Here is a 72,089-nt window from a genome sequence, read left to right on the forward strand (position 1 = left end):
TATTGCGTCGATATATTAGATGGCTAAAAAGTAACGTGAATGAACTTCTTATTTACAGGTCAAATAGATGTAATATGTCTGTCTGAGCGACATTTGGCCATTAATGTAGGAGATATGAATACGAATGAGTACAACAGGTATTGCAACAAGAGTTGCGTCGTACAACGGATGAATATGTAAAAGCATTGATACCACAAGATTTTGCTAATATCTGTATTCTGAGGCTGGCGCCCCTGAAGTATAAAGAGATGATAATAACATTTATAATATACTGCGCTCAATCTGGTTATCTTGAATTATTTGAGAAATAGCTTGAAGTGTTATTAATCTTCTTAACTACCAAGCAGAATGAGAGAGTAGCAACTGAAAGTTTGTTTTAATTGTTTTAGAGCATATTCAGTCTGGAACTATACTCGAATCCCTTTCCATTTCATATGCTTTAACTTTCCCCACGCGATATGCACCGTAATCTATAGGAACCATGAACACTGGTACTGACAGAATTTTATAGCTGCATCGAGACTGGAAAGTCGTATTGCAGTTCCCATAGTCGTCTCTCAGGAGCGATGATTCACAGATGATGTTTAATATCAAGCTAAATGGCATAAATAAAAAGAAATGGAAACTAAATGAAAAACGAGTTGAACGATTCAAGAAAAATTTGCGAAATATAGAGATCTGTATGCAGCACCACTGGTGTTAATGATAACCTAACGTATTCTGGTACAGTGTCATACACTACTTTCAAAATAGTTTTGTTTAAAAAACTGACGATGAAAGCAGATTCAACACATATATACCATCGGTTACAAATTGTGTCACAATACGCTGCTATACCGATGGAGGACTACTTACCCCAGTGGAAACGGATGATGTCAGGGTTACATCACTTTGTAAACTCTGCTGTCAAATTTTTTGTCATCAAAAGAAGAAAATGTTTGTGCTTTCAAGACAAGAAAAGAACTGTTTGCAAAATAGAAAAAAGACTGCACACGAAGAACGAATCAGGAACACAAATCATTTTCGTTTCAGGTAGGTAGCGAACAGCTCAAAGATAGTCTTATAACTGCCGAAAATTTTATAAACTTTGCTCTCCGTGGGTAGCAGATAATTTAGTTTTGAACGCTTTCTTAGCATATAGCCTACAGTTTCCAAGAAAATCCTTCCAAAACAAGTTCGGTAAAACACATCTTAATCCTTCATCTCCAAAAGAAATTGTAATATTACCAACTCTCTTGCGTTAACGTCGTTAATCGGTTTTGATGAAATCAGAAGTAAAACAATGAAACGTTCTTTAGCTGAACTTTGTGATATATTATATTGCAATACTCATGTAAGAATCTTTTGAACATAAACGTACAGCTGCCCAAGCACTTTACAAAATAGTGATAAACTACTGGCAAAAAAACCCTGACAAATCTCATTATTACATTTTCAAAAGTTTTCTGGGACGTGATGTACACTAGAATTTCTAGCACTTACTACAGGAAAAAACTCACAGTAGTATCAACTCTAACGTACGTTACTGTCTACAGGACATCGATAAAGCTGTTCTTAGCGAGCCACCACATGGCTTGTGGCAGAGGGTACCTTCGACCAATGCAAGTCTTTCCTTAACTGCCCTGCTCGCAAAAACGACTATCTATATGTCTCAGTACGAGCCCTAATTTCCCCTCTATTCGCGGCTCTTTCGCGAAATGTACGTTGGTGGCAGCAGAGCAGTTCCGCAGTCAGCCTCAAACGTCTGTTTTCTAAATTTTCTCCATACTGTTCCCCGAAAAGAACGTCGCCTTGCCTCCAGGGATTCCCACTTGATAATGGAAACAAGGCTAGAGAAAAATCAAGACTCGACCATAGGATTTGTCGAACTGGAAAAAGCGTTCGACAGTGTAAAATGGAACAAGATGTTTGGAATTCTGAGGAAAGTAGGTCTAAGCTACGGCAAGAGACGCGTAATATACAGTATGTTCAAAAGGGGATAATAAGAGTGGACGACCAAGAACGAAATGGCTTGTGAAGTCATCTCTAGCAGCTCTATGTAATCTGGGAGGGAAGCAAAAATAACTAGAGGCGTGACACCTTCACTGTGTTCGCTCTTCTGTCCGACAGTTATCTCAGTTTTAAAACTGTCAGTTTTGTTTCCGAAATAAAACTATCTGTTTTCAAACATGAAAGAATTAGCAGAGTTGCAGATGCTGCTGCATCAAAACTAGCTTGACAAGAACTGGAGAAGGAAGGAAGAAAGTTATTGGTTAAAAAAAGAGAACAAAGCTTGAAATAAGAACCAGGAAAAAAGAATTTAAGCAATTTATTCTAGAATGAATATATATTATTCCATATGTACAATTGTTTATTTTATTTTCATTGAATTACACCAGAGAACTGGTAATAATTACCAAAACTATCTCTTGTGCATTTTTTCCATTGTGATATACATCCCTTTCAATAATCCTGCTGGTTGTCCTCTTGCCAGTACCAAAGACATCTCCAGTGGACTGAAGGAAGTCCACAGAGACAAATATCTGAGTGTCAGCAGTAGGCGGGCCACTGGTGATACAGAGTCATTTCAGAAAAAAAGAGAAAGGAATGACATGAAACAATTTCTGTGACAATTCACTAGAAATTTAAGAACATGACTTGAAAGTGACTCCTACCACAGTTATAATTATATAGCTTCAATAACTAAAGATTCCGCTTAGCTAAATGACGTGTACCTATGCATACTTATAAAACACAGATAACATGTAGTTGATGGTAAATATGGATGTGGTTATGGGGATAATACAAATAACTGGCAAATCACATGTGTATTTTATAGATTTACTTAAAAATCTGACCTTCCTCTTAATTTTACTGTTAACTTAGCCTGAGTAAGCATAAGTAATTTACATGCTTGTGAGAATTTGGTGCTCTGAAGCATTCACTAAAAGATTGAAATTTGCTGTCGCAATGGGAGATAAGAGTTAAGGAGATAGGATTTAACAATATTTCCTGTTATAGAATTGGCTGAATGAACTCTGGACATTAGTGTGGTCTCACACTTCCTGTGACATTAAATAATCACCATAAGCCATCGACTTCAGAAAAATTGTATCTTACACGAGTACAATAGAAGATACTTTAATTTAAGTTTTCTTCCACTGGACATAATTTGACATAAAGTAGGTCGCTCAGATATTTAATATTCAAGGAGAGCTAAAACATAGCATTACAGGCACTCCTTCCACATGTGACAAGTATGTTGGTTCAATAAATATAGAGTTATGCAGCTGTTCTGTTCGTATATCATAAATATATAGCTATTATTTTATGATAAATATGGATGAGCTTATGTGGATAATAATAATAATAATAATAATTGAGAAACACTACATCTACTTTCTAAGGTGAGGAAGCATCCAGTTAAAAATAAATAAATAAGTAAAATAAAATGAAAAGAAAAAATACTTTCATATTACTTTTACTGTGTCAATCTTAGCTTGAGTAAGTACAGATAGTTCACAGGCTTCAGTGAATAATGGTAGTTGGGAGACAATATTGTTGCTCTGAAGCATAATGGGCCTGTGATCCTAATAATTTCACTAAACAGGGAAAGGCTCTTCTGACACTGCTGTGGTGTTCGCAGAAAGGGTCGTTCACAATAGAAAAGAGAGTGGAACAAAATTTTCTTGCCAATGACGCAACGTGGCTGCGTGAAACTGGGACACTACTGGCTCAAAACGTTTTGCTACATGAAAAATCTTAAATTTTTTGTCTAAAACTGGAAATGCTGTTAATACAAATAGTTCCCATAACTGGTGTTTTTCGTTTTTGTTAAATATATTATGGCACTGTTGGCTAACTAAAATGAAACAAGCCTTTCCACTTCTGCAGCAACTATAACAGACGCCAGATAAATAACACTATTTGAGCACGAATCTCCATTTCAATGTGTCTTATTTACATTTATAGTACAACGGATTCACGAAGTACTGGATTCAAATGCTTATTACTACAAATTAACAGTATTATTTTAGAAAACATAAATAACCTTCTTATGCTCTAGTTTTTCACGTAAAAGACTGAAAAGATGAAGTACGACTTTCTTTGATAAGTGGAACCTGGACATAAATTCGGAATCACTTTCTTCTACTTCCTCATTGTCGTAAACAGTTCAACCAAAATTTCGTCATCGCTGTCTCAATCTATCACAAATCTTGCCATCTTTATTTCCTGTTTAAGCTTGGTAACCGGCCAGCAATCGCCGGAGTTTGTTCTCCGGTTAGACGATGTTCCGGAGTCGTAAAACGCGTTTCTCACAGCTTTCCGAGAAAGGAAGCTCTGACCGGAGAGTGTACGACCGGCCCTGAGAGTGGCAAGCATTGACCGCCGATACAATCACGGAGCCGACGCATAATATAGGCTAGTTACTTTACATCAGGGTTTAACTGCGTGATTTTAACATTTTCAGTCAGATAGTTGCTACGAATATATTCGTGTTCATACTTGCTTTTCGAGAGATTCTTTATTTAAATCAGTAACCAATTTCGGAGTCATTGGCCATATCCACGACACAGTTTTATGTTATGATTTTATGTGTCCACCTACGCCAAGGCTATAGTTCATAATTACAATCCTCATGTCCACTTGCTAAGTATTTATTTGTTTGATTCAGGGGTAACTAATTTGTTTGGTGTCCAACGGTGGTAAATCAAATTGTTATAGAGACATTTAGTTTCCTTTTGTTGCCAGACGACCCCCTTGATTAATATACTCGTGTGAGATATGGTATCTGTACTTCCATGACTATTGGCCATGTGTAGTAATTTTCATTCAATAAGACGTTACCTGTTGTGCAACATTGTTCCTCATGAATCTGCATGACCTCATGGGGAGCTTCCTTTCCTGTGAGTCACTGAGTTCAGACTCAGAGCATCTTAGGGGTATGCTAAATATCTATATCGATACATCACATTGGAATTTTATTGACCCTTAGCCAGATTTTTTGAAGCCTAGAATTCTCCGAGTATGTAGCCAAAATTTCGGATCAATAAATCTCACTGAGTCATTCGCCTACTGGTCGCATTTTAACTGGAAATGTAGTGAATCACAAAAATAAAAGAACTTCGAGAAGTTAAATTAGTCATAAGTTGCTTGTGCTGTAATAATTTCTGGCTCTCTTAGTGCAAAGGATGGTGAGAAGAGTCTATCGTTGTCTTGTGTTTCAATGTTGCACTTTTTCGGGAAATATTTCTATGTGTTTATGGTTTTTGTAGGATTTCACTGCGTTTTGCTATGTGTCAAGGTTAAGAATTTGCTTATTAAGGAGAAGTGTTTTGAGTTTCAACAGCGTTTGGTTATGCCAAGGATAACTCGCGCTCATGCACGTACTTTAAAAAAGGCGAGTGCAATTGCTAGGAAGGAAACGACTCCATCTGTAACTGTAACATGTGACCTTATATGGAAGTCGAATAAGCCAGTTCAGAGATTACTGTGGCTAGAGAAAGTCTTAAGAGTGATTGGGTAGACTGGTAGCGTTGTATAGTGAATTAAATAATACGTTAATTAATAGAGAACAGTCCCACTAATGGAACACTTCGTAGGCGCTGGATGTGAGACTGTGGGGCGGAGTGTCACCGATCACACACCTACCTTTCCTTCTCCGCCCCCTTTTGATCTTCAGTCATTATTAACTGAGCCCTGGCACCTGTTATCATGTGCGAATCAATTGTGGTTTGGGGAAAGGGGTATAGGTTTCATGACTGAAGGTATATGAACTTGTGTGGAGGCGATTATTTTTATAAGGATGGTTCATATTTATGCATATTAGTGCAAAACTCACAAGGTGTTTGAATTATTCAAAAGATCAGTATTAGGCTGCACATTGTTCGCAACCAGTTCCAATTATTTGTCAGTGACTTTTCTCAATTCGTGTATTGTGTGGCAAATGCATAGACCACTCCCTCCCACCAAATTAGTCCAGAAGTCTTAGGGCATATACGGTTATATTTTACTAATTGTCTGATACATATTACTTGAGATAATTATGACATGTGTAAAATTTTTGAATTAGCAGTAACATAAATGGAGGAATGGCACTGCATGTTGCCTCCTGTCAGAAGGCCAGTCATAATTTGAATGACTTATCTAAGTAAACTAGAAGACATGCTCATGTAGCGCATTATAATTACAGTGGTGCCTCACTATCGTGGCGATTTTGGCTTCCTTAACTGTTCACGAGTGCTTAGTCGACTTGACTATGACAACCGTTACTAATGTTTACGCCACATGGGAAAATAACCTGCGTTCAATTGGAGTTTTTTAGCTGCACTGCAGATTGACAGGTCACAAGACATGGCTTCTAATACATCATGCACTATGCATTCGTCAATATGTAATTGTAAATACGTAAGACATACTGTCTCACGGACTTTACATCGCATGATCACTCAAATAATTGTACAGCGTCTCGGATGATCAAGAAATATTCTTTCCCATCATTACATAGAAACATCTTTGACCGAAAAAAACATCATTCTCTCGTAAGTTCTACTTCAGAAACGTCTCGTACCACAAACTCAACTCAAAGGAATAAGGGACTGCAGTTGTTCTGTTCTGTTCTACTAACGTTACTCCGGAAATAACAGAATCGCATTACTGCCCAAATTGATTTACAAATGCATAAACACGCTGTTACAATTATATTAAATTAACTTTTTTGTCTTTGCAAGAAATTGTTGCTGTGTCAAGTGGTAATATGTCGGGTGGTATTATTTCGTGAGGTAGTACGTAAAACGAGGTGTCACATGTCGTTATTTAGTAACAAACAATGTAGTGGTTGCACTGCTTGGCAGCTAGATAGTGCGGGTATGTAATCCTTTGCTATCGGCGAATAAGTGCCTTCTCGTCTTATAAGACGCCTCGGTTTCTTGTGCAGAGCACAGATGTTACAGTAGTAAAGTTTCAGCAGTTTAGGGCAGGCGTCATTGCGTTGCAGTGCATATCTACAACCATTCCACACTAAGCGTTAGAAGTAAATGTTATAAAGACAACAAATTTCGCCATAGCCTGCCTTAAGGTAAAAGCAGCAAAGCGACCAGTATGAATGGAGGGAAACACAGAGTGGGAGGGGGCGAGAGAGAGAGAGAGAGAGAGAGAGAGAGAGAGAGAGAGCACAAAATTGGAATTAATATCGTCAGATGTCTTCTGGCATAAGAAGTCACACTCGTTGTGCCGAAGCCCTTATCAAAGAGCGTGGAGCAGTGGATTGAATTTTTGATAACCTCTTGTCACTGGGTTGGAAAGGCGCCTCTACAAGATACAAGAATTAGCCGTTATGAACTCCGTGGGAGTGCAGAAGGCAGTGGAAATTACGGGATTAAAGGGTATTAATGTGTATCCGCACGACACTGAAGTACTGCGCTGATCTCTACATTGGCGAAAGATACCGGATTAGTCTGTCATTCGGATCTGCAGGAATGTACTGCCGAAGGGGAGGTGACCATGAAAAAAAGACCGAATAATCAACGAGACGGAAACATGTTATGAGTCGGAGAATGGAATGTCAAAAGCGCGTAGGTTGTGGGGAGTGTACAAAACCTGAGAAGGGAAATTGAAAGGCTCAGTCGAGATACCATTGGGGGGGGGGGGGGGGTTATGGAAAGAAGAATTCGCGTCGTGCCAAACCGCTACTGCGATTGTTGGGACATCCTACCCTATAATAATAAAGTATAAATATAATTCAGCCTTCATAATGGACAAGGAAGATGAATATTATGAGACCATAAATGGAATTTTGACAAAACTTAACAAATATGAGTTGACAATCGTGATAGGGGATTTAAATTAGAAAGTAGGGGAAGGTAGGACATCGGACATGATAGGACCGTTTGGACTATGAGACAGGCATTCTATAGGGGATGACCTAGAAACTTTGGCGGTGTCAAATGGTCTAGTGATTAAGAATACCTAATTTAAACTTCCACCTAGAAGACTGTGTGTACTTGGAAGTCTCCAATGGACAGATCTGGCAAATGTGTGAGAAACCAGATTGATTTTCTCCTAGTAAATAAATATTTCAGGAACAGTTGCACATCAGTAAAATCACACCCAGGAGCAGACGTAAACTCTGATCACACACCAGTTGCAGGTTTTTTTAAAGTTAGAATGAAGAGAGTGGAGAGAGAGAGAAAGTAGATCTACAACTGGGGCAAATGAACGACCGGACAGTAATGCAGACTTGGCGATTTAACTTGGCGATTAACACAGAAGACATCACAAGTAGAAATGTCAGTTTACAGTTAAACAGACTACAGATATTGAACAGCAAATAAAAGAAATTTACATGAAACTATAGAGAAAGAGGAGAAAGTTATGGATGACGGATGAGATTCTGAACCTAATGGAGGAAAGGGGTTAAATAAAGGAAATCTAACGGAATGCAGGAAGATCAATATGGACATTAGGTGGGAGAACAAAGTAAATGAAAAGTGGAGCAATGCGGGGAAATTGAGTTTTATCGAAATAAATGTGATAGTTTTAACGTACACAGGAAGGTCAAAGTAATCAGGGAAGTTCAGGAGCACTTTTATGACAACTGAGTCTGGCCGCGGAAGCCCATGTTATCATATGATGATGATTATTACTATGTACAACGCGTGGCTGATCGTTTTTGGTATCTCGCTGCTGAACAAGCTGTCGGGGCTGAGCTCTTCGGCGTTGCAGTGAATTTCTGTGCGTTCCCCGGGTCGGCATTTTACGAGGCGGCAGCAGGGCGTGTGTAGCCGTCGCGTGTCACTTCTCCACCCTGACCAACCCCAGGCTCGGCTCTGCGCGTCACCCCGTCCCCGCCGGCTAATGAAACGAGATATGTGTGCGTGGGCGTTACTCAGCCCGCCGCCGCCCCTAATGGACGCTGCTGGTGACAATAATGCGATCGGGTGGCATCGCTTTCTCCACCGCGGGGCAGCGAGGCAGCTGCGTCGCGTGTTAAGTGGGAGCAGCTTGCTGGTCCGGTCAGATTGCAACTGACAGCAGGCGCTTCTGCTTTTGGCGACAAGTGTGTCGTGTAGCGGGGCACAGCACGGAAACAAATGGAGCGTGCCTTCCAATGAGGCTGCTACCACCTCCACATGAAATAATAGTCTAATCTTTCTGTAGATAAACCACCAAATTTCGTTACCTGTACTATTACAATACTGCCCATTAAAATTGCTACTCCAAGAAGAAATGCAGATGATAATCGGGTATTCATTGGACAAATATATTATACTAGAACTGACAAGTGATTACAAAAATGGCTCTGAGCACTATGGGACTCAACTGCTGAGGTCATTAGTCCCCTAGAACTTAGAACTAGTTAAACCTAACTAACCTAAGGACATCACAAACATCCATGCCCGAGGCAGGATTCGAACCTGCGACCGTAGCGGTCTTGCGGTTCCAGACTGCAGAGCCTTTAACCGCACGGCAACTTCGGCCGGTTAAGTGATTACATTTTCACACAATTTGGGTGCATAGATCCTGAGAAATCAGTACCCAGAACAATAACCTCTGACCGTAATAACGGCCGTGATACGCCTGGGCTTTGAGTCAAACAGAGCTTGGATGGCGTGTAGAGGTACAGCTGCCCACGCAGCTTCAACACGATACCACAATGAGATTTTCACTCTGCAGCGGAGTGTGCGCTGATATGAAACTTCCTGGCAGATTAAAACTGTGTGCCGGTCCGAGACTCGAACTAGGGACCTTTGCCTTTCGCGGGCAAGTGCTCTACCAACTGAGCTACCCAAGCATGACTCACGCCCCGTCCTCATAGCTTTACTTCTGCCAGTACCTCGTCTCCTACCTTCCAAACTTAACAGGAGTTCTGCAACGTTCACAGAAGTGCTTCTGTTAAGTTTGGAAGGTAGGAGACGAGGTACTGGCAGAAGTAAAGCTGTGAGGACGGGGCGTTAGTCGTGCTTGGGTAGCACAGTTGGTAGAGCACTTGCCCGCGAAAGGCAAAGGTCTCGGAGTTCAAGTCTCGGTCCGGCACAAAGTTTTAATCTGCCAGGAAATTTCACGATATTACAGTTCATCAAGAGTAGTGACTGGCGTATTGTGATGAGTGAGTTGCTCGGCCACCATTGACCAGACGTTTTCAATTGGTGAGAGATCTGGAGAATGTGCTGGCCAGGGCAGCAGTCGAACGTTTTCTGTATCCAGAAAGGCCCGTACAGGACCTGCAACATGAGGTCGTGCATTATCCTGCTGAAATGTAGAGTTTCGCAGGGATCGAATGGAGGGTAGAGCCACGTGTCGTAACACATCTGAAATGTAACGTCCACTGTTCAAAGTGCCATCAATGCGAACAAGGAGTGACCGAGACGTGTAACCAATGGCAACCCATACCATCACGCCGGGTGATACGCCAGTATGGCCATGACTAATACAGGCTTCCAATGTGTGTTCACCGCGATGTCGCCAAACACGAATGCTGTAAACAGGACCTGGATTCATGCGAGAAGACGACGTTTTGCCATTCGTGCACCCGGGTTCGTCGGTGAGTACACCATCGCAGGCGCTCCTGTCTGTGATGCAGCGTCAAGGGTAACCGCAGCCGTGGTCTCCGAGCTGATAGACCATGCTGCTGCAAACGACGTCGAACTGTTCGTGCTGATGGTTGTTGTTTTTCGAACGTCCCCATCTGTTAACTCAGGGATCGAGACGTGGCTGCACGATCCGTTACAGCCATGCGGATAAGATGCCTGTCATCTCGGTTGCTAGTGATACGAGCCCGTTGGGATCCAGCACAGCGTTCCGTATTACCCTCCTGAACCCGCCGATTCCATATTCTGCTAACAGTCATTGAATCTCGACCAATGTGAGCAGCAATGTCGCGATACGATAAACCGCAATCGCGATAGGCTACAATCCTACCTTTATCAAAGTCGGAAACGTGATGGTACGCATTTCTCCTCCTTAAACGAGGCATCACAACAACGTTTCACCAGGCAACGCCGGTCAACTGCTGCTTGTGTATGAGAAATCGGTTGGAAACTTTCCTCATGTCAGCACGTTGTAGGTGTCGCCACCGGCGTCAACCTTGTGTGATTGCTCTGAAAAGCTAATCATTTGCATATCACCATCTTCTTTCTGTGGGTTTAATTTCGCGTCTGTAGCGTGTTGCTTCGTGATGTAGCAATTCTAATGGCCAGTAGTGTATATTATGGACCACTCTAATATTTGTTTAGTTGTAGCAGTGGAAGAAAATTCATTGTGAAGTGAGCAGCCCATAGAATCACGAAATAATTTGGAACAGTGTAAGCCCAAAGGTGTCATCCCAGTTAATGCACAAAGGATATAGGTCCCGCACACGGTAAACTAATTTCTTTCCACATATTAATTACGGAACTTTGTTACTCGTATTGTCTTTTTTATGTGTGTCAGATCACTGTAATCTGAACTTAATCCCGATAATGGAAGGACATTGTGTTTGAACTCAGCATTCAGCGTAGTACTAAACTGAACGTGGCAGTCAAATGAAAACGAGAGGGATGGAAGAAAGGTAAGAAAACTGTTTATTATTTCAGAAGTAATCGTCATAACAGTCAATACATTTATCCCACTGTTAGACCCGGTCTATACCTTCATCAAAAAATGTTTGCGACTGCCTGCGGAACAATGATTGCACCCAAGAGTGTGCTTGTTTGACCGAAGCAAATCGACGGGAACGGATATCTCTCTTTAGGACTGCAAAATTATGGAAATCGCATGGGAACAGATAGGAACTGTATGGAGGATGTGTAAGTGTTTCACAGTGAAACTTCTGCAGCATACTCAAATCAAACTTCTGCAACATGTGCACCCGTCCACATCCACCATTCAGTTCCGATCTTTCCCCATGAGTGTTCCATATATTTCGAGCCCTGAAGAAAGGCATTGTCGGCCATCGATTTGCTTCCGACGGGCACGTCTAGGTAGAATTATGATTCCGCAGGCAACTGCAAACACTTTGCTATGAAGGCTCTCATCGTCTCTTATCACAATGGGAGGAATGTATTAACAGGTATGGCGATTACTTTTGAAGTAATAAACAGTTAACTTACTTTCTTCCAGCTGTCTGTTTTTCATTTGACTGCCCCTTATAGTTTAGAAACCTACGACCAACTTCTCGTTTCCGACGTTTAGTACGATCCAAGGAATCTGCAGAGAACCATCTCTGTACACAGAGATGGCTGTCACAGTGATCGGCGAACATTAAAATTCAGAAGAATTAAATGTACACTGCATTTAGTTCTAAAACAATCATAGCATGCATATTTAGTACTCACAGTCATTGTTGTTGTTTTAAAACTATCATATCGTCCTACTTTGCTGACTTGAAGGCATATTGTTTACGACCGAACGAAGTATTTGACTAGTTGATGACTCATGTTTATCTTTTTAGAACTGCTGCCAGTCTGTTGAACAAGTTATCTCTGCACACAGTTCAATACCATTTTACACTGAAAACAACACTGAAGCATCTTCTTCGGTTATCTTCCATTCCAAAAGAAAGTACATGTCCTGTTCCTCTCTGTAAATAGTAAATAGTTGCCTGCATTTTCTCCATGCTATATTCAATTCGTTTCGTTTGCCAATCTGTTACGCCACGTTTCTTCCCCTACCTCCATTGTTTGTGTACTATCACGCTACTCTTTCTCTCTCCCTACCATCCCTTCCCTAAGGTCGATACCTGCCAGCGCTCATAGTTTAAATTTGACTGTAATTTGTCATTATTGTTCTACTTCTCACAAACGAGTACAAGGCGTGTCTTCTGTGATAGAGCTGCTACTGTTTCCACTATTTAGATAGTGAATATTTCCCATTGTTGGTTTGCGTATTACACAACGATGTCTTATAACATTTTTGTTGTAATGAATATAGTCTAACACATATAGAGTGACCGGTTAAAGACAAGGCGTCATGGCCCTAATATTGTTAGGATAAATAGATAAATATAGTCCACTCTTTCCGAGTGACTTACAGAAAATGCTTGTAACTTCCTACACTACGTAAATCGAGCTTTTCCGATTCCGGCCGAGTGTACTATGCGCGGTTTTGTAGTATAGTCCTAGTGACATCACTGAAAATAGGCTGAAGAATCTGGTAGTTTTCGGAAGCTATCTCAGGGAACACATGTTTTCATCATTTTGGCACTTCTTTCGAATGAGTAAGACATCCTTCTCACAGTCCGTATTATTGTTCGCAATGTACGATCAATATTTATTGTTATTCAAAGGTCCAAAGCAAACAACAAATCATCATTGCAATTGTTGTGCAAACGTTTTACATCTATATTTACATCACTACTCTGGAGCTCACAATTAGCGCTTGGCAGAGGGATCATCGAACCAGTTTTCATACAGTTCCTCTACTGTTTCACTCTATAAGTGTAAGCGGGAAAAACGAACACTTAAATCTTTCCGAGCGACCTGTGACCTTTTTGTTTTATTACAATGATCATGTCTTCATATGTAAGTGGGTGCCAACAAAATGTGTTCTTTTTCGGAGGAGAACGCCGGAGACTGAAATTTCGTGAAGAGATCTCTTCGCAACGAAAAACGCCTTTGTTTTTATGATTCCCACCACCACCCGCGTATCGTATCCGTGACACTCTCTCCCTCATTTCGCGATAATATAAAACGAGCTGCCCTGCTTTGAATTTTTTCTACGTCCTCCGTCAGTCCAATGTGGTGAAGATCCCATATTACACAGCAGTACGGACAAGCATGGTCGCTTTAGGAGCCCTGTTGCAGCCTGTAACTGTTCTGCCAATAGAACACCATCTTTCCCGGCAACGTTATCTATATGATCGTACCAATTGAAATGTTCATAAATGTATTTCTTTGGTATCCAGTTGAACTGACAGTGTTTAGATTCATATGTTTTATCACGTTACCGAAATGTAATGGATTCATTTTGGTGCTCATGTGGGCGACCTCACACTTTCTATTGCTTAGGGACAGTGGCCACTTTTCGCACAAAATGTATTTTTACCTACGTTAATACAATAGGATTTCGAAGTACCTCGCCACTTAACCGATCTTCCCAGCTTTCTTTATCCATAACTGGGTCAATGTGATTAAAAAATGTAGTATAAGTTAAATGAGTTACGAGCTTAATTTTATATTTTTGTGCTTAAGTTGTTGGATGCCAGTCTTTGTATAAATCTCTAGTCGTAGCCAGGTCGTTCAACCGAGGATGTCCCTTGTCAACGACATTATATGCACTGGCTTTCGATTCGTTACTCTGCAGCCAACGACACCGCTTGACAGGACTGACTTCGAGAGGATAAACATTTACGTCCAAGTCATATGCAGATGACCTGATGCTGATAGTACGGAATGAAAACGAAATGACTGTGGCTTTAGATTGGATACGCAAATATAGAACGACCACTGGCGGCTGTATAAATATGGACAAGTCTGTAGCGATGAATATTGGTGTTGAACTAACGGAATAATGTGTAGCACTCTTATGGCTCGTGGATATTTTTAAATGCCTAGGTGTTGTTTCTACCAACGACATGTGTCGCACAGCAGCCTTTGGCTACAAGAGACTACTACAGTCAGTCCGGACGCGCGTTCTATGGGACACCACACGGGTTTTAGACACGATCCAGCGGGTCCCGTATGTTATCACCTACCTGGCGTCACGAATTCCTCATTTTGTTCAAGTACTCCCAGTGCCTGTGACGACAGCACGAAGAATACTGGCGGCGTTCGGTTCCTTCGTGAGCGCAGGTTTACTCTTTAAAGTAAGATACGACGTCTTTACTCTCTCTCTTAGTAGGGGTGGACTTGGTCTTACGCGTGTTCGTCATTGAGCGGTGGTACTGTATATCACCACAATGTTGAAACTGCAGAGACGACATCAGAGTTGGCTGACAGGAATCTTAATAGAAGAACTAGCACCAGTTTCTGGAATGGCACCAGTGGCGGTACAGCACATTTCACAGTCACTCCAGCGTATACGCATTTTTTTTTATAGAGTACATCTACGTTTAGACGGCTCTGCTGGAAACCAGACCTGCAACTGCGCGTGACATATATCGGATACTAACGACCGGACGACACAGCAATCCTATTGAGAGGAAGTATCCACAGATAAAGTGGTAAGTAGTATGGTGATCGATACACCATGTTTCCTTAGACACAGAGACACGTGCAACGTGGTACCTAACAGTTAACGGTCAAAATGTCGCCCGATCCAGTCTCGATGCGATTCGTATGACAGATTCACCACTGTGCCCTCAGTGCCAAACTCTGCACAACAATGAACACCGCCTCATACGCGGCCCTCGGCAGAAGTGTGGCAATTGGCGACACAAATGATCGCTTTCTTTCTTCGAATGGGACAACACAACATTGCACCAGAGATTGTATTCTTCCCGGACGGGACGCACTACCCACGCACCAAAACGAATGCCGTAACGTGACCTCCAGGTCACTTGGTGCTCTATTTGTTCAGAGACGGCTGAAAGGGTGTAATGGACTTTCGGACCTTTTTACAGGAACGAACGACATCTAAAGATCGTAAACAATCCGGAATACCGACAGTATTTCTCTAACTTCGTATAGAGTGCGTTTCAAGAGGCCCGCATAGCTGGAACGTCCACGGTGAACGAACGGAAGGTAAGAATCGGTGGATACATTATCCTTACGAGAAGACATACCCGGATAACAGAACGGCTGGGGGGGGGTGGGGGGGGGGGGGTGGAGGGGGGGGGTGGATTGGAAATACGATCCCCCATTATGATTGTTTCTTTCTTTATGTAATGCGAGAATAATGTTCAGTTTACTAACTTTCAAGCAATAGAGAAATATTTGTAGTGTGACGATGCAGTGTTTGTTACCGAAATTTAACCTCACTTGAATGTTATATGTGAACCAGGATTTGTTTTAATTTGTGAAAGATATTCATTGAAATTTGAAGCATAGTTGGATAAATATTTCTTTTTAACGTGATTTTATTGTATTTTTCATTTCTGATGTAGGATTACCTTTCCAAAGCCTACTAATTATCACAATGTTAACTTTACGTCAGTCTGGTTTATATTTATCCTTTCAGCGTATATATGTATTTATATAAAGAAAATTTTAATCTCATTTTGTAATACCAGCAAAAAATGGTTAAGGCAACTATTCTAGACATGTGGAGCTTTTGGGTTCGAGTACCAGTCCAGCATAAATTTTCAACTTTCACCATCGCAATACTGCATTGCCCTGTACCCCTTCCTCTATTTCAGGAAACATTAGAATACGTTCATATCTTTAATAATTGTGCCCATGCCAGCTATGGCTAAACAAAACTTTTATCAGAGATATGCCATCAAGGTTGCTTTTTCTGACACTGATCTGTGGAATATAACATGCTATAGGCATAACAATTGTTTTGTTATGTATCATGGTAATGTCCAATGGGATGACATTGGCTAATTTGCTAAATAATTAAATGAAGTGTTTACATCAAAATATAAGAGCAGGCTATACAGAAAACTACAACACATTCATTGGCTGTGGACCAATTTTTTCCGAAAAACATTCAAACATTCCAGTGTTTGAGACAGTTAGACTCTCTTTGGCCATTTCCTGCTCTCACTTACACTTGCGGAAAGTGCTGCTTCCTGCCAGGGCGTTTCACAAGTTTGTTTCTGATAGGTTGTAATGATGGAACCTTAAATAATTTAACTCCCACTGGACGATAATAATACAATGATTGATGTTTTGGGCTCACATTGTGGCGCAGTTTAGCTAATTTTTATTACTGTTGTTCACTGAGAGTTGCATATGCATACTGACAAAAAATAGTAAGCAATAGATCACGGGTTCGAATCCCGGTCTAGTACGCATTTTTCGCTTGCCGCCGCTGATTCCTCTTAATGTCAAGCTGTGATCCCCCTTCAAGCTACATATACTGTTTCACAGCTGCTGGAGCTGCATGGTGTCTGTTCCTTCGAAGGAGCAGACACAGTGCATTCAGATACTTAAATAATGCGCCTGAAAAGATTTTCATCATTAACTTGTTCACAGGTCTGCAGTTTTCATGAAAGAACGAGCGTAGTTTCCTGTAGAAGTCAATGTTCTCTGTTCTGAACTCTTAGTCGCATATATCACTAGATGTTCAAACATTCGTAAGCTGATACGTGGCGAAAATCTATCTGTCTAACAGTGCAATTCGATTTATTTATTTCTACATAAATATGATTTTTTTCTCTGCCGGTTTTTTTAGCTGTTCAGTTCAAAGCACTTGGTATGGAATTTTTTAGTTAGTAAATTATACTAGAAGTGTGAGACTGGTTGATGTAGAAAATAGGCATCTGTGGCTTACTTAACCTCCTTGGACACACAGTGTTTTGTGGCCACTTACTATCTCAGATGTCTCAAGAATTCAGAGCGCGCCATATCTGATGAACAGGATATATAACAACTGGGGTTTCAAATCCTCGCTTTTCGAGTTTGCAAAGCATCTTTTTGTCAGGGGGATTGTTCTGGTCAAAGTTAATACTTTTCTCTCGCTATCAGGGCCTCCCTTCAGGATTTATTCATCTACTTCATTGAAAGGCAGTTGGTAGTATTTTCTGATAATGAAGAACAAGAATCAGTCGAAATCTTAAATTTTGGGATGGCCTTCATGTAGATGTTCCTGAAGTGATTGTTTAGTGTAGCCCCTTATGCCTGATTGACAAGCTCTTTATTTTCAAAATTGTTTCTTTTTTAACAAATATATTTCAGTACTGTGATAATTGAACAACTGGTAGGGAACTAAACATTTTATGCGTTTAGAGTTTCGGTAGTCAAGACCGCTGCTGGGATAGTGTGAATAAGCGCTGTAAGCTGACCTTGAGATACGAAGAAGATTTGCCCTAGCCCTAGAAGAGGGTACTTATTCAGCTCTACAGCTACGAGAGTCGAGGGAGTTTTTTCCCCGCTCCCAGTGTCGCCATCTGACCTTTGCCCTCAGCTCTGGAGAAAAATGTCTCCCACGAAGAATGGTGGTAGCCGTATGCAGGTCAACGTTGAACACTTCCGCCAGCAAAACAGGCGAACATTAATAAAAAGAAAAGAAGTTAGCGTTTTTGTCCGCAAGCATTTCCACTAGAACTCTAAAAACATTCAAAGAAACGAAAGATAACAGCTAACTAAAACAATTTTTTTCTGCTGAATGATTTTATATTTTGAACTGCACCGTCAAACTTTAACAGGAAATCTCAATCGAAGCTTGCATGTACAAATTAGACGTTATTTATCTTGATTTTCAACTTTAATTTCAGGAAAGACTGAGAAATTAATATACGCCTAGGAGAAGGACACATCACTACCGCCATTCTACCCGAAGGAAAGTAATTCCATATACTTTTTCCCCTACAGCTTCGCTTTAGAATAAAGGCCACACTCAACGAAACGCAGCTGAAAAGTGTAAGTCGAATCATCATCGACTGCTCACCAACATTTTTCCGCTGTTTGACGATATTCTGATGATCAAAATTACTATCAGAACCCGAATTGTAAGTTACAGTGCCTTGTTAGAGTCTAGCAGCACCGCACGAGAGTACAACGTTAATCTTGGTTTCTTGAGTGGGACCAGCATTACGTTTCTTCCCCGTGAGACGTGACGAGCGCTTTTCACTACCGCTTCTCTGTAAAGTGTTCTTCACACAATAGGTCAAAGTCTTCTCAGAACATGCAACCACCTTATGCTTGAAATCGCGGTACTTCCATAGCACGTTTCGTGGATGCAAACTTTTGTGCACAGTTTTGAGCAATAGTTACTTCTCCACAACGGTGGGGTGTTGCAACATTAAGTGAATTCTTCCTCGTAAAGAAAACTAGCGGGAGGCCATAACGTGTGACTTCAGCCGCAGCTGCGGTTCGTTACTGCCAATTAACTTCTGCGTGAGGTCACAATGTGCAGTTAATCAAGGCTACACATTCACTATTATGCCTCGTATATAAACGCTGCGAGAGAGAAATTACTTTCTTCCGTACATTAACAAGGAGTAGCTTGACGTCGTTGGTGTTTAATTTTTTCCCACTCTCCGAGTTGGAAGAATTCCATTACGAAACTGCTCATTGGCGATTGTGGAGTCCATGACGTTAATGAAAGTGTGCCCACGAAGGAACAAGAGCTTAATCACAGTGCTAACCCGTATAAGATATGGACGTTTCCGTTAATTATCAGAATTCATGACACACACTTGAAATTTTGAATAGCGTACAGCGTGTCTCGGCGCCGAATTCAGCCTACGAATTAGCGTGTTATGCGCTTTGAATTTACGTTCTATTAAGCTCAATAAATTTTCATACGCTTCGAGTAACAAATCACCAAACAATTTAGTATTTTTTCCACGTCACACAAAGAGCAGTGACAAAAAATACAACGAAATACATACGGAGTTTTTTACAGTTTATGGATACATCTCTTGTAGTGTGATTTCGGTCTAGCTTCTAGATTAACTTTGCCTCGCATTTCTGCTGTAATAGATTTTGAATCATTTAAGTTTTTTCGCAGACCAAGCGTATGCTTGGAACTTTTTGTTCGTTTTTTTTCCGAAACATATTTATTCTTAATTTCCCTCATAGTTTACTTCTAGCGAACGAGACTCTTTGTTTTCAGAACTACTTGTTATTTATTGAGAAACTGCAATGTGTCGGCAACGCTTCTCATTTGGAATCGTGAAGCTATTAAGGAGTTCCCTCCACAGGTGGTGTCAACATCCTCACTCCAAAAATTCAATAACAGACACGCCATTACGGAGATACCACTGTTGCTTTGATTTTCAAACCAGTTGCAAGTATACACAGTTTTATTTGGGGAATTGTTCTGTTAGCTATGCAGAGCATATGGCTGGAGGTAATCTGCTTCAGTTATAGTAAGAATCATCAAACTACACTAGGAGCCGGTGTCCGGAGACGTTGTGCATTACCAAGAAGCAGCTGTCAGTTATTGAAAGGTACCTCGTATCGCAATGGTTATTGACCTTGGTGATGTTGAATCACTGGATATCTGGTACAAAATCACGTTCAAAACGTGTCTTTAACTATCTTATTGTCGACTGGACGCTATATTATGATCTTCATTTTTTAGTACGTTTGATGCGTGCTTGTCTTGCGTCATCGAGTACTCTATGTTTGCAGCCCCTGAAATCCCAAACTTGATGTTGCATTTTTCCACTACTGTGACATGATAAATCGATGACATCATCCGTGATTTTAGTATTTAATTCAGCTTCATTTTGAGTCTAACGTTGTAAGATTGCAATCTAACAACTATGAATGACAGGATTGTGTTATCATCAGTCGAAAGCTTTGGTTGCATCCTTCAGTTCGTGCGTTCCATGTGCTGCTATTCCTCGATATCTTTCATTATTTGCAGTGCGTTGGGTAGTCAACTAACATCGGATCTCGTATATCTCATTATTTACTTGTGCTTTTGATTGATTTTAGTGTGATTCGGGTAATTTTGGGATGTAGGCTGAGTATCCATATTTTATCGTTAAATCGAGGCCGAACTTGGGAAAATATTTTCATGTATCTGCATGGAACATTGAATTCAGTGAAAATTTTGTTGTGTTCTTTAGTCCGAAGACTGGTTTGATATAGTCACTTTCATCTCCTAATAACTACTTCATTATATATTCATTTGAACCCTCTAACGGTATTCACCTCTTGGCGTCCATCTACAACTTTTACCCCACGCCCTACTGCCCCACTTGCTTGAAATATTAAATTTATGGTTGCTCGATGTCTCAGAATGTGTCCCGTCAGCTGATTCCCTCTTTTAGACAAGTTGTGCCACAATTTTCTTTTCTTCCCTCTTGTATTTAATACCGCTTCCTTAGTCACACAGTCCATCCATCTAATGTACATCATTCTTCCATGGCATCACATTTGAAATATTTCTGTTCTCTTCTTGCCTGAACTGTTTAACGCCCACATTTCACTTCCGTGCATGGCTGCATTCCGGACAAATGCCTTCGGAAAATAATTCCTAACACTCAACTTTAAATTTGGTGTTAACAAATTTATCTTCTTCAGAAACGCTGTTCTGTCCTTGCCATTTTACATTTAACATCCTCTCTGTTTCTTACATCACTAGTTAATTTGCTGCCCAAAAAGCAAAACTCATCTACTACATTTAGTGTCTCATTTCCTAAATTAATATCATAAGCGTTGCCTGATTTGATAGGACTACGTTCCATCACTCTTGTTTCACTTTTGTTGAAGTGCATCATAATTATTTCTCATTTCAGGACACTGTAATTCCGTTCGACTGCTGCTCCGATTTCTCTGCATAAGGAGGTATAAATTTATAGAATGATATGAGCGATTATGAAAGAGGGAAAGATAAATTGGATTTCTTTCAACTTTTCCACTCAAGCACCGTCACACTAGTCTACATTAATGTTCCTCGTCGTCGGAATGATGAACGTGCATCCCACTTTCATGGTAAACGAGTACTAATTCAGTAATGGGTAATTCCTGAGCTGCTCACTGAGATAAAAACACTTTATATTGCTCGTAGCTTTCCGAGCAACCATCAGTACATCTAGCACCGTTTTATAATTTCGTAAGAAGTGTGTCTATAAAATAACGGTACTACTGGTGTCAAATATTTTATTTAAAAAACATACATACTTAGTTATTGCCACCGCCCCAACAAATATTCTCCCCACCTCTATCCCTACAAAGCTCCATGGGAATTTTCCATTTATGGAAACTGCTGGAAGCCTTCCTTTGTGAGCTCCTTGATGACGCACGCTGCTTTGACTTTCGCTGCTTCAACGGACTGAAATATTGTTTCTTTTAATTCAGACCTTACCTTAGGGAATACAGAAGTCGCGTGACGCTAAGTCAGGTGAATAAGAAGGGTGGTCAGATAGCGGGATGCTGCACTTCGCTAGAAACTTCTGAGCAGACAGTGCGGTATGAGCCAGTGCGCTGTGTTGATGCACAACCCATGACTTATTCTTCCACAGTTCGGATCTTTTTTCTAATAATTTCCTCACGGAGTTGTGCAAGAATCTCAAGGTAGTGATGTTGATAAATTGTTTGATCTTCTCAAACACAGTCAAGTTATACAATTTCATGAATATCGAAAAAAACAGTCTTCATCTCTCTGAATTTTGATTTGCTCATTCGAGGTTTTCCGCTCTTGGTGAAGTTGGGCCCTTCCATTGGGTGGATTGACGCTTAGCTTCTGGATCATAAGAGGAAAACCAAGAAGCCTCAGATGTCATCCCTTCTTCCAAGAAATTATGATCCTTTTCACTGGTAATCAAAGTGTCAGTCCAGACATTTTGATGAGATTGAATTCGTTCGATCGTGAGAATTTTTGGCACCAGATTTGCCTTCCGCTTTCTTTGTCAATATAGACCGAATACTCAACCGACGATCAGATCTACGCAGATTGCCTGCTTTTTCGATATTTTCATCTGTTTGTGATGATGGCAGTCGTCCCTGGTGTGAGCCATTTTCAGTGTTTTCTCGGCCATCTTATTTCATCAACAATTGCAAGCTGTTGCTTGGTGTATAAAAGGAAAAGACCTGACTGACAGGGTGCTGATAAAAATTATGCCTCAAATAAATATAATATTCTTGCATATTAGTCAAAACATCAAAAACATTTTAATGAGTATATTCAATCTCATTTTGATTGCACCATGACTTTTGACAAGTCCATGACTTTAATAAAATGACAAAGGTAAGTAAATCAGAACACTGGGAGGAGTTTTAGTCTAAATAAGAAACGATTTATTCTTCCTTAATAACAACTGACAACTGATGGCTAGCCGGTGGTGTAGCCGCGCGGTCTGGGGCGTCTTGTCACGGTCCACATGGCTCCCTCCGTCTGAGGTTCGAATCCTCCCTCTGGCATGGATGTGTGTGTTGCCCTTAACGTAAGATAGCTTAAGTTAGATTAAGTAGTGCGTAAGCTTAGGCACCGATGAAATCAGCAGTTTGGTCCCATAAGACCTTACATCAAATTTCTTAATTTTCAAAATGATGGCTAAAGAATAGCTACAAAAACATTTTATCTGACAATCACTTTCAATAATACGCGGTCAACCGTTAACGAAGTGATCAGCTGGCGATCAACGCACCCGCACTAACAAGAACTAACAGCTTTATCTGACTTCATAAGAGTGAATGTGTGGTATGATTCAAAAACTACGCTACTATGAAGCATCTATACCCAACTATTGCACAAAGAACAATATGGTTCCAAAGAACAGAGTGCTGAGAAGCCTATACTGGGGCCCTACGCCGTAGACGCGAATACTTTACCCTTCTGTAGGTGAGGGTGGCACAGCACGACCCACTCGACGAGAGCGGTCTCGCGTTCATCTGATTCGGAATGCAGATACTTCCCTAAGAGCCTCTGAAACCCCAGTGGATTCCTGTGTGTAGGTGGACCCGTTTGCTGGTCGGCCAGACCAATCTGACTCTGTGACACAAATACGCATGACAGACTATGTCAAACGTTTAGACGACCGACTCAATAAAAATAAGTACAGCCATTCACAACTTGTTGTGTGCGTGATGCAGTACCTGTGACGGTTCAGATGGTGACTGGCAGAGGCTCTAAGTGCACTCTAGCAATGGAGACAAGTCTCACTGTCTAGGTAAAGACCTGCCGTTCTTTACTAGCGAAGCGCCAGTACAACAGAGAGTTTCTGTGTTGTCTACTGCTTTCCTCGATGGTTCGGTAGCGTAGCACATTTGCAAGCTTAGAACACACCCACTTTAGCATAAACCAATCACTAGCTGGAGCTCGGATTTCGAAGCTGGGAGATCGCCCCTCTGCTCTGCATACACAGATTTGACCAACCATCGACGTTAAAAATTAAGTGGGAGAAAAAGAAAAAAAGATTTAGCTTCGCGCCCTCTTTCACACGCGTATACACCGTGTCTCTGCTAAAAGAATGACTTGGATGGAACCACAGCCCTACATAAAGAGATCACTATCTCATCTGTTGCATCCATTTCGAACTTTATAATGAACTGCCACAAACCTGCTAAAAGACTCGTGCCTTCACAAATATATTTTGTAGCAGAGCCTGGACACCTGGGCGCCTCTTTCCTATCCCAACGAATTCGCAAAAACTCTCAGCCGTCTCATCCACTTTCTACCTAACAAGGGCCCACACTCTGTTTTATTGCTGGCCATCAGTTCATACAACGCGCAGGACATAGCTGTAGTGCCTCCTCAACCCTAGTCAGCCTACCTGGACGCAGCCGCCGACTCACCGGCGCCACCTCCTGTGTCTGCACATACGAGACTGGGGGACTTCGCTGTCGGCGAACGTTTTCAACCAGGTTCCGCAGAAAAAAACCTCTCCTTGGCTCTCATCTGCCACTTTCATCTGCCATACGCTTTTACTGCTGTCAGTTAACTCCGCACCCTCTTCCTTCGAACACAGGTAAAGCCCACTGCTATGCCTTCTCTAGAGCACACAAGCAAGAGTGTTAACTACTGCCAACCATTTCATCATATTAATGTAGGTAGATCGCATCAAATGTAGAAGCCAAGTAATAAAGATCACCTTCCCTATGAACATGGCACAGTATCGAAATTGAGATGCCCTGCCATCTCTCAACATCATAACAGTTTGTAGCACTGTTACATCATCATCATCATCATCATTTAAGACTGATTATGACTTTCAGCGTTCAGTCTGGAGCATAGCCCCCCTTATACAGTTCCCCTATTCAGTGCTAACATTGGTGCCTCTTCTGATGTTAAACCTATTACTTCAAAGTCATTCTTAACCGAATCCAGTTACCTTCTCCTCGGTCTGCCCCGAGTCCTCCTCCCCTCTACTGCTGAATCCATGAGTCTCTTGGGTAACCTTGCTTCTCCCATGCGTGTAACATGACCCCACCATCTAAGCCTGTTCGCCCTGACTGCTACATCTGTAGAGTTCATTCCCAGTTTTTCTTTGATTTCCTCATTGTGGACACCCTCCTGCCATTGTTCCCATCTACTAGTACCTGCAACCATCCTAGCTACTTTCATGTCCGTAGCCTCAACCTTGTTGATAAGGTAACCTGAATCCACCCAGCTTTCGCTCCCATACAACAAAGTTGCTCGAAAGATTGAACGGTGCACAGATAACTTAGTCTTGGTACTGACTTCCATCTTGCAGAAGAGAGTAGATCGTAGCTGAGCGCTCACTGCATTAGCTTTGCTACACCTCGCTTCCAGTTCTTTCACTATGTTGCCATCCTGTGAGAATATGCATCCTAAGTACTTGAAACCGTTCACCTGTTCTAACTTTGTTCCTCCTATTTGGCACTCAATCCGTTTATATTTCTTTCCCACTGACATTACTTTCGTTTTGGAGATGCTAATCTTCATACCATAGTCCTTACATTTCTGATCTAGCTCTGAAATATTACTTTGCAAACTTTCAATCGAATCTACCATCACAACTAAGTCATCCGCATATGCAAGACTGCTTATTTTGCGTTCACATATCTTAATCTCACCCAGCCAGTCTATTGTTTTCAACGTATGATCCATAAATAATATGAACAACAGTGGAGACAGGTTGCAGCCTTGTCTTACCCCTGAAACTACTCTGAACCATGAACTCAATTTATCGTCAACTCTAACTGCTGCCTGACTATCCATGTAAAGACCTTTAATTGTTTGCAAAAGTTTGCCTCCTATTCCATAATCTTGTACAACAGACAATAACTTCCCCCTAGGAACCCGGTCATATGCCTTTTCTAGATCTATAAAGCATAGATACAATTCCCTGTTCCACTCATAACACTTCTCCATTATTTGCCGTAAACTAAAGATCTGGTCCTGACAACCTCTAAGAGGCCTAAACCCATACTAATTTTCATCCAATTGGTCCTCAACTAATACTCGCACTTTCCTTTCAACAATACCTGAGAAGAAATTTACCCACAACGCTGATTAAAGAGATACCTCTGTAGTTGTTACAATCTTTTCTGTTTCCCTGTTTAAAGATTGGTGTGATTACTGCTTTTGTCAAGTCTGATGGAACCTGTCCCAACTCCCAGGCCATTTCAATTATCCTGTGTAGCCATTTAAGACCTGACACTCCACTGTATTTGATGAGTTCCGACTTAATTTCATCCACCCCAGCCGCTTTATTGCACTGCAATCTATTGACCATTTTTTCCAATTCCTCAAATGTGATCCTATTTCCATCATCATTCCTATCCCATTCTACCCCGAAATCTGAAACATTACTGATCGCATTTTCATCTACATTGAGCAACTCTTCAAAATATTCCCTCCATCTGCCCAAGGCATCCACAGGATTCACCAGCAGTTTTCCTGACCTGTCCAAAATACTTGAAATTTCCTTCTTACCTCCGTTTCGAAGACTGCTAATTACACTCCAGAATGGTTTTCCAGCAGCTTGACCCATAGTCTCCAACCTGTTTCCAAAGTATTCCCACGATTTCTTCTTGGATGCTGCAATTATCTGTTTGGCTTTGTTTCTTTCTTCAACATAACTTTCTCTGTCTACCTGGGTTCTGGTATGCAGCCATTTTTGATACGCCTTCTTTTTCCTTTTACAGGCTGCCTTGACTGTATCATTCCACCAAGCTGTTTGCTTCATCCTACTTGTACACACTACTGTTCCAAGACATTCTTTAGCCACTTCTAGTACTGTGTCCCTGTACCTTGTCCATTCCTTTTCCAATGACTGTAATTGACTACATTCAACTAACTGGTACCTTTCTGAGATCGCTGTTATGTACTTGTGCCTGATTTCCTTATCCTGAAGTTTCTCCACTCTTATCCTCCTACATATGGACCTGACCTCCTGCACTTTCGGCCTCACAATCCCAGTTTCACTGCAGATTAAATAATGATCAGTGTCATCAAAGAATCCCCTGAATACACGTGTGTCCCTCACAGCCTTCCTGAATTCCTGATCTGTTATTATATAGTCAATGACAGATCTGGTTCCCCTACCTTCCCAAGTATACCGGTGAATGTTCTTATGTTTAAAAAAGGAGTTTGTGGTTACTAATAGCACTGTTACTACACTAAGTATTTTTCTGACAAAGCTAAATAACAGCCCTTACACAGATGAAGGCTAAGGTCACACTGATTTGTCCGCAGGCACCAGGGATGCTGCATACAAGTGAGACGGCTACACACTTCACAGCTATTCGTCGTTAACCTTTGCCACATGTGTACTTTCTATGTGACAGTATGTCTAGTATCATAGATCGATACCGTTCTCACTGTCGTCTCACTGCTGGTAACGGAAGCTCACGTTTCTGACTGATGCCAGTATCTGTCAAGCGGGGGCCTGGTGGATCCAATGAAGCGGGTCCACCGTACCAGACCTTCAGCAGCTCTGCCCACGAGCGCCCTAAGAAGCTGCGATATAGGATGGCTAGTGGCAGGTACTCCGCTTAGTCTCAGGCACAGTCTTCGACAGACTTAACTCTTAGCCGGCTTTCGAAAATTCGCTCATACATTAACAGTGCGAGCCTCACAGTGCATGACATACTTGTAAAAGCTGGTCTTTATTGCCGTCTCTTCTTTTGTAAAGTTTCTTCGAAACGCTTGGAGAAAGCTGTAAGTGAAACAAAATTTATGTTCATTCTATTTACGTGTTCGCTAATCAGATTTGCTCTTGCCTAGCTGCCCTATGACGACACGTACTGCACCAGTCCGGGCGCCATCTCTCCGACAGAGGGCTGAGCGGACACACCTCTACCTGAAGCCAGGATAGTTGTTGGGATCCTGTGATGCGTCAACATCGCCAGTAAAACATTATTAGGGTCCTGTTATTTATTCGCAATGTTTACAATCCGTCGTTCTTCTGCAGCAGCCTCGACCTTTGCCCAGTGCGGAGTGGTTCTCGTGCCAGCAGTGGAGTACCACTCTGCATTGTAAAACAACCGCTGACTACCCACCTCCGATGTAAGTGATGTCGGTGGTCGAGTGGTCGGATATTCTCCTGCCTACTCCTGGTACTTTTCAACACCCGAAGGCGCCAGAGTGTTGAAATGGAGCGTGGACCCCAAGAGGCCCTGTACCTGGCCTCTGCATTGATGTCCAGTATTGACTACACTCTGCGATGTGGTGTTGTCGGAAGACAGCCAGTTTCTCCATCTGTAGATGGTAGGTGGCGAGCAGCGTGAGGGTCATCCGGTGGGCATAATCTTGAGTACACTTCCGGCTGGTTTAAAGACTGTACTGTGTATGGAGTGTGTCTGAAATGTCCATTTCATTGAAAACAATATAGCCAACTTAATGTGATTCTTTGTATTATGTAAGATTTGAAATAAATAAGCACTCAGATATCGATAGTAACAATCATGGGAGGCCGATTTACAGCATTGTTGTAAGACGAGTCAGCAGTGTCGGTCGAGAGCTCGGAGGCAGAAGACGTGTCCCGGTGCGCTCAAGCCGGTGATAACAGATCTTACCGCAATCGTTTATATGGCCAGGAGAGATTTAGATGGCTTATCTACGCTTGAAGATGGAATTCAAGGTAAGATTCTCAAGCATAGCGTAAAGCGCAATTGCAGGGTTAGGCTTGTCATTGTTAGTCCGCGTTTGCAATAAAGGCATGTTTTGCTTCTCCGTTAAAAAAGCCTCCTTATCCTCCAAATAATAATTATTATTCTCCACAACAAATCCACAAATATGCTATGGTTATTAAATGCTACTATAACTTTGAAATTGAAATAATTTGTTAATCTGGCACTCAGCCATTATTGATACATTGTCAGGCATTTCAGCATTATTAATACTTGTCAAACTATAATTGGTCATCCTGATTTCTGAAGTTTTTAAATAGACTTATGTATGAAATCCCATCTTACAAGTTATTTCGTAGTTAACAGGACCAAAGCAAACTCCTTTTTATTTAATTCATTCTTAGTAACAATAAGCTTTAGGCGCTGCTGCTGCGTGCTGCTGCGTGCTGCTGTGAATTGCTGTAAACAACTTGGAAAAAGGCAGCCATTTAAAGAGGTGAGTGCAACACTTAGGGCCAAAAGAGAGACACTGATACACCACAACCTTTCGTGTACTCTAATCCAGTAAATTCCGTTGCTCAAGTCAGATGGTGTCACTTTTAAATTCTTGTTGAAATATGCAGTCAGATAGCTTAGGTATTTATTGTTCCTGTACTTTTTCTTATTCAAATACGCTGTCAGATAGCTTATCCAAATGTTAGTTTTAAGTTTTCCATGTAACGATCTGTTGAGGGCTTAAATGACAGTGAAACTGACATTCATACAACACGCTCACTGTGTTATGCAGGTTAGATTACGATTGGTGATAGACCAGGTTGTTAATCGAGTCCATTTTCAATGACGAACATAGGCTATATTTGTTGTAGCTACGTTATTCATTTTTTGTAGGTAGGTTACATCTTTGTTGAAGGTGCGTTACAACTGGAGCATCTAGAACATAGATTCCCTAAAACGTCGTACTCATGGAATAGTGCTACTATTGTAAATCACATCGATCCCAATCATCAACTCGTGACAAGAACTGGAGAGCCAGAGTATTTAAAGGGAGCTAGGATGACGCTACGACGCAAAGTTCAGTTCGTAATGACTGAATATGTCCTCTTTATTCTGTTAGATTCACTTAACAGGCTGTTAAATGCTGTGTCGGTCCTTCACTATGAATTCTTATGAAATAGATACATTTTCTATCAACATACCCTATGAGCAAACGAATACCCTTGTCTCGTTTCCTTGCTGAATGCTTATTCGTTACTCGGCAGACAGTGTCGTCGACCTGACCCACTTGGCACATAATGGTTTGCTTCATGCTTCTGCCCCTACCTCCAGAATTTCTTGAATTTGGCAGGGGCAATGTGAGTGAGTTTTAATAATTTTTTTTCCAGTTTCTGTCACTTCTCAGTCTCTCCATAACACTCATATACTACTTCGTACACAAAAGTATAAACAGTGTCAGTCCTGATATTTTCTAGTCGCACTTCTTATTTTCCCCAAGCACACGGAGGTGAAATGGCCCGAATGATGTAACTGGACCCTTCTTCCTACCGCCCTCATGTCTGGTCACCAGACGAACCTTTTTGATCAGCACGTGCTCTGTTAGATCCATTGGGATAGGCGCGTTCGGTCGATTTGCTGGCGTTACTGGCTACGTAGTTTATTTGTCGGTTGTAACTAGCCGCAAGAGTTTAGGAGGCCATAATCCGGACACGGTTTAAATTGGAGCGCGGCCGGCCGTAGACGTAATGAGCGGGCAGGTAGTTATAGGTGGCGCGGCGGCGCCCGCTCCGTGTCCGCAATCGACAGGCCCCGCCCCTCCGCGGCGCCGCGCTTTAATAACTCACGCCCCCTGCCTTGCGTACACGCCCACGCGGGCCGCTCCCCTGCCGCATACGACCCGACCCCGGGGGCTACCTGCCGCTACTTGCTGCCACGCGGACAACACAGTCGTCCGCTCCCCAACTGGTAGTAACCGTTAGAGCGAGGGCCGTGTCAGAAAAGTTCTGGTCAGTTTAACAGACGAATTTACACAGAAGAGCCAAACGTCACGAAAAGGCACTGTGACACGAGCCGGCTATATGGTGCATTTGTCTCGGTAGAGTCCTGGTAGAAATGGGCTCCTGACGCCTTACACTCAAAACGACAGTGCTATGACCACCAGTGATGAATTGAGCGAATGGCCCGGAGAGTGTAGGGAGGATGAGAAACACCTCCGGAAATTAAATTGCCGCCCCCCCCCCCCCAACCCCTCCTTTTCAGAGGAATCCATACCTATTTCTATACAGCGTGTTGGGAAATACCCGCTACAGTAGTCTAGGACTTATAGAGGGGAATAAGTAAATAATATTTTGATTTGGAGCCCATGTCCAGAGACGTACCTTCTTCGGGCTACTATCATTTGAAAACACGTGCGTAACGCAACAACTTTCACAAATAACTGGTTAGTCGTGACCCAGTACATCACTTGTTTTACAATTACAATCATTAATATCCAAAGGAACTGCTTGTGTACTCGTTGACGGCCTCTCTTCACCGTGATGCTGTACGGCCTCTTCCAGATCGGGTGTTGGCCTCTCCTTGGAGCAACACAACCACGACTCCTGATTGGTGAACGGGTACCCTTTCTCGAAGCCGTAGCATAATAGTGACGAAAAGTGTACGCGATGGAGTAGGACGTTGTGGAGAACTATCTCGATAAGGGCGACGAGCAACTCTTCCATTACTGAGAGTTTCGCCATACATATCGATGTTTTCTGTAAACGTGCACTTAACCACTTTACAATGCAAACATGTTTTGAAACAGCATTGCTATTCCAAATATTCTGTACTCACTCCCCTCTTTAAGTCCTAGAACTTTGCAGTTGGAGTTTCCGAACACCTTGTATGACATTAAAAGCCATAATATCTGAATTTTAATTATCGCCTGGACTGGTGTAACGTAATATCTAATAATCCTCAGATTCGACAAATCAGAATTGTTCTGACAGCCTCTGCTTACGAAGTTTGGTATTAAAAACGGACGAGTTGTGATAACTTACCCTGTGGGGGAAGGCTGCCATCGATGGGCTGGCTCCATGGATGAGCCGGCTCCATCTCTCCTTGGATATTGGCAGTAGGTGCATTCTAGTACTCGTTAGATGTACCCAGTGTTAGCAGAGATTCGTCATCTTTGTGGTGAGTTGTTCCCCGAAGACACAAAGAAACAGTGAAATACGTTAGATTCGAATTAGGTTCTCATAACTGACTAGTATTAACATCTGGAACGTCGTAGTCGTATGGTAACAGTGATTAACTTTCTGCATAGTACGAGCGTTTCACAGCATTTTGTCATGTGTGTGTGGACGGAGACTAGGTGTTAAGCGTTGCAGTGTGTATTGCCTTGAATGACTAAAGAATCTCCGACCGAACAGGCCTCTAAAGGCCCAAAGATATCGACCGACCGCCGTGTCATCATGAGCCGATAGGTGTCACTGGATCACTGGATACGGAGGGGTACGTGGTCAGGGCACCGCTCTCCTAGCCGTTACCAGTTTCCGTGGCCGGAGCCGCTATTTTTCAATCAAGCAGCTTCTCAGTTGGCCTCACAAGGGTTGGGTGCACCCCGCTTGCCGACAGAGCTCGGCAAACCCGGGTGGTGACCTATCTAAGTCCCTGAGAAGCTCGACAGCGCCTAATTTCGGTGATCCGACAGGAATCGGTGTTACCACTGCTGCCAGGCCGTTGGTAATTTTGTCTAATCTTGGTCGTAAATAGGCCCCAAACCACAAAATTTAAATACTGTTTTTCATTACATGTTTTCTAATGATTTGTGTTTTGATAATCAGTCAAATGAGTTTTTGCTTTTCTTACCTTCGAAGGTGGCGTTTCTACTTTTAGCCTCCTTGGTTTCGAACACATATTAAAAATAAAACATACGAAACATGTTTACATTTATTTAGATGTGTAGTATTTAACAGCTATTACACTATATCCTGCTCACGGGACGTGCCTGGCTCAGTAGAGTAAACCAGTCCCCTTAAATGGGCCGATGGCATATGATTTTATTTTCAAATATTTCATGAAATGGGAACATTTCTGCTTCTGTGCGACAGATAATGTTCAATTAAAACAGAAAATAAAAAAATTATTTTATGGGAGGCTTTCATTATACATTTTCTTTAGGTAGTCCATTGATAGCAACCTTCGCCTACCGCTACGCTCATAAAGTATCTGTCCAAATACAAATGATGCCGCCTGCTTCTCACTGTGACAATACTAAGCTTTCATTGTTGTTATAGATTTCAGCTTCTTGTGTGCAGCTCTGCTGACGGTTAGTCAGGCAACAGCTTACTATGTAAGAGTGACTATGCAGTATCAGTGCGGCCTTCGTCAATTCGCCGTATAAAAAGAAGTGTCAGTGTGGAAATACAATGTAGAAACAACAGACTTTATTTGCTGTAATTTTTAATAAAAGGCAGCGTACTACGCAAGGTATAGATGAGTGTGAGTCTATTTAAACAGATGCTACTGGATGTGACGGTGAAGTGTTTACGGAATCTTCATTTACTCTTCGCCAGTCTTCGAAGGAAAAGTGGACTATTTCTAACCCATCCTTAACTCATAATCTTCAACAAATCAGCAAAAATGGGAGTGTATCTACAGCTGGTTGTACTTTGACCGCCATCAGGGTAGAGCTTTCTGCAAATTGTGTGAAATGCATCGAAGAAAATAATATGAATGGTCTACAAAAAATAGGGGGAGTGTTCATTTCTGTCCTCTTACTACATTTACATAACCTGCAGGAAGCACGGGAAAAATGGAAAAGCACGCCAAGTTAGAAAAACATACAAAAGCCGTACCACTGGAATTCCAGGAGCTATATGCTACATTTCATGCTCAGGTCACTAAACAAAATTAAGCTAAAAACGTTTTACATAGCCAAATAATCTCTTCTTTAACTCGAAGTGTGTATTTCCTTAGTAAGGAAGAAATTCTGCACAAAACAACATATTAACCTCTAATTCGTAAGGTAGTATTAAAATGTGACATTAATCTTGAAAAGCGGGTTAAATTTAAGAATGAAAGTTCCACATACATTAGCAAATATACTGCTTCAAAATTATTAAATTGCATGGGTGGAGTTCTACATAATGAAGATGAAACCGTTTTTCATGATAAGTACTTTTCCGTAATGGCTCACGAATATACAAGTGATTCTAACGAAAGTTATCAGTCTTCACTAATTCGTTATGTTGTGCCATTTTGATTTTTTTAAGTGAATGAAACGTTTCTGTGTTTGATTGAATTGAAGACTAGTACAACTCAATCTATATTTATGGCACCTGATAGCGAACTAAAGAAACGAAACCTTTTTTACGGCGAATTAATAACATGCTCTTTCGACGGTGCTACTAATTTTGGTGGTTCCGTCATTGGTGTCCTGGTGTCCGTGCCCGGTTGTCAGAGGAAAGGGGGCAAGAGTTTCCATACATTCACAGCAGAGCAAATGTTTCGTCAGCTGCTGCTACCAGCGGTAGAAATAAACACTCTATGATAAAACGCACATTACGCACAGTTAACGATATTTATAAGTTCCTTCATACTTCTCCAAAACGAGAAGATGAACTGCATGAATTTCAGTGGACTTTAGAGCAACACTTTTTGTACCCGAAGCTGTTGACATACGCTGGTTGAGTAGCTATCGAACAGTTCATGCCATAGTATTATATTTTAAGTCCATTATGATGGCGTGTGGGCTGGCCGAAGTGGCCGTGCGGTTAAAGGCGCTGCAACCTGGAACCGCAAGACCGCTACGGTCGCAGGTTCGAATCCTGCCTCGGGCATGGATGTTTGTGATGTCCTTAGGTTAGTTAGGTTTAACTAGTTCTCAGTTCTAGGGGACTAATGACCTCAGCAGTTGAGTCCCATAGTGCTCAGAGCCATTTGAACCATTTGATGGCGTGTGGACATATACAGAATGACGATTTGGATTTAGGAAGTTTGGCATCAACAACGATGTTAGAAACGATGACTTACAATTTCGTTGTAGCTTTAGTAATTTTGAACGATACATTAAACACTGCCTCAAACTTAAGTAAAGTTTTGCAGATTAATCACTTAAAATTTCACAGCTCCCCGTTATGGTTCCTGGAACAATTAAGACATACCGAAAGCCATTACGTCTGTGGTGAACATGATGCGGAAAATGAAACACTAAATAAAATTTCAAAAACAGCAAGTGCACGCAACAGCATTTAAACGTGTGCTATTCACGTAGGACAAGAGACAAACTATGAAAAACTGAAAGAAAATTATGATTAATGAAACTGAGCAATGGATCCATGGTAAGGCTTCAAAGTGATAGAACTAACGGTACATTTTGGAAGTTTTTGAATATTTAATGGATTTTATGATAATTACTGTAAAGAGCTTTGCATGTTATCAGGACTTAAAAATGTTGCTGTTATAGCATAGATGCGGTCTTTTAAATATGATGCTGGTATAAATCTGAAGATTCGTCTTCTGATGTTACCGTTTATTTTTTTTTTTTTTTTTTTTTTGTCGTCAGTTTTCTGATTGCTTTGGTGCAGCTCGCCACGAATTCTTCTCATGTGCGTACCTTTTCATGTCAGAGTAATAACTGCAATCTACGTCCTCAGTTATTTTCTGGGTGTTTCCTGTCTTTGTCTTCCTCTACAGTTCCTTTATCTTGTGGGTCGACACTGACTATGGAGTACTGACGATACGCGCTGAATGTGTGCTGTGCATTCCAGCTTCCACTTCCAGTGTAGAAAGGTCGTTCTGTGCAATAAACAGGGTGATTCAAACAGGGGACCAGGAATTTACAGACTATTCCATTCATGATAACATCAACAGATATCCTGTAAAAAACGTCCTGAAGCATTATTTGTCGTAAATGTAAGTTACTGCATGCCATAACATTCTTTAAGATAATTAATTAACTTAGGCTATACCTAGTCACTACTTAAACCTAAAAACTAAATTCCGCCCAAACAGGCCATGAAGGCCACGGCCGCCGTGTCACCTTAGCCCACAGGCGGCAGTGAATGCATACATGGAGGGCCATGTGGTCAGCACACAGCTCTGCCGGCCGTATGTCACTTTAGGAGACCGGAGCCGCTACTTCTCAACCAAGTAGCTCCTCAGGCTGGCTCACAAGGGCTGAGTGCACCCCGCTTGCCAACAGCGGTCGGCAGACAGGATGACACCCACCAAGCGCTAGCCCACCCCGACTGCGTTTAACTTCGGTGATCTCAACGGAACCAGTGTTACCACTGCGGCAAGGCCGTAATTTAATTAAATATCAGATCTTACGGTAATTTTTAAATATTAATACCGTTGCTACTTTTTTTAGCATGAGATCATCAGAATTTGAAGCCCTTAACATAACATAACCCTCTAGCTTAATGTCCCCTCAGAGGAAAGCGCCTGTATTCATTACTATTGGCCACGGAGGAATAATAGGAGGAGAAGGTGCTACAGACTTAACTTTGTATGTTGCTTTGAAGTCGGCTTCACCATATTGGAAGCCCCAAAATATAGCAGAATAAGTAGTTGTTCTAAATAGTAAATATTACAATGATTTCGTGAATAATATATGTCAGAACGACATTTTCAGAGGTCTTTCTGATCTGAAATGCAGTTTCGATGCAGTAAGACGACGCATTTAGCCTCGTTAATGTAACCTGGCTCTTGCTATACGTTTCGAATAAACAAGAAGAAATGGAAATGTGACGAAATTGGTTTCGCAATCCGGCATTTTCCTTAATACGGACTGATGAAAGTGATGTTCGGTCAACGTCCTCTTCCCAAGAGCGATGCGAACGTATTTTGCTTTGTTTGATCGGTTTGCAATATTTTCGTCTCACAGCGTTTACCAAGAAAGCTTTTCAAGTTGAACTGATAGGAAAAGCAAAGTCAAACGACAGAAATAGAACCACTATAGTCTAAGTAAACTGTGCCACAAACATTAACGTATGCGAAAGAAAATATCGCTTGTTCGAGTCCACTTAGTAATGAAATGTGATTCCTAGTATGGGAAAATAACGGCACAAGGACTGCTCTTACACAGAAAGGCTTGACCCCAAGGTTGGTCAACAGCATTCACAGTTTAATTTCACACACTATGTATATTGATTATAACCATTCAGAGAAAGACCAGTTCAGTTAAGCAGCTAATCAATTAAAGATGGCTACTTTAAGCCATCAGATAATCCAGAATTTGTTTCACCTATCTCAGAGCGATGTAATGTTACTAATTAATAACATCAAAATCAAGATTCACAGAAGATCGGTTAATTCTTCGAATACTATTGTAGTTTAAAATTTCTGTTTTAAAAAAATAGTTAGGTTCATTTACAACGGGGAACCAGCCCCTGAATCACAGCTAGATGTTGGTCCCTTTAAAGGGCTTGTAAAAGCCCTGTCTTTCCAATGTTAAAGTGGGGCTAATAAATTACATGTATTCTCAGAAAGTGTTTGAGCTGCGAAATTGAAATTTTTACACGTTATTTATTGTAGCATTGGCTACCACTTAACATAGGGATTTTGAAAAATTTGAATTCAGTTGTTAGCGACTAATTTTTTCTCTTTTAGTGAAAATTGACTGCTTTTTTGTGCCTTTTTTGTTTACATTTTCAACAGTATAGAAGTTTTTGGAAAAACGCTGTGTTAAATTACGCAGAAGAGACTTTCCTGAAAATTTGAAGTAAAATATTTTGGTAGATCTTGAGAAAACGCATAATTTGTATGAAAAAATAAAACTTTTGGGCATCGAGCGACTAAGGTTGGATTACCTTTCTAGTGCATTCCAGGTCCATAGCATGGATTATCTTCATCTTCTGCAAACTCCTCCTACAGCTTGCTCTTTCTCCACGTCCTGTTTACTCTAGGTTGTATTTCTAGACCATTTACAGCCCTGTCAGCAACCCGAAGACTTTCCTTTTCTAAAGCAAGCATCGTTTATACCATGTTCAAACATATCTCCATTCCCATTTTCCGAAATACTTTGCACATTACAAAGCTGCCATCATTCAATGTAACAACATCATCATACACATCAAAGTGAAGTGTTACTAAACACTGTCTGTGGGATTCTTCATCGTATTACACTATTTAAACTTTGTTTGGCGTTTTGAGTTCCTCCATGAAGACACTTTTTCAATAGTTCAGGTGCTGCTAAGTCTCTTAATATAGCTTTTATCACCTCAATTACCGCATCAGGCAGACTATGTTTATGAGTGTGCTATTCGCCAGTTAGCAATTCCTCGTTGTACTTACACAAACTGTTCTTTCCTTTGGAACACAAGTAATGATGGGAGACTTTCATTGGTTGAAAATGTGTCAAAAAAGAGAGCCCAAACAGCCCTCTTCATTTCATCGACACTGTGTCTGTTTTGCCTAATAGTAGGCATAGTAGTTCCGTATTTTGTTAATTACACTGTCAGTTAACCTTCCTTTCCCATCCAACGCTTTACCGTCACTGTGTTTTTAGCACTAAGCTTTCAGTCGCCGTAGTCTTGATGCTATTCGTTGCTACACGTGTCCAAAACACTCAAATTTCTGAACTGTAACATCATCACCATACAGCTGCAGTACTTGAATATGAAACTCTTAGAACAGGTAATTCACATATCGCACTTTTTCACAAGCAACAGAACGTTGAAATATACTAGAAACACCAGCCACTCCCATTCCTCCACTACAGCCAATATAGTTAGCTGTGCAGTTATTTTCGTGCGTGCCTTAGTTTTCTGTGGACACCTATAATATTTAGATGTTACTGCTACATCTAAAAGTTTCTCTGTATGCATGATGGTGGCAGATACTGCACCATAAAGAAATGTGCGTCCCCGTTTATGCCTGGTACCATTGAATGCAACAGTCAAGTCTTTGTTACTGATGTTTTCTATTACTGCCTCTTGAACAGCTTTGTTCACAGATTCTATACAGACATCTTCCACTTTATACCTTATAAATTTATTATAGTTCGTGAACTTGGTTGGGGGATTTGGAAGATTCATCATGTCCCAGGAAACTGTATCTGCAGTAGCACCCTTACCTATTGCACTCTAGGCATAAACGAATGTAAAGTTATGTTCATAGATTTTGCTACCATTTCTTGATTTTGAGTTACTGCAGCAGAGTTCCAGAACGTGTCTACGTATGAATATTTACCACACTTCAGTTCTATTTCACTGGCAAGTCGTACATGATTTTTTTATAAGCAGTTCCATACCGACTTCACTTCACTGAATACATCTTACACAGTTTTGCAGAAATTCCGTTGAGAACTGACGTATCAAATATTTCATTCACACCCTATTCGCCCATAAAACATGGATACGCTTCACTAATTGGATCAAGCTTCTTCTGCGAAGTACTTTCTTTTTCACTGTCATTGCAGTGGGCAGGTGTACCAGCAAGGTTAGGTTCACACGCTTGGTTATCAACTTTATTGTTTACAGTAGTAACATCTACCACTGGCTTTCCAACATTTCTCCTTTTCTTAAAAGCCTTCAGAGAATTTCTAGTCGCTTTACGTTTACCCATGATTATCCTTCACTAAAGCAGAGACTTCAGTGAAGAGAATTTACTACAAATATTTTCAGGATTACAAAAGGTTAAATAAACATGAAACACAGGAGACAATCGAGCGAGTGACATATATCGAACTATCACAAGTTAGCCACAATACTTATTTTATAACACTTATTTTCTCTCACATCTCCAGAATGTACGTGATGAGAGTGTAGGTTCACAACATTTGACAGCAGTTTAACAACGCCACAGTGGCTCGCGCCCATATAGGCCATATTTCAAAAATATTTGAAAGTAGTTGTAGTCTTCTGAACTGAATATTACATATCAATTGAAAGGGAAAGTCTATAGATTTTTAAAATGCGAAAACTTAAAAATGAATATTTCATAATTTTGAACTTTTCTGGGGCCCCATAAAAAGTTTAACTGGGTCCGATTTATAAGAATAATTGACGTTTGACCAACAGTTTTATCCTGGAAAAGTATGAGCCAGAACATATTATCAAGTAGAGACTAGATGCATAATATTATCAATCAACACCACGGATCAGATATAAGAACGTACAGTAAGCAAATTAATGGAACATGAAAAATAAGTTTTAGTCAATACATCGAACGTCAAAGACCCTGAAGTAAAACGTAAATTTGCCCATTAGCTGCGTGGACTAGTTGCAAGAGGCAGTACATACAGACAAATCGCTCAATCACTTCTCATTGCACATAGCCGGAGCAAAGTCGGTGAAGGTAGTCTTTCAAAATACAGTCTCGAGCCAGGCTTCAACCCCTTTGGCTGTACACATGTAGAAGGAAGCAATTACAATGCTCGGATCCAGAATTCTGGACACTTGAGGGATGAGAGGATGTTTGCGGGTCTCGTATCGCTATTAGTAACGTTTAGAGAGACATACGTAAACGTAGTAGACATTGTAGTTTTTATGTGTTTGCTGATCGACTGTTCGATGCTTTTTCTGCTATGTGGGTTGCGTGTTTGCCATGCGAAGCGAAGCGGAAGATTGGTTGTGATCGATGACAGGACTGTAGGCAGGTGCCAGAGCGTCTTGGACGCAACGTAGACTGTTTACAAGTGTATCTTTACTAACATGTAGCTACGAAACGGTGGAGTGTCTTCAAACGAAGTTGTAAATAGAGGGACGGCGTATCTCAAGGAAATGGGTGTTTCTTAGTACGCGCTGCCCTAAGAGGGCTTTTCACTGGAATTTTTTCTTGTGGATGTAGATATATACTCATATCATCCATAAAATATCCTTACTTCATTGAGGTTGTTTTCGATGCTCTGTATCTTGTGACTATCTCGTACGACGTGAGCTGCGGAAGGTTCAAATGTGTGTCAATTCCCAAGGGACCAAACTGCTGAGGTCATCGGTCCCTAGACTTACACACTGCTTAAACTAACTTACGCTAAGGACAACACACACACCCACGCCCGAGGGAGGACTCTAGCCTCTGGCGTGGGGGGCCGCGCCATTTGTGACATGGCGCCTCTAACCGAGCGGCCACACCTCGCGGCTGTGAGCTGCGACGGTGAATTTACACTACTGGCCATTGAAATTGCTACACCAAGAAGACATGCAGATGATAAACGGATATTCATTGGACAAATATATTACACTAGAACTCACACGTGATTACATTTTCACGCAATTTGAGTGCATAGATCCTGAGAAATCAGTACCCAGAACAACCACCTCTGGCCGTAATAACGGCCTTGATTCGCCTGGGCATTGAGTCAAACAGAGCTTGGATGGCGTGTACAGGTACAGCTGCCAATGCAGCTTCAACACGATACCACAGTTCAAGAGTAGTGACTGGCGTATTGTGACGAGCCAGCTGCTCGGCCACCATTGACCAGACGTTTTCAATTGGTGATAGATCTGGAGAATGTGTTGGCAGCAGTCGGTCATTTTCTGTATCCAGAAAGGCCCCTACAGGACGTGCAACATGTGGTCTTGCATTATACTGCTGAAATGTAGGGTTTCGCTGGCATCGAATGAAGGGTAGAGCCACGGGTCGTAGCACATCTGAAATGTAACGCCCACTGTTCAAAGTGCCGTCAATGCGAACAAGAGGTGACCGAGGCGTGTAAGCAATGGCACCCCATACCATCACGCCGGGTGATACGCCAGTATGGCGATGACGAAAACACGCTACTAACGTGCGTTCACCGTGATGTCGCCAAACACGGATGCGACCACCATGATGCTGTAAACAGAACCTGGATTCATCCGAAAAAATGACGTTTTGCCTTTCGTGCACCCAGGTTCGTCGTTGAGTACACTATCGCAGGTGATCCTGTCTGTGATGCAGCGTCAATGGTAACCGCAGCCATGGTCTCTGAGCTGATAGCCCGTTCTGCTGCAAACGTCATCGAACTGTTCGTGCAGATGGTTGTTGTCTTGCAAACGTCCCCATCTGTTGACTCAGGGATCGAGACGTGGCTGCACGTTCCGTTGGATCCATGCGGATAAGATGCCTGTCATCTCGACTGCTAGTGATACGAGGCCGTTGGGATCCAGCACGGCGTTCCGTATTACCCTCCTGAACCCACCGATTCCATGTTCTGCTAACCGTCATTGGATCTCGACCAACGCGAGTAGCAATGTCGCGATACGATAAACCGGAATCGCGATGGGCTACAATCCGACCTCTATCAAAGTCGGAAACGTGATGGTACGAATTTCTCCTCCTTACAGGAGACATCACGACAACGTTTCACCAGGCAAAGCCCGTGAACCGCTGTTTGTGTATGAGAAATCGGTTGGAAACTTTCCTCATGTCAGCACGTTGTAAGTGTCGCCACCGGCGCCAACCTTATGTGAATGCTCTGAAAAGATAATCATTTGCATATAACATCGTCTTGTTCCTGTGGGTTAAATTTCCCGTCTGTAGCACGTCACCTTCGTGGTGTAGCAATTTTAATGGTCAGTAGTGTAGTTCCTACGTTTTTTCTTTCTAACTCTGTGTGCTCCCTGCCGCCGTTGGATAAGCAGCTGAGCAGCAAGTCGTATACTCCTAGCTCACTCGTTTGTTACATAGTTTAATTCTTAATTTCTTTGCGTGTTTTTGGTACTTGCATTGTTTAATTCATAAATTTCGGGCGTTTTATAGTATTTGAGAGTGTAGCATCGCGTTTTAGTACCTGAATAGTGTAATTTCGCTTAGTCTCCTTCCGCCGCCGAGCAGTGTCAGCAGTGCGCAAGTAGCAGCATTACTGCATTTACTAGGCAATCTTGTATTTTAATAACCGTTTAAATTTTGTCGATTTGTTTGCGCTCTCTGTAGATTAGTTCAGACGTTTTTTGCAAAACAGTTTTTAGCATGGATAGGGACTGCAACTGCTGTGTTCGGATGCAGGCTGAGTTGGCATCCCTTTGCTCCCAGCTTCAGGCAGTGTTGGCTTCGGTCACACAGCTTGAGGCTGTTGCCAATGGGCATCACTGTGGGAGTCCGGATGGGGGTTTGTCGGGGACGGCCAGCTCGTCCCACGCATCCCCTGATCGGACTACGACTGTGGTTGCCCGGGATACTGCCCGCATTGAGGCTGATCCCTCACCTGTGGTAGAGTGGGAGGTCGTTTCAAGGTGTGGCAGGGGGCGAAAGACATTCCGGAGGGCTGAACGGAAAGCCTCTCCAGTTTGTCTGACGAACCGGTTTCAGGCTCTGTCTCAGGCTGATACTGATCTTCGGCCTGACATGGCTGCTTGTCCTGTTCCAGAGGTTGCCCCTCAGTCTGCAAAATCCGGGCAGTTGCAGAGGGTGGGCTTACTGGTAGTTGGGAGCTCCAACGTCAGGCGCGTAATGGGGCCCCTTAGGGAAATGGCAGCAAGAGAGGGGAAGAAAACCAATGTGCACTCCGTGTGCATACCGGGGGGAGTCATTCCAGATGTGGAAAGGGTCCTTCCGGATGCCATGAAGGGTATAGGGTACACCCATCTGCAGGTGGTCGCTCATGTCGGCACCAATGATGTGTGTCGCTATGGATCGGAGGAAATCCTCTCTGGCTTCCGGCGGCTATCTGATTTGGTGAAGACTGCCAGTCTCGCTAGCGGGATGAAAGCAGAGCTCACCATCTGCAGCATCGTCGACAGGACTGACTGCGGACCTTTGGTACAGAGCCGAGTGGAGGGTCTGAATCAGAGGCTGAGACGGTTCTGCGACCGTGTGGGCTGCAGATTCCTCGACTTGCGCCATAGGGTGGTGGGGTTTCGGGTTCCGCTGGATAGGTCAGGAGTCCACTACACGCAAAAAGCGGCTACACGGGTAGCAGGGGTTGTGTGGCGTGGGCTGGGCGGTTTTTTAGGTTAGATGGCCTTGGGCAAGTACAGAAAGGGCAACAGCCTCAACGGGTGCGGGGCAAAGTCAGGACATGCGGGGACCAAGCAGCAATCGGTATTGTAATTGTCAACTGTCGAAGCTGCGTTGGTAAAGTACCGGAACTTCAAGCGCTGATAGAAAGCACCGAAGCTGAAATCATTATAGGTACAGAAAGCTGGCTTAAGCCAGAGATAAATTCTGCTGAAATTTTTACAAAGGTACAGACGGTGTTTATAATGGATAGATTGCATGCAACCGGTGTTGGAGTGTTCGTCGCTGTTAGTAGTAGTTTATCCTGTAGTGAAGTAGAAGTGGATAGTTTCTGTGAATTATTATGGGTGGAGGTTACACTAAACAACCGAACTAAGTTAATAATTGGCTCCTTTTACCGACCTCCCGACTCAGCAGCACTAATGGCAGAACAACTGAGAGAAAATTTGGAATACATTTCACATAAATTTTCTCAGCATGTTATAGTCTTAGGTGGAGATTTCAATTTACCAGATATAGACTGGGACACTCAGATGTTTAGGACGGGTGGTAGGGACAGAGCATCGAGTGACATTATACTGAGTGCACTATCCGAAAATTACCTCGAGCAATTAAACAGAGAACCGACTCGTGGAGATAACATCTTGGACCTACTGATAACAAACAGACCCGAACTTTTCGACTCTGTATGTACAGAACAGGGAATCAGTGATCATAAGGCCGTTGTAGCATCCCTGAAAATGGAAGTTAATAGGAATATAAAAAAAGGGAGGAAGGTTTATCTGTTTAGCAAGAGTAATAGAAGGCAGATTTCAGACTACCTAACAGATCAAAACGAAAATTTCTGTTCCGACACTGACAATGTTGAGTGTTTATGGAAAAAGTTCAAGGCAATCGTAAAATGCGTTTTAGACAGGTACGTGCCGAGTAAAACTGTGAGGGACGGGAAAAACCCACCGTGGTACAACAACAAAGTTAGGAAACTACTGCGAAAGCAAAGAGAGTTCCACTCCAAGTTTAAACGCAGCCAAAACCTCTCAGACAAACAGAAGCTAAACGATGTCAAAGTTAGCGTAAGGAGGGCTATGCGTGAAGCGTTCATTGAATTCGAAAGTAAAATTCTATGTACCGACTTGACAGAAAATCCTAGGAAGTCCTGGTCTTACGTTAAATCAGTAAGTGGCTCGAAACAGCATATCCAGACACTACGGGATGATGATGGCATTGAAACAGAGGATGACACGCATAAAGCTGAAATACTAAACACCTTTTTCCAAAGATGTTTCACAGAGGAAGATTGCACTGCAGTTCCTTCTCTAAATCCTCGCACAGACGAAAAAATGGCTGACATCGAAATAAGTGTCCAAGGAATAGAAAAGCAACTGGAATCGCTCAATAGAGGAAATCCACTGGACCTGATGGGATACCAATTCGATTCGACACAGAGTACGCGAAAGAACTTGCCCCCCTTCTAACAGCCGTGTACCGCAAGTCTCTAGAGGAACGGAGGGTTCCAAATGATTGGAAAAGAGCACAGGTAGTCCCAGTCTTCAAGAAGGGTCGTCGAGCAGATGCGCAAAACTATAGACCTATATCTCTGACGTCGATCTCTTGTAGAATTTTAGAACATGTTTTTTGCTCGCGTATCATGTCATTTCTGGAAACCCAGAATCTACTATGTAGGAATCAACATGGATTCCGGAAACAGCGATCGTGTGAGACCCAACTCGCTTTATTTGTTCATGAGACCCAGAAAATATTAGATACAGGCTCCCAGGTAGATGCTATTTTTCTTGACTTCCGGAAGGCGTTCGATACAGTTCCGCACTGTCGCCTGATAAAGTAAGAGCCTACGGAATATCAGACCAGCTGTGTGGCTGGATTGAAGAGTTTTCAGCAAACAGAACACAGCATGTTGTTATCAATGGAGAGACGTCTACAGACGTTAAAGTAACCTCTGGCGTGCCACAGGGGAGTGTTATGGGACCAATGCTTTTCACAATATACACTCCTGGAAATGGAAATAAGAACACATTGACACCGGTGTGTCAGACCCACCATACTTGCTCCGGACACTGCGAGAGGGCTGTACAAGCAATGATCACACGCACGGCACAGCGGACACACCAGGAACCGCGGTGTTGGCCGTCGAATGGCGCTAGCTGCGCAGCATTTGTGCACCGCCGCCGTCAGTGTCAACCAGTTTGCCGTGGCATACGGAGCTCCATCGCAGTCTTTAACACTGGTAGCATGCCGCGACAGCGTGGACGTGAACCGTATGTGCAGTTGACGGACTTTGAGCGAGGGCGTATAGTGGGCATGCGGGAGGCCGGGTGGACGTACCGCCGAATTGCTCAACACGTGGGGCGTGAGGTCTCCACAGTACATCGATGTAGTCGCCAGTGGTCGGCGGAAGGTGCACGTGCCCGTCGACCTGGGACCGGACCGCAGCGACTCACAGATGCACGCCAAGACCGTAGGATCCTACGCAGTGCCGTAAGGGACCGCACCGCCACTTCCCAGCAAATTAGGGACACTGTTGCTCCTGGGGTATCGGCGAGGACCATTCGCAACCGTCTCCATGAATCTGGGCTACGGTCCCGCACACCGTTAGGCCGTCTTCCGCTCACGCCCCAACATCGTGCAGCCCGCCTCCAGTGGTGTCGCGACAGGCGTGAATGGAGGACGAATGGAGACGTGTCGTCTTCAGCGATGAGAGTCGCTTCTGCCTTGGTGCCAATGATGGTCGTATGCGTATTTGGCGCCGTGCAGGTGAGCGCCACAATCAGGACTGCATACGACCGAGGCACACAGGGCCAACACCCGGCATCATGGTGTGGGGAGCGATCTCCTACACTGGCCGTACACCACTGGTGATCGTCGAGGGGACACTGAGTAGTGCACGGTACATCCAAACCGTCATCGAACCCATCGTTCTACCATTCCTAGACCGGCAAGGGAACTTGCTGTTCCAACAGGACAATGCACGTCCGCATGTATCCCGTGCCACCCAATGTGCTCTAGAAGGTGTAAGTCAACTACCCTGGCCAGCAAGATCTCCGGATCTGTCCCCCATTGAGCATGTTTGGGACTGGATGAAGCGTCGTCTCACGCGGTCTGCACGTCCAGCACGAACGCTGGTCCAACTGAGGCGCCAGGTGGAAATGGCATGGCAAGCCGTTCCACAGGACTACATCCAGCATCTCTACGATCGTCTCCATGGGAGAATAGCAGCCTGCATTGCTGCGAAAGGTGGATATACACTGTACTAGTGCCGACATTGTGCATGCTCTGTTGCCTGTGTCTAAGTGCCTGTGGTTCTGTCAGTGTGATCATGTGATGTATCTGACCCCAGGAATGTGTCAATAAAGTTTCCCCTTCCTGGGACAATGAATTCACGGTGTTCTTATTTCAATTTCCAGGAGTGTATATATAAATGACCTAGTAGATAGTGTCGGAAGTTCCATGCGGCTTTTCGCGGATGTAGCTGTAGTATACAGAGAAGTTGCAGCATTAGAAAATTGTAGCGAAATGCAGGAAGATCTGCAGCGGATAGGCACTTGGTGCATGGAGTGGCAACTGACCCTTAACATAGACAAATGTAATGTATTGCGAATACATAGAAAGAAGGATCCTTTATTGTATGATTATATGATAGCGGAACAAACACAGGTAGCAGTTACTTCTGTAAAATATCTGGGAGTATGCGTGCGGAGCGATTTGAAGTGGAAAGATCATATAAAATTAATTGTTGGTAAGGCGGGTACCAGGTTGAGATTCATTGGGAGAGTCCTTAGAAAATGTAGTCCATCAACAAGGGAGGTGGCTTACAAAACACTCGTTCGACCTATACTTGAGTATTGCTCATCAGTGTGGGATCCGTACCAGATCGGTCTGACGGAGGAGATAGAGAAGATCCAAAGAAGAGCGGCGCGTTTCGTCACAGGGTTATTTGGTAACCGTGATAGCGTTACGGAGATGTTTAATAAACTCAAGTGGCAGACTCTGCAAGAGAGGCGCTCTGCATCGCGGTGTAGCTTGCTCGCCAGGTTTCGAGAGGATGCGTTTCTGGATGAGGTATCGAATATATTGCTTCCCCCTACTTATAACTCCCGAGGAGATCACGAATGTAAAATTAGAGAGATTAGAGCGCGCACGGAGGCTTTCAGACAGTCGTTCTTCCCGCGAACCATACGCGACTGGAACAGGAAAGGGAGGTAATGGCAGTGGCACGTAAAGTGCCCTCCGCCACACACCGTTGGGTGGCTTGCGGAGTATCAATGTAGATGTAGATGTAGATTCTTGTATGAAGTTTTAATATTTCTTCCTGTTTGACTCATTAAGTTAGTCTTACAGTATATTCCACTTTATTGTAAAAGCCCTTTTGTACTTTCATTATTTGAATATACGCAGAAACTAATAACGTCCGACATAGTAACTTAGCTGGATGCTGAACACTGTGAGAAATAAATTTGATCTGCGGAAGGAAATATATTTTTGTTTAATGCACTCTGTTCTCCTAATTGTTCCCCACACACGTGTTTGTCACAAACACGTAGTACCTGGAACGGCGAGGGCAATGTAGAAGCTGAACGTGATGTTCATGCTAGGTACACTCTTCGTGAGCGGGCGCGGTCGGTCAGGTGCTGGACGTGGAGGAGGCCGAGTTGCGAGCAGCGGCAGGCAGTGTGTGCTGTGCCGCGTGCTCCCTGCTTGTGCATTCAGGAGGCGGCCGGTAGCTGCGAGCGACGCCCCGGCAAACAAGGGGCGCGGCGGCCGCCCCTGCCGGGTGCGTGCTCGGCTGCCCGGCGAACGTGTCGCCGCCGCCAGCTGTTGCGTCGCACGGAGAGCTGCCGGCGATCTGTGTCCCACAGCGGCTATCGTACGTTACCGGGGATCTCGAGAAGCGCCGACTTAAAATTTTTCCGTTACTTTGCCTCGTCAAATTCAGGTAAAATTCCAAGCCTCTGATTATTCCCTCCATCTTCGTCGTCATGGGTTTAGTCTCACTGTCGCTAAACATTTTTTCTATTCATTGCTATTTCATCACCGTCACCCCATATGGGCCGTCAGCCAGAGTGTATGTAGTATACGTAAACTCGAAAAAACGCTGTATTAAAAATGAGATATTTGCGAGTGATTTTAAAATTTGTAAATATGAATTTAATGGAAAAAATGGTTCAAATGGCTCTGAGTACTATGCGAGTTAACTTCTGAGGTCATCAGTCGCCTAGAACTTAGAACTAATTAAACCTAACTAACCTAAGGACATCACACACATCCATGCCCGAGGCAGGATTCAAACCTGCGACCGTAGCGGTCGCTCGGCTCCAGACTGTAGCGCCCAGAAGCGCACGGCCACACCGGAATTTAATGGAGGTTTCATGCAAAACATAATTGATGTAGGTTTGATCTTAAAAGATGAATACTAACAGGGATAACGAAAACAATCAGAACATATTTAAAACAAGACGTAGAAAAATGTGATCGTAAGAAAGTTGAAGGACTTGCCAGACAAAATATCGTCTGTTGCTGGAGAGGAAAAGATTGGGCGTTTAGTAGGTTGGAAGGATGTGGGTATAATTATAGATTACTGATGAGTGGTATCGTTCGAGGAGGAGTTGATGTTGGGGAGACAGAAGGGGAGGAATAGTTTTACGCCCAGAGTACGTCGCCTGACTACCTGTGTTTCATCGTAGAGATGGCACATGCTCAGGTGTCACCCTGTACATCAACTGATTACCTTTGTGGCCGCTGTACAGCGTCAGTTGTAGCGCCACCACTCGCATCAATAGGGGAAAAGTCTGGGAAGTCTTTCTCTGTGCTCTCACTTTATAAAATTCACGCTTCCATGCTTTTCTAAGCGCAGAGCAGGTGGCTCCATTGTTATCACATAGACTAATATCCATCGTTTCCGTAACTACAGAGTCCCAATAGTTTAATACGTAGCCCGGTATTCTCATATTTTCGAACATAAGAACGTGTACATTTGACAGCCTGTACTGGGCTACCACTAATCATCTCCTATCCTACCAGCTCAACAGCCGTAATCCTGCAATTTTGTCTTTCGTCGATCTTGAGAAAGACTCCTCTCCTTAACTCCTCCTTATCTCCTCTACTCTGCCGGTATGCTCAACACCACCAGTTCACCTTCTTCAGTATGCTGACGATAGGGCTTCTTTCGCCTTCTACCGTACACTCTAGAATTCTCAACAATCCCACCAGATCCATCTCATTCATTTTACTCATGGTGCAACCAATTTCTCCTCAAAATCAACCCTTTCAAAACCCAGGCAATACCTGCAGGATGGGCCACCATCACCTCCTGCCTCCATGACTTTTATCTACCATTTGTGACCGTACTACTCCATTAAATACCTGAAATATCGTCGACTAACTCTGGACCAGAAACTACCTGGGAACTTCACCTACTAACCATCCAACAAAAAACTCATCATACACTAAAACTACTACCTGGCCAGAGCTGAGGATTACATCCCTCCATTATCCTCCACACCTACAAAAAATTGATCCTTCCCATTCTGTCCTATGTATATGTTGTTTAGATATCCGCCCCACCAAATTTTATAAGCTCTTCCAGATCCCTAAATGTCCTTACTCGCTTCCTGTATCCGTTTGCCTTTTCCCCCGTCGATCGTCTACCATCTCATAGAATTCCCTCCCCCCTCCACATCAACATCGAACACCTTTGCATATCCAACTCTATCCGCAAAACAGATTGCAATAAGCCCATTGTACCCCCTCTGATCACTAATTTAGTGTCCTGCACGAGCTCACAAACAAATCCTACCGTCCCTACAAATAATTATCGTATCTCAGTGCAACCGACTACTACTCCCACACATTGGGATCCGCCCCTACTTTTATCCCTCCTACCTACCACAGCTCTTTCTCAACTAGCCCACCCCACATCAAGGTTCCCCCTCTCCTCTTTCCGTCTCTCCCCATCTCTTCTCCTTCATACCAGTGTCCCGCCCATACACCGAACTTCTACTCGCCTTTTGTCTTCCCTTTATCCCACGAACACCTACGTTCATCTCCACAGTTCCTACCTAAAGGACCCTTACATGTCTCTACCCACTCACCTTAACTCTGTAGAACATATTCCCTCCTTCTCATATCCTTTCTCTCTCAGTGCGGTCCTTCAGTTTCTGCGAAGAGTTTTTAAATGTGCAGTAAGACCCTGACCTACGCTACCGCGTATTACGCAAATTCGGAGCTACGCGTTCCGTCTGTTTGAGCGCCGTGCTTCTCTATTCCTCCACTCCACCCACACAGCGTCCGGCTTACGACAGGTTTGGACGGGGTTCGTTCGGAATCGTTTTACCCACGGATTTGGCTTGACTGATAGATTCTGTATCACCCAAACGAAGAAGAACTGATTCACGTGCATCAAAGAAGAAAAAATAATTACTTCTGGAATGTAAAATTAATATTATGGATGGCTTCCATATAAAATTAAAATTTTTGAATTGGAAAAGTAGTTTGAACTACCAGTTTCAACAGCCAGAAAAGTTACAAAGCGAAAGAAAAAATTGTCGAATCTGTGAAAAACGTTCAGTCCTTGTGGTAAGCGTCGTGGTGCTATCGCTCGGTTGGAGAAAATGTTAAAAGTAAGGTTTGATGATCAAGTAAGAGCAAAAAATTGTCCTTTTGATCAGAGCACATGTGCTCTCAAGCTAAGCTGCTTTTTGAGAGACTGAAAGGAGAAACTGGGGAGGCGGCCTAAAATGAAATTTTTAAGGCTAGTTGGTTTAGCATTGCATAGCATTGCAGAATGTGGAGAGAAATTCAAGGAAAAGATAGAAGAATGTGTATGTACAGCCAAACAACATTCAACGCTTCTGCGAGATGATGCTTAAAAGATTTTGTATCGCGCCTGAAGAGAAAATCTTTCCGCCAAAGCTCGTTGACAGTGATGGTTGGTGCGAATGGAGCTGGTGATTGTAAATTAAAAAACCTCTCAATTTATTGCTTAGAAAATCCGTAGCCTTAAAAATGTATCTAAAGCTGGATTTCCCGTGATTTCAATTCGAATACTAAAGCTTGTGTGACAGCTTCCCATTTTGAGGACTGGTTTCATCATTGCTTCATACCTGAAATCGAATCTCATTGCTGATTAAAATAAACCCCATTTAAAGCGATACTATTACTCGGCAACGCACCACGTCATTCTCCTCTTACTCTAATTAATTTCTACCCACTCGTGAAAGTTGCACAACCTGCTTGCTTCCGCCAGTGGACCAGGGAGTCATGATAACGTTTAATGGTTACCGTACGAGACGATCGTTTAGCATATACGTAAAGTACCTGAAGTTATGAGAGTAAACAACGACCTTTCCGTTAAAGATTTTCGGAAGCAATTAAATTCTTTAGAGGCTGTGAGAATTAGTGGACAATTTTGGAATGAAATTTCACAAAAAAGTTTAAGTGGCGTCCGGAAAAATTGTGTCCATTTTTACTAACACTTAAAACCTGGGGCCGCCAGTGTGGCCGAGCGGTTCTAGACGCTTCAGTCCGGAACCGCGCGACCGCTACGGTCGCAGGTTCGAATCCTGCCTCGGGCATGGATGTGTGTGATGCCCTTAGGTTAGTTCGGTTTAAGTAGTTCCACGTTCTAGAGGACTGATGTCCTCAGATGTTAAGTCCCATAGTGCTCAGAGGCATTTGAACCATTTTTTAAAACCTGGGGGAATCAGTACCAGATCCTCATCAAATACATGACGTGACTGTAGCGGTGGTCGATCTTGCAAGGCAGTTACTTTAGATTTTGATCGTGTTGATGTTCAAGAACTGCTGGATTCATACGATCAAGTATGTGACAAGATGATGGTGTTATAGAAATGCGTGAGCGCGAAACAAACATTGAATACCCTGTTTCTTAAGGTACATTCCTATCGTAAGATGAAAAGACAGTTGCAAACTTGACAGAAGCCCTCAGTTAAACTGAAAATATGTTACACGTTTTAGAGAAAACAGACTAGAACGAAATTCACATTTCTGCTAGAAGAAGGGAAATAAAATTAACTGACGTGCTTCGAGGGCATTTTGGGTGAAAAGAAAACAAATTTAGCCCGTCAGACGGCATTATAGTATTTTATGTAGCCTTCTATGTCACAATAATTTCGGTTTACACTCACACAATGCGTAGTACAGTACTGCAAAATAATATATTGTATTCTTAAAAGATTTATTGAACATTTTTCTTCTAAATTCCATTGTTTTGTTTAGTCTCTGCACCAACTGATCATAATTCGTATGTACTGGACCCCGACATACAAGAATTCGATTTACACGGTTATTTCTCGGTTCCACCTACCACGTAAGTCCGGGGTATTACTGTATATATTGAAAGGGTACAGTACCGTCCGACATTGAAAATATGTACAACATTCTTCGTTATTCTTGTCAGTACAACATATTTTTTCTGATAATAACTCAATTTCAATTAATACAGCGAAGGCGGATACCAGTGTGGGAAAGAATGACAATTTATTTATTTAATTGATCACATATGCACTCCCACAAAATAAATCCCTACATCCAGTTTGGTGAGATCTGTGAAATGAACGAATGTAAAGGTCGTCTGCTAACCACAGATAGTGAATGTGAATATATGATCATCTTTGAGATGATCTTTTGGTCACCTTTGGTGGAACCAAAGAGATCCACTATCCTATCCAGAAAGTGCACTGTAGCGTTAAATAATTACCAGACCATAAGATAGAGAATCACCAATGTAAAGCCATGCCCACTGGGCGGAATTTCTCGTGTGTTATTGTTGTAGGTTATAGAATTTGTGTGTTTAGGTTATAGAATTTATTGGAATAAATAAAATAGTGAAAAGAAAAAGAAACTTTTCCTTCGAATAGTATGTTGTCATGATACCCAGAATTTATAATGTGTGCGCCATTCATATTCAGTGCGATGGTCACGTGTTGATCAAAGCCGTTGAGTAAGAAAGAAAATGTGGTATTGCCAGTGCGTAGTGAACAATCAGAGTTGTGTAAATTTTTAATAGTCAGATGTGCGTTATCCGTTTCCGTTGGGTAATATTCAAACAGGAGAATAATTTGTAACTTAATTGTGAGTACTAGAGCTCATGTTACTTGATAAATAAAAAATGAATCCACTCGCTTGGCAGACCACTCATCTTGCAGGCCTGACTGCTTGATGCCGCAGTATGAGCAAGGCATGTGGGTTCCTCTCATAATTCGACCCTGCCAGGATTTTGCTGTTAGGGTTTGCTGTTAAGATTTTTTTTGATGGAATATATTGTGATAGCACTAAGAAGTAAAATTTTTTTGTTTGCAATTTCTTTCTGGATTGGTGAGGATCTTTAATTTTTAATGTAATTAATTGCTATATCGTCCAAGGCTGGAAGATCGTTGTACAATTTTTTTTTTTTTTGCGTAATTTCCGCAGTAACTAGGTCGCAGTCGAAAAGTGTAGTCACCATGGAGGAGAGTGATTCTGGGGTGAACGTAGCACTGGAACAGGAAGTAGGTGTCGACCTTGGGTTAATGAGCGAGAACAGCAAACACTCGGAAGGGGCTGAATTGGTCAGCAGACTGCGGCTAGGTGAACCTTTAGGCACCGGGCTCTGTCCACAATCTGGGGCTTTTCCTGACGACGCGGGCGAGCCGGAACAAGGTCCGGTATGCACTGAAAGTGTAGCTACCCTTAGCGAAGCTACGGTTTCTCAGGCGAGCAAGGTGAGCGCACCGAAAGCAACAAATGACAATGTGCTACTGCAGTTTTTACAGAGGATGGATATAGAAAATAGGGAAAGATTGGAAGCCATGGATAAAGATAATAAGGAAAGATTGGAAGCAATGGATAAGGGAAATAAAGAGGCAATGAGGAAGCTACGCACAGTTATCGATGAGCGTCTGTCCGCAGTTAATAATTGGTTAGATGAGGGGGAGAAGAATCTGGGTGCGTTGAAGCAAGTATGTGACATCGTGAAAGAAAAAGCCAATAATTTGGAGGTACGAATAATAGCAATAGAGAGTGATATTACAGAACGTAGGGACGTGTTGCCGGATGAGCGAATCAAAGAGGTAGTGGAGGACTTACTTGCAGATAACAAAGGGCATTACACAGTGTGGAAGCTCAAGTCACCCGGCAGGAAGTGGCGCTAAATAAACACAGGGATGAAGTTGCCGAGGTAGTGGTCAGAATGAATGCGATTAGCGCAGATGTAGAAAAGATCAGTATAAGAGGCGAAATAGGCTCTGACAGTATGCAGCGAGAGGTTTAAGCCGACCAGGAGGAGATACACTCACTATTACAGTTTAAAGAGGCACGATTAGAAATAAATAGGAAACATAGGGAAGAACTAGCACAGTTGCAATTAGCGTGCAGTAGCGAAGGTGAAACACCACCAGGTAGATTGCAGAGGGAGATAAATTCAAAAAAAGGAAAATAGGCAGAAACAGGAAGACGAACTCAGAGAGTTAGTAGAACGGTTGTGTCGGATAAAACAGGTGGCAAACCCAACTGGGTATAGTCCAAGGTCGGAAAACATAAAGCGGAAGAAGAATGTAGGAGGCACTTCGTGTCGGTACAAACTTACACTTGTTTTCCGGATCCTGATAACTACCAACATCCATGCCTGTGGCTGTCTCAATTGCAAGATTCATTACCTTCATCGTGGGGACCGCTCCTCAAAATGAAGTTTGTGTGTAACCATTTGACGGACGAGGCTAGAGCGAAAATACAGGAAGTTATTAAAGACTGTGGTAGCTACAAGATATTTTGTGACAACTTTTTAAATGAATTCTGGTCGAAAAGTGAGCAGGACCCGGTTAAGCAAAGCATATTGATGATGCCAAATTGTAGCGAAGGTGGTATAAAAGATCCAGTGGCGTGCTATCAGGAAATGCTGAGACGAAATAGGTATTTGCATGTGGCATACGAAACTGGGGAGCTCATTAGGATCTGTATAACGAAGTTGCCAGTGAGATTGCGCAGGTATATAGTGATAGCAGGCAGAGGCTTAGACGATTCCACGTCATTTCAGCACTTGTTACAGGAACTGAGTAATGAGAGCAGCATGGTGAACGAAGATACGACTCATAGGTCAGACAGAGTCGAGGATAGGAACGGCAGAAACTATCAGAATGACAGGAGAGCATGGAATCAGAGGAATGACGGAAATGGAAGATGGTGAGGAAATAGGGGGCAGAATTCATGGGGATATCGACCGTCAAACCGAGAAAATAGAAGATGGGACAGAGATGGAAGAAGAAGGGAAAATGAAAATGACGGGCGAAGGGAGGATAGGCAGTCTCTGGGTTCACGACAGGACGAGCACTGTCACAATGGCGGATGAACAAGAAGGTGACTACATGATAGAGGGGTACAAGCCAGGACTATTAATGATGATGCCGGCCGGAGTGGCCGAGCGGTTAAAGGCGCTACAGTCTGGAACCGCACGACCGCTACGGTCGCAGGTTCGAATCCTGCCTCGGGCATGGATGTGTGTGATGTCCTTAGGTTAGTTAGGTTTAAGTAGTTCTAAGTTCTAGGGGACTTATGACCACAGCAGTTGAGTCCCATAGTGCTCAGAGCCATTTGAACCACTTTGGAACTATTAATGATGTAAATATTGGGTATATCGATTACGGAAAACTAAGGGAGAATCTGTTAGAGGAGGTAGGAGATGTGGGGAGTGAAGTCCACCCAATAATTAGCGTAGAAATAAATAATATAATCGTACCTTGTGTCATCGACACAGGCAGTGTAATGAGGGTTTTGAGGGAAGATGTGTTTAAGTGTTTTAGTCTTACAAAACCATGGCCAACGTTGCCATTGCAAAGGACAACAGTGAGAGGGGCAGTTACAGGAAAGGGAATTGAGGTGAAGTTACAATCGCAGGTAGACTTTGTGTGCCAGGCGAAGTGGTTTAGTACAGTGTTCATGACTGTAACGTTACTAACTGTTGAAGGGATATTAGGCGTTAATTTTTTGAACCAATATAAAGCAGTCGTTAACATGAGAAATGGTTCGATGGGGTTGAAACGAGATTCGGAGGAAATTACATTAAGATTCGACGATTGCTTATGTGCTAAAGATAACGGTTGGTTGGTTGGTTGGTTTGGGGAAGGAGACCAGACAGCGTGGTCATCGGTCTCATCGGATTTGGGAAGGATGGGGAAGGAAGTCGGCCGTGCCCTTTCAGAGGAACCATCCCGGCATTTGCCTGGAGTGATTTAGGGAAATCACGGAAAACCTAAATCTGGATGGCCGGACGCGGGATTGAACCGTCGTCCTCCCGAATGCGAGTCCAGTGTCTAACCACTGCGCCACCTCGCTCTAAAGATAACGCACACTTAGCATTATGTCTCGTGGTAAAGTCCGGTAGACAGGCGCAGAATAAGGGGTTCGAACAAGAGAAGGAGGAAATTCATAAATGTTTGGAGGAGGAGATCAAGTAGAAAATATGGCATTTACGAGGGACCACGGTCTACGGCGAATTGCAGAAAATTTTATACGAGAAGAGGAAGGTATTTAAACAGGATGCGGGTACAATAAGAAATTTTGTGTATAGATTCAAAGTCAAGCCCCATAAACAGTTTAGGGCCCAAGTGTACCCGATACCGGTTGTGTACAAAGAAAGATTAGAAACTGAGATCGAAAGCATGCTACAACAAGGGGTTATTGAACCAGCATCTAGTCTGTACAACAGCCCTTTAGTTTGTGTTGAAAAAAAGGATGGGTCAATTAGATTAGTTTTGGACGCAAGAAGGATTGATAAGATAATAGAGCCAGAGACAGATCGACCACTGACACTTGACGAATTGCTACAAAAGTTTCACGGGATCAGAGTTCTCAGCTCAGTTGATTTGAGAATGAGTTTCTGGGAGGTGAAGTTAGATAGGGGGTGTAGAAAATACACTGCTTTCTTGTGCTACGGGAAATCGTATCAATTCTGGAAACTACCATTTGGGTTATATGTATCATCCGCGGCATTTATCAGAGCGCTAAATAGTGTCATTCCTAATGAAATAAAAGATAAGGTAACACAGTACGTGGATGATGTCCTGATAGCAGAAAGAAACTGGGAAGACCACAATAGAACGTTAAGCATATTGCTTGGTGCATTGGAGAGACATGGTGTAACCGTGAATTTGGTAAAGTCAGAATTTGGACGAAAAGAAATCGAGCTTCTAGGTCACATTGTGACACCAGAGGGAATAAGACCAAATCCAGACAAACTCGAAGCAATCAGGGATTTTCCGGTGCCAAGAACAAAACGTCAGCTACGGGGTTATTTAGGATTAATCAATTTTTACAGGAGGTTTGTTAAGATTGGGGGTGCAGCGACACCCAGACTATGTCAGCTGACTGGAAAGAAAACGATATGGAATTGGGACCCTGTTGCGCAGGAAGAGTATGAGGCGTTAAAGATGGCACTGCTATCGGCACCTCTTCTCGGGCATCCAGACCTAGGGAAAGAGTTTTGTATGGCCACGGACAGTTCCCGTTGTGGACTTGGGGTGACGTTGTTTCAAGAGCAAGAGCAAGGAGGAGAAGTAATACAACAACCTATTGCATTTGCGGGCCGAGTGCTTAGCAAAGCTGAGAGGAATTACACGGTAATTGAGCTTGAAGCTTTGGCAATAGTATGGGGTTTTAGTAAGTTTAGATACTATTTGTATGGGAGGCATACTAAAATCTATACTGACCACAAGTCACTACAGTTTCTGATGTCGGCCAAACTTAACCATAGACGACTCGCTAGGTGGGCACTCTATTTACAGGAGTTTCACTTTACGGTCATGTATATTCCTGGGCCACAGAATATAGTGGCAGATGCGTTGTCAAGGAACCCAATAGGTCATGATCAATGCTTTGATGAGGAGGTAAACGAGAATAGATATGACATATTGTATATGCAGGGCGTGCCGTTCGAGAAATACATAGGGGCGGTACTCACAAATATCGCGAAAGAGCAGGATAAAAACGCGTCGTGGAGAATGGCTCAAATGGCTCTGAGCACTATGCGACTTAAGTTCTGAGGTCATCAGTCGCCTAGAACTTAGAACTAATTAAACCTAACCTAAGGACATCACACACATCCATGTCCGAGGCAGGATTCGAACCTGCGACCGTAGCGGTCACGCGGTTCCAGACTGAAGCGCCTAGAACCGCACGGCCACACCGGCCGGCCTCATGGAGAATGGTGAAGGACAGAGTTAGAGCGAATTTAGAGGCCAATATAGCGCGCTTTTATACAATTCAGAACGGGGTCCTTTTCTACCGTAGAAATCCGAACACACAGGACTCGGTGTTGTGTATACCAAATGAAATAGTCAACAAGCTGATCTGGTACACGCACCTAAGTTACGGGCATTACGGTGCAAGGAAATGCTGTAAGAAGTTAAGGGAATCAGTTTATTTCATTAGTATGGAGAGGACGATTAAGAACGTGCTTGGTAGTTGCAAATTGTGCCACAAGGCAAAATCGTTAACTATCTGATGCAAAGCACCACTTTTTCCGACAGTGCCAGGTAGATTGAGGGAATTCGGAGCAACAGATTTGTTTGGCCCGCTACCTAAGTCAGTGCAGGATATAGATATGTATTAGTAGCAGTGGTATTGGTGTCAAAGTATGTGACTTTTACCACATTGAAACGTGCGACGGGAAGGACAGTAGCAGCAGCGATCGTTAAAAAATTTTTGCGAGAAGTAGGAACTGTAGAAACGTTCGCAGGAGACAATGGACCACAATATAGATCCAGACAATGGCTAACCACACTGAAGAGAAGAAGGATAAAATCGGTGTTCATATCCCGATACCATGCTGCAAGTAATCCCAGTGAAAGAGTGCTAAAATAACTGGCAAAGTTGTGTAAGATCTATTGCCATAGGCAACATAGAAGTTGGAGAATTTTTCTCAAAGGTTTTCAGGACATCCTCAATGAGCTACCACATGGAGCAACTGGTTTATCACCAATTACCGTACTAAAGAATGAACCACCGCCAGATCGAGTCAGGGAGCTGGTAGATTTTCCGCGATCGGGAAAGCAGAGGCACACAGAAATTGTCAAGGTTGCGATAGAGCGTATTAAGAAAGCAGCTAAGGATAGGCAGGAGAAGCAGAAAGGAAAGATCCGGAAGATCGAATTGGCAGTAGGAGACAAGGTTCTAATTAAAACTCATCGATTATCAAAGAAGCACAGATTCCCAACTAGCAAATTCTTTACGGTGTATAGTGGACCATTCAGAGTGAGGCGGATTGTCCATGAAAATGCTGTACTGATTGAGACGATCAAGGGAAAACAATCTCGTGGGCTTCATCACATTTCTAACATCAAATTATGGAAAAGTTAAGGATAGATCGAAAGTAGGCAATGTATGGTAGATAGTCAGTGTATTTATTTGTGGTGTGTAACGTTGTGCAGGGTCAAATCGAACATAAGAATTTTCAGGCGGGATATCAGGAAGTATGACGGAATAGACTGGTCGAATGAGTCATGAACAGGAGTCGACAGAGTGGTGTATGTACGTATTTTTTGTCATATGAATAAGCATCAAGCAGAAACGACGTGATGATTAATGAGTGGATAAAGATGGTAGATGTAGAGAGAAGCGACGTGATAAATAGTAGTGGATAAAGGTGATATTTGAGAAGCGACGTGAAGCAGTGTGATTAATAATGAGAGATTCGACGTGATGAAACAGTGGTAAATGAAGGTGAGTAGAATAAATAATGTGGAGATGTCTTAGATGTATGTTACAGAGCGGCCTGTGTATGATGCAATCGAAATTGATGCGAACGGCTAAGGAAGACCAGGAAATGATGGAGTAATGGACGTACAGAGAGCTGAAATACGAATGAAGAGATGAGGACAACTGCACAACGTGAAAGGACATAAAGGGAGTATGAGATCCAGATGTTGAAGGTTGTGGAATACTGACGTAAGATGTAATATAAGTGTAAATCTAATTCTTACCATAACATTTGCAATATGAAAAAAAATAATTTTTGTTGTTGTTGTTGTTGAAGCCTGGTACCAGTATAACTGATCAAAACGGTACCAAGATATGTACAGTTATTTTTCAGGATGAATAATTTGTGTATTTTTTGTTCTTAGATGAAATGTCGCGATTATAAAGTGATATTTAGCAGGATGAATAATCGGTAAAGTGAATGCAGAGGTAAGCCAATGGAGAGAGGTGCCAGAGTGAAAGGACGTAATCAGAGACTGGAATGCTATCTCCGAAACAACTCCATGCGTTATGTGGTTGAGTATAAGGGAGCAAAGGTATGGTATGTTGACGTGAGTGTGGTGGTGTTAAGGTTAGCTGACTTCTAGGCTCATTCTGTTGGTGTATTAATGGATTGCATGAGAAGGAAAATGTGGTGTCAGTTGAGTGAGAGTCGTAGAGTAGTGTGATCAATGTGCACACTCCTGTAAAGGGGATGCTACCGATCCATAACTAAAACATTATTGTGCTTTGTTGTTTGATTTGGATGAACCTCGATGGCAGGTCAGGATCTGACATCATGTGGATGGTACATACATGTCCTAGAAATGTTGTTATATATAATAAAAGGTAAAATATATAAAGAGATACTAATTTCAGTCTGTCACAAGTACAAAGGTGCATTGTATGTTGTAGATTTAGAGTCATCAGTTTCTAAAATGTTTATTGTGTTAGGATGTTAAAGTAGTTTGCTATTTAACATCATGTGGTAGGTAATTGTGAGCTGGGTAGATTATTTCTTATTTTTTTGTTAGAACACTTTCAAGAGGTATTAATTTCAGTCTGTCACAAGCACAAAGGTTCATTGTATATTGTAGTTTTAGAATCAACAGTTTCTAATATTTTCACTGTGATAGGATGTTAGAGTAGTCTACTATTTGATATTGTAATTGTGAGCTGTATAGATTGTTTCTTATTCCTTTTTTTTTTGTTGACACTTTCATGTTTTGTATGAGGGACGACAGGTACAATCAATAGCACAAGTGTGGGCTGTATATAGAAAAGCGATAAATGTTGATGTTGTATGTGTAGAAAACTAGGGTGTATGATTTTTTGTTTTTTAGAACAAAGATTCTTTTGTTCCTGTATCTAATAGATCATACATGAAATCAATGAGTATTTAAATACTGTAAGAATATCCTTTTGTCTGTAATGTTGCGAGATGCACGGAAGGGTCTGACTGATTGGGTGTTGTAGCGCTGAGGTGCTACGCAAAACGCGACCATACCGCAAGTGGGAGGCCAAGCTGACAGTCGCCATGGGAGAGGTGACAAAGCCGCTGCACTCCCCACTCCACTGTCGTTCGGGGTACACTCCACGCGCCCGCTACAACAGGTCAACGGCCTGGGGCGACACACACCTACCACTGGCTGCCATTCATAAGTTGCACCACCCTTACAACTGGAGACAGTATCCCACGGAGGCAACAGCGGGTGGTTTTTTTCTGCTCAATGCCTCGCGCGGCGGCGGAGCGACGGCAGAATGAACGATGCACGGCAGAGTCCCGCGGGCATTTTTTAACAGCAGTACTGGACTGTGGAGCTGTGAAACAAGATGTCTGGTCGTATGTCTCCATAAGGTGGAAAGTGAAGGACTGGTGATTCCGCATTGTGAGTGGTGGAAAAGATTTTGTCTTTAGCAGACAGGACGATTGTTTTGTTTTGTCTTGACCACTGAACGGTGGGATCCATAAACTTTTGGCAGTGACTTGTTAAGTGTGCTTTGTAAATTGCATGTGGGATGCTTGTTATACTTAAAGAGGACAGTTGTCGTATGGTGACTAATTATTGTCTGAACGCAAGAAACTAAAGTGGGACATTGACATTTGCATTTGTTGTAGGAGACATTTCTTTAATTGGTGCAGGAATAAGTGCTGTTTGTTGGAACTTATGACTTTAAATTACACCATGAACTGAAAAGACAGAACCATAGGTAATAGTAGTTGTAGGGCCATTTCTGGATGACCAGATTCGTGTGGATGGTACCATGAGAGAGACTATGACATTTGTGTTTAATGTGTTCAAAATGCCGATTTGAGTGACTTAAAGACTTTCGTCTGGGTAACCATGGGAGAGCTTTGACACTGAGACCGTGTTTCTAGGAAAACTATCAGCAACTTTTTGACCCCAAGAAAAGCACAGAATGAAATGACTCCGGGTGACTCGCAAGATAGGGAATAACGTATTTGTGCTTGTAATTGTGTAAATTTTTTTTATGTGTTTCATTCCTGAAGGGACAGCAAGTGTAATTGTATTTCATTAACATTTGCATTTAGAATAGTTAGTGTTTTTTTTTGTTTGTTCTGGGTTATCAAGTTCATGTAGCATGTTTATTAGAATATTTGGTACAATGATGCTTTAATTATTAGCCAGTGGCGATATACTAACGTAGCGGCTCTTGTTGCATTGGTCAGTAAGGGTGTCACAGGGGACAAGAGTTTGCATTGCACAACAAATATCGGGATTAACTGATGCATTTTGACGTCGTGGACAGTAATGATCTTGTTGGTGTGTGAACTGAAGCCACTTATTTGCATTATCACAGTGGTGATATTTCACATTAAAGTGTAACGAAGGCTAGTCGAAATGCAAGTTCTTGTCGTCTGAAATGTGTAACGACAGAGAAATGAGCAGTAGAGTAAGATACGAGAGCTACTGGTGGATTCAAGCACTTATTGCTAACTATTTACTGCGTGTATTGATCAAAGTTGATGGACTAACTAGCTCAGCAGCAGGTATTTGTACTGGTGGACAAGGATAAGGTTAAACTCACAGTCGAGTAGTGGTGGCAATTGCTTAAGTGATGATAGTTAATGAAGTATGACATGATGTCTTAGATGAACTATATTACGTAACCAGTATGTAACTTGTGGTATATTTCATTGTTTTTTTTCTCAGTTCAATTTCTCTGTAGGTTTGATGTACATTTTAGGGTAATGGTATGGAGCCTGACATTCTACATGTAACTAGTGTACGCAACTATTTTTCTTTTGTTCATTTTTTTTGCATTTAGACATTGCCGTGTAAAGATTATTACAACGCAATTTATGAATGTCACATTACTTGTTCTGTGTTTGGACGGTGAGATACTTAAAATTTAATGAGTACAATTAGTATTTTTTTTATTTGTTATAGAGTTAGTGAAGTTGGGATTACTCATAAAAATAACGAAGATGCCAGTAACTAAGCAAATTTTTATCTCAACATCATTTTTTATTTGTATGTTGTAATGTTTTATTTGTCATGTGGATTGTTATAAATTTGTATGTGTACGTTACTCCGGATTGTGGAGAGTACAATAATGCAATAACTGGGTCAATAATTTGGTAAAGTAACAGCATTTGGTCGTCTATTTGACGTCACCGGGGGCTAAGGTCTCCTCCTGGATATTATGATGACTTTCTACGTTTGTTCGAATACAGTTTTCTTAAAAAAATGTTCAGAACTATCCTCGCATAGCAAGGATAGTATCGTGCCATTTTTTTCTGCATGGGTAGCCGGTGGTGAAAGGGTACAGTACCGCCCGACATTGAAAATATGTACAACATTCTTTGTGATTCTTGTCAGTACAACATATTTTTTCTAATAATAACTCAATTTCAATTAATACAGCAAAGCCGGATACCAGTGTGGGAAAGAATGACAATTTATTTATTTAATTGATCACATGTGCACTCCCACAAAATAAATCCCTACATCCAGTTTGGTGAGATCTGTGAAACGAAAGAATGTATGGTCGTCTGCTAATCGCAGATAGTGAATGTGAATATATGATCATCTTTGAGACGATCTTTTGATCACCTTTGGTGGAACCAAAGAGATGAAATTTACCGGAGATTTGAACGCCTGAAATGTGGCTGACCAATGGGTAGCATGGTCTTTCCCCAGCTCGACGGAGGTGCGAGATGACCTGAAGAATGGCCATGTTTCAGCACTCTGCTGCTGGATCCTGTGTTGGTAAGACCTGTCTTAGGTGTGTTCTGTAAAGACAAAAGAGTGGAGACATGGTATGCATGTGAAATACTTAAGAGTAGTTTGCAATAATAATTTCTCTATTTCAGAAACTTTTGTGGGGAGAATTAAATGTCAGGCAAGTAATATTAAGGGGATCGTAGTTATCTTCGGAAGTGACCAACGGTCACAATGAAACCACGTGTAGCAATAAGTTGAAATACTTCCGAGTGCTTAAGCTGTATTACTAGCGTGTGTACTATAAGTTGGAAATATTTAAGAAATGGCGTGTGCAGGACTTGAAATTAGAGACGAGTACTTCCACATGGTGAGTACTGTGTGAGTCTCAATCTGTGTATGAGACAAAGGATGGTGTCAGTTGAGGACTCGCGTGTGTGATGAATATGTTCTTAATATTACTTTGCGTGTTATGTTTCCGTGTGACGCTTGATTCAAACTATAACATTCTGAGAGTGAAGCAAGGTGAGTCAGCCGTCTATCCAGCAACCCTGCTTGGCTTGCATTGCACAGGAAGACGTGCATATATCCTCCAGAGTTCGTAGTAGGAAAGAAAAGTTACGAAGTGGGGCAGTGTCGTGTGAAACTGGGATGAATTTTAATTGAAGTGGGAAAGCTGAAAGTGATGTGATTATAATGCTATGACTATTCCTTGTTTTGTATTGTATGTTGCATGTGTAATGTATTTCATGAAATTTAAGTATGTGTGGTTTTCATGGAAGAGTAACAAGATAGTTTCAGAGGCAGTGGGTTATGCATGTTCCTTTTTGTACCACTCGGTCTGGAGGAAAGTTTCGTGATGATGGGTGTGAGAGTCGAAGTGTGAGATATAGCAAAAGATCCACCATCCTATCCAGAAAGTGCACTGTAGCGTTAAATAATTACCAGACCATAAGATAGAGAATCACCAATGTAAAGCCATGCCCACTGGGCGGAATTTCTCGTGTGTTATTGTTGTAGGTTATAGAATTTGTGAGTTTAGGTTATAGAATTTATCGGAATAAATAAAATAGTGAAAAGAAAAAGAAACTTTTCCTTCGAATAGTATGTTGTCATGATACCCAGAATTTATAATGTGTGCGCCATTCATATTCAGTGCGATGGTCACGTGTTCATCAAAGCCGTTGAATAAGATAGAAAATGTGGTATTGCCAGTGCGTAGTGAACAATCAGAGTTGTGCAAATTTTTAATAGTCAGATGTGCGTTATCCGTTTCCGTTGGTTAATATTCAAACAGGAGAATAATTTGTAACTTAATTGTGAGTACTAGAGCTCACGTTACTTGATAAATAAAAAATGAATCCACTCGCTTGGCAGACCACTCATCTTGCAGGCCTGACTGCTTGATGCCACAGTATGAGCAAGGCATGTGGGTGCCTCTCAATATCTTTGCTTCTTATCTTTTAGTTCTATGTTTTTAATTTAAAAGAAGAAAGAACAGTGGTATTGCTTAGTGTAAACGCCAACAAACTTCGTTTTATTTATAGTACAGTAATCTTTGGTTCCACGGAACTGCAGCCACAGTAATATAGATTATCTTTGACAGGTCGAAACAATTCTGTAATTTTTCTGAGCGGAGGGAACAGTGGTCTGATTTTCTGCCTGTTTACGATTTTATCTTTCTAGTTGTTGCACCACCGAATAGAACCTCGTCAGTTCCTTATAGACGTACTAACCGACGATGATGATAATGGTAATCATCGGAAGCTTGGAATTTTATCTGCATTGAACGTTGCAAGTTAACCGAGAAATTTTTACCTAAGGACTCGGCCGTGAAAGGTATCGTAGCCATTTAAATTTTCTGTTTGACTTTGTATTAGAAGAATAGTGAGCTTCCTCAGATACTGAAAAGTGCACACAGAAAGTTTTGTGACATCCTCCTTACCAAGTGTGCAACCAGGGAAAGGCAAGGCCGGCTGTCTCCTACGAGAAGAAGAAAGAGTTACGTTCTTCGCATCCTACCCCGCCGCACACACTGACCTACTCAGTATCTGAAGAACGCTTGAACATGCAATGGAGTAATAGCCTGTGTACGCAGAGCATTTTGCAGTGAAAACGCAAAACTTCTTCGACATTTACCACTAAAATCTTTTCTCCTGAAAACACTCGATGATTGGGCACGAAATCTTTCAGCGTTGCTGTACCTCCAACTTGCTAATTTTTTTTGTGTTAGCAACCCGTAACGAAAACTGTTAAAATATGTGTACTGAAAGTATTTGTATGTGTCTCAATGTTACGCGTCTGAAAGCAAAATAATCATTACGGATCTTGCGCAAACTGCATTCTCTCAGTTAAGTACGCACATTGTAGGTAGTAGATACATAAAATGTTTGCTGATCAATGAACACAGTAATAATAATAATGAGCGTATGGCATTGGTGGCCGGGGTATCCCTCGCGGGGCGGTTCGGTCGCCGCTCCACAAGTTCTTTAACGCCACTACGGCGACTTGCAAGTGAATGAGGATGAAATGGTGATGAAAGACACACAAAACCCAGTCATCTCGAGGCAGAGAAAATCCCTGACCCCGCAGGGAATCGAACCCGGGACCCCGTGCGCGGGAAGCGAGAACGCTAGCGCAAAACTACGAGCCGCGGACAATGAACACAGTTATTCAATTGTTTTGAATTTCACTTTATGAGAAAGTATACTTTACTGCCTCATCCAACCCCTCATTCCAGAAAGTAATGTGACTTGGGAACCTATGGGCATATTGACCCAGTTCTCCTATTATTTCCATTGCAACGGAATACAACGTAAGACTGACAGTCATCAGTGTCATTCACTTCTCTGTGTTACCACATATGGACCTTAACCCCGTCGACTTTTACTGGAATACCAGAACGAGTGAAGGACCTAACTATGTCCTGCCGCAACACACAGAATTCACAAAATGCCCACCAACCTGGGGCCTTTAGGTGATGTCGTCCCAGCTAAGCGGTATTACGTAATCTCGAATCCGCTGCTTTCGCTTTGAGGGCTTAATGAACTACCAGGAAACAAAATTGTGGCTCTCTCTCACTATACTAATAAGTTCGGAATTTTACAGGAATTTTCAAAACTTTTTCAAAACACTGACTTGATCGTAATAAATACAATACATTACATCTGATCACTAGAGTCGGTTGCTAAACAACCACCTCCATATCTGAAAAATAAACAAAAACAGAAAACTGCATAGGACAAAACGACTTGAACACACTTCAGAAACACAAATATTTCGAGGTAATGTACGTTAAAATAATAATAATGACATGTTACTCATGGTAAACACAATACGTACAGTGTGAGCTAGATCGCCTTTGTCTGACATCGTATCTTGGTTTTTGAGTCAACGATTTTCTGACTGGTATGTTGCGACCCGCCATAAATTCCTCTCGTGTGCCGACCTCTTCAGCTGAGAGTAGCACTTTCAACCTATGTCCTCAATTATTTGCTGAATGTATTCCAGTCTCTGTCTTCCTCTACAGTTTTTACGTTCTACTGCTCCCTGTAGTACCATGGAAGTTGCTCCCTGATGTCTTAACAGATGTCCTACCATCCTGTCCCTTCTTGTTGTCAGACTTTTCCATATATTCCTTTCCTCGCCGATTCTTCGTAGGATTTTCTCATTCATTACCTTCTCAGTCTACCTGATTTTCAACATTCTTCCATAGCACTAAATCTCAAACGCTTCGATCCTTTTCTTTCCGATTTTCCCACAGTCCATGTTTCACTAGCATTCAATACTGTGCTCCAAAAGTACATTCTCAGAACAGAAATTTCTTCCTCAAATAAATGTCTGTGATTGATACTAATAGACTTCTCTTGTCACGAATTCCTTTTTTGCCAGTGTTAGTCTGCTTTTTATGTCCCCATTGCTCTGTCTGTCATGGGTTATTTTGCTGCCTAGGTTGCAAGGATCCTTAACTTCACCTACTTCTTATCACCAATACTGATATTTAGTTTTCTTCTCATTACTTTCATCTTGATTTGGTTTACAGTGAGCCCATATTCTGTGTTCGTTAGACTGTACATTCCATTTAGCAGATCCTGTAATTCTTCTTGTATCATTGACCATCCTTTCACCTTGAGTTTTAATTCCATTCTGGAACCGTTCTTTTATTTCCGTCATTGCTTCTTCAATGTATAGATAGAACAGTAGGGGCGAAAGGCTATATCCTTGCCTTACATCCTTTTTAACCCGAGCATTTCGTTCTTGGTTTCCAATCTCACTGTTTCTGTACATATTGTATATTACCCTTCTTTCCCTATAGCTTTCCCTATTTTTTACAGAATTAGAACATCTTTCACCATATTACATTGTCGAACGCTTTTTTCCGGTCTACAAATCCGATGAACGTTCCTTCATTTTTCTTTAGTTTTAATTCTATTATCAACCACAATGTCAGAGCTGCCTCCTTTTCCATTCTTCTGCATATTATTCTTGTCATCAACTTGGATGCATGAGCTGCTAAGCTGATTGTGCGATAGTTCTCGCACTTGTCGGCTCTTGCAATCTCGGGAATTATGTGGATGATGTATTTTAGAAAGTCAGATCATATGTTGCCAGACACATACGCTCTGAACACCAGCGTGAATAGTCGTTTTGTCTCAACTTACCCTAATGATTTCAGAAATTCTGATGAAATATTAATTATTTCTTCTGACGTTTCGATCTTAGGTCTTCAAAAGCTTCTTTAAATTATGATTGTAATAATGGATCCCCTATCTCTTCCCCGTAGACTCCTGTTCCTTTTTCTGTCACGTCATGAGACAAGTCTTCCTCATCATACAGGCCTTCTATGTACTCTTTTCACATACCCTCTGTCACCTCTGCATTTAAAAGTGGAATTTCCATTCCACTCTTAGTGTTACAGCCCCGGCTTTTACGTATTTTGATTTTTCTGTGTGCCGAGTCAGCCCTTCCGACAATCATTTCATTTTCGATTTCTTCACATTTTTCATGCAGGTATTTCGCATTAGCTTCAGTGCACCTAATTTCTATTTAACTTCTAAGTAACTTAGTAACTCCTGTTTATGTAGTCCTGAATATCCCTAAACATTTTTATACTTCCTTCTTTCATCGATCAACTGAACAGTTCTTGTGTTACCTATGATTCCATCGCAGGTACTTTCTTTGTGCATATGATATTCTTTACAACTTTCGTGATTCCACTTTTTAGAGATAAACATTCCTCTTCACCTGAACTGCCTATTGCACTATTCCTTATAGCATTATCGATAGCTTCAGACAACTAGAAGCTTATGTCTTCATTTCTTAGTACTTCTGGGTCCCACTTCTTTGCGCATTGATTCTTCCTGATCAATCTCTGAATCATCTACAAAACTCAATTAGTCTTACTCCTCTCTCATTCCGTGTCCCAAACCCATACTCTCCGGTGATCTTTTCTTTTACTCCCTCCCCTGCAACGGCATTCCAATCCCCATTGATGTCATACTTTCATCTTCCTTTAGGTACTGAATTACCCGTTCAATATCCTTTCTCTAGATCTTCATCTTCGGCATGCGACGTCGGCATATATACCCTAACTATCGTTGTTGATGCTCGCTTCTGATGAGAACAACCTTATCACTGGACTGTTCACAGTGACTCACTCTCTGTCCTACTTCCCTATTCACAACGAACCCCAGTCCAATCTTACCGCTTTCTGTTGCTATTGATATTATCCTGTATTACCAGAAATCCTTGTCCTCTTTCCATTTCATTTCACTGACGCCCACTATATCTCGAATGAGCCTTAGCATTTACATTTTCAGATTTTTCTAGCTTCCCTAACACGTTCTAACACCTAACATTCCACGCCCCTACTCGCAGAACGTTATCTTTTCGTTGGTTATTCAATCTTTTCCTTTAGGTCACCTCTCCTCGGTAGTCATGTCCCAGAGATCCGAATGGGGGACTATTCCGGAATATTTTGCCAATGGAGAGATGATCATGACACGTTTTTAACTTACTGATATTAAGTAAAGAAATGGAAAATCCCTATCAGGTGAACGTGAAGAATAAACGATTTCACCAAAGAAATAACGGGAACATACCATTCTCATTAACGAGAAAAGTAACAATATACTCGTGGTTGTACCAAGAAAGTTATAGAATGGAATTATCAAGCTCTGGTGATAAACTAAAATATTCATTCATTTAAAATAAAAGCAATAGAGCGGCTTAAACCTTATTTCACTTGAAAGCAGATAGAGGTGAATAATGTAAAATATATTCTTTCATTTAAAATAAAAGCAATAGACCGGCTTAAACCTTAATTCACTTGAAAGCAGGTAGAGGTGAATAATGTAAAATTTAAAGATAAAAAGATAAAGAATAATGTAAAATATAATGATACATACAATGCTTATTAAGAAAAGTACCTGGGTACAAAATTTAAGAATCCTCATTATAAAACGTAAATCGCGAAAATGAGGAATGTGAAATACAAAAGTATGCCGAGTTGACTGTTACTGGCAAATGAAAGCAATGTGCTGCACTGGGACTCGAACCGTTACGTGGTAGCATTTTGCAAAAACTTGTCACATAACCTTTTTATTAACTCAATGTGTACATCTTACAACCAAAATCTGTAACGCTGCCCGTAATAATAATGACTGCCAATGACTGCACTGCTAAGTTGTTCCGTATCTCTTTTGTTCTTGGTACAGTGAAGAAGTCTTGTAATTATGACAGCCTTGAGGTGTTTAGCTGGCTGGCGAAACAGAAGATTTTCTTGAGGAAAAGTCACCAGTCGTAAAGATGTTTTCTGCTGAGAGCCAGTCTGTGGGTGAATGTAGCACAGAAGAGAATGATATGCCAGCCTAGCCCCGCGGCGGTATGGAGTGCTATAAAATGTCGTTGTGCAGAAAGCGAAAGGAATCGTTTTCAACATAGTTAGAAACCTGAAAGACAGGAGAGAGCATGAGGCTACAATGTGTCGGAGCAGCTGTCAAGCCCAAACGAGGCCAGCTGGAATATTTCTTCAAATTTTAGTAAGGGGTTCTCTGGTTGGGTCCTACTAATTATTTTGGTAGCGCGGGGCTGTTCTTGGATGTATATTATGGATGTCTTCTCATTGGTCATCACTTGATATCAGTTACATTGTGGGATAAATTTTCTGCCTTCTTCATTGGTTAACCATGATGAAATGGTAATTTGCTACGCTTGTTTGTTAAATTATCATTATTTGAAACTCATAAGGTCTGCTGCAATCGGCTGGGGAGCTTCCGAAATGGCTGAACCAAATACGTTCCATAGGGGGTAGTAAGAGAACACGCGTTGAGAGGGACATCTTAGAGAACACCTCCCCTCAGGGTAGCGTAGAAGACACTTGTTCAAAGTCATTGCAGAGAGCTGCAGAACGAGATGTTTCCGTGTTGAGCAGAACACAGGTTCTGTGCTGAATTTAGAACTATCACCCACTACTGCGGCTGCCTTCTGCTTTTCCACATCTTCATACTGGTAAGCATAGGGCATCACTGCATCTGATGAGATGAGGCGTGAGAAAATCTGATTAAGTTGCATCATGGTTTGGTTTTTGTCGTCTAATTTTCACTGTCAGCTAGTCACACACACAGTGAACACAGGCGAGAGTACTAGTGGTTTTTTGTGTTTTCCAGGGACCTTTCTTTAACTCATTAACCTTTCTGCAACCACTACCCTTATTCACACCACGGTTTTGTATCACTCTTTCAAGTTTGAAACCATCTGTGCCAAAGATTTAGTATCACTTCCTTGTACACTTATTAATTGCCTGTGTTCT

Source organism: Schistocerca serialis, chromosome 5, assembly GCF_023864345.2.
Source record: "Schistocerca serialis cubense isolate TAMUIC-IGC-003099 chromosome 5, iqSchSeri2.2, whole genome shotgun sequence".
NCBI lineage: Eukaryota > Metazoa > Arthropoda > Insecta > Orthoptera > Acrididae > Schistocerca > Schistocerca serialis.